Source organism: Salvia splendens, chromosome 1, assembly GCF_004379255.2.
Source record: "Salvia splendens isolate huo1 chromosome 1, SspV2, whole genome shotgun sequence".
Classification (NCBI taxonomy): domain Eukaryota; kingdom Viridiplantae; phylum Streptophyta; class Magnoliopsida; order Lamiales; family Lamiaceae; genus Salvia; species Salvia splendens.
In genome coordinates, this window is record NC_056032.1 from 31,201,533 (window position 1) to 31,273,621 (window position 72,089).

At 37.5% G+C, this 72,089-nt stretch overlaps 3 protein-coding genes and 2 long non-coding RNA genes across 5 annotated transcripts; 1 reads left to right on the plus strand and 4 right to left on the minus strand.

Annotated features, from left to right (window-relative positions):
* Window positions 1–8,774: 8,774 nt before the first annotated feature.
* Window positions 8,775–10,569, plus strand: LOC121770248 (AAA-ATPase At3g28580-like). Its single transcript, XM_042167031.1, has 2 exons — window positions 8,775–8,837; window positions 9,676–10,569. The coding sequence occupies exons 1-2, from the start codon at window positions 8,775–8,777 to the stop codon at window positions 10,567–10,569; spliced, it is 957 nt and encodes a 318-aa protein (XP_042022965.1).
* A 5,548-nt stretch (window positions 10,570–16,117) lies between these two features.
* LOC121746968 lies at window positions 16,118–44,728 on the minus strand. The gene is made up of 4 exons (XR_006039095.1): window positions 44,598–44,728; window positions 44,457–44,521; window positions 16,819–16,882; window positions 16,118–16,350 (listed from the first exon to the last, which is right to left on the minus strand). It is a non-coding gene; the product is annotated as an uncharacterized LOC121746968 (long non-coding RNA).
* Window positions 25,207–28,345, minus strand: LOC121746961 (PHD finger protein ALFIN-LIKE 1-like). The gene is made up of 5 exons (XM_042140933.1): window positions 28,129–28,345; window positions 27,988–28,020; window positions 27,068–27,290; window positions 25,985–26,105; window positions 25,207–25,890 (listed from the first exon to the last, which is right to left on the minus strand). Exons 1-5 carry the CDS (start codon window positions 28,220–28,222, stop codon window positions 25,642–25,644), a joined length of 720 nt encoding a protein of 239 aa, XP_041996867.1. The 5' UTR covers window positions 28,223–28,345; the 3' UTR covers window positions 25,207–25,641.
* A 4,591-nt stretch (window positions 44,729–49,319) lies between the features above and the next one.
* LOC121770315 lies at window positions 49,320–49,784 on the minus strand. The gene has a single exon (XM_042167081.1). The coding sequence runs from the start codon at window positions 49,782–49,784 to the stop codon at window positions 49,320–49,322; it is 465 nt and encodes a 154-aa protein (XP_042023015.1).
* A 2,556-nt stretch (window positions 49,785–52,340) lies between these two features.
* LOC121746976 lies at window positions 52,341–54,227 on the minus strand. Its single transcript, XR_006039096.1, has 4 exons — window positions 54,173–54,227; window positions 54,032–54,096; window positions 52,826–52,889; window positions 52,341–52,354 (listed from the first exon to the last, which is right to left on the minus strand). It is a non-coding gene; the product is annotated as an uncharacterized LOC121746976 (long non-coding RNA).
* Window positions 54,228–72,089: the final 17,862 nt, after the last annotated feature.

A 72,089-nucleotide genomic window follows, 5' to 3' on the forward strand; every position in this document is an offset into this window, starting at 1 on the left:
GGGTTTGGGTACCCGCGGATACCCATTTCGACACCCCTAAGAGTAAAGGCCAATTTTGGTCCTAAACATATGACCAAAAATGAAGTTGGTCCAAAACATTCAATTTTTGAAAAACAAGTCCATAATAAATGAAAATGTATACCCAAGTCGCGATCATGGGCGACATTTTCCTCTTTTATTGGTAATCGACAGAGAGAGATCAATTGATTATGTACGAGGTTTATTTATTTTCATATTTGAATTTCTTGCATCTATCTCATTAATGGTATGGCAGGTACTCGTTTAAATTTATCATCATAGATGTAATCTTATCAATAATTATTAGATCTATAGCATCTACTGTACGTATTAGGAGTATTATAACTTACTTATATATTTAAAATAATTATTAGATGTATAACATCTACGTAGGGGTGCGTTATATTGCTAACGTTTGAAGTTGCTAATTCTGCTAACTTATCAACGCAATGTATTAAAATGACAACACGGTGACATTAAAATATCAATATATAATATTGTCAACACAATATATTGAAATGTTAACAAAATTATGTGTTTACATATTAATGTCATCTTGTTGATATTTTTATACATTGCGTTGATGAGTTAGCAATTGATCACACCTCATCCACGTATTACTGTAACTTACTTATATTTTTAAAATAGATAGTAAATTGTTGTTTGAGAAAATTCATATACAAATGGGTTCTTATTACATTAAAATAAACAAAATTACCAGTATAATTTACATATTAAATTACTGAACTGTAATATTTCACAAAACATCCATAATTGGTTCTAATTTGTAGTGTACTTAATTTGATCCATTTAAGTTTGAAATATTGATTTGTTTCATATCCTATAAAAGTAGTTGAATTGACCTTTCATTGAAAGGCAAATTGACTTGTTTGTATTATGTCTCTTTTGTTATAACATGGTTTTTTACACGTTCTCAGCTGCAACTTATAAAAATTAGTATACTACACATTTTTCGACTAATTTAATTCACAAGAATCTTAGATCATATTAATAGAGATTACAAAATGAAGATGAGAAGAATAAAATCAAAATAGAATAAAATCAACGCATACAATACACACATATTACACATAATATAGGCAATTTTGTACGTGTATTAGGATGTCAGTTCAATTCAAATCTCATATATCAGCATGAGTAGCTAACCTGACAATTTGATAGAGATAGAAATAAAATTTATAGTCCAAGAAAAATGACTTAAGCAATGTAGATCGCAACCCGAATGGGTTGATCCAAAATTAACATAAACCCAATGGATTGGCCAATCAATTTTTATTACTTTTATCAAAATTTTAAAAAATTGTAAAATACTTTTTTCAAATGTACATGGAAATATATTCTTATTCGCTATTCAAAAGTCACACTCTTTGTTTTATTATTTTATTCTGCTTTTTCATGTGTCAGTGAATGGATGTAATTGACAAGAGTTTTGGGACTAAATAGTACTCCCTCCGTCCCGGACTACTCGCACATTTTCTTTTCGGCACGGAGATTAAGGAATGAGTGTATAGCAAAGTCAATAATTGTGGCTGTAGGTGTAATTTTTACTAAAAATGAAAAGAGTGCAAATAACTTGGGACGCCCAGAAAGGAAATAAGTGCAAGTAGTCCGGGACGGAGGGAGTAATAAGAAAAGTGGCAGATGAAACGGTTGGAGTAAAAGGGCTCAAGAAAGAACCGATGTCATTTTTTGAGCTGACATATACGTATTGAAGCCCGCATCAGCTGGAGTTAGTTAGTTCACTTTATACACCCACTTTCTTTGTGAGGTTCAATCTTCTTCTACAATTGAGGATTTACATTGTATTAGATAGAGAGTTTGAGTGTGAGTGAAATTGTAACCTTCTTCATCCTATCTTTTGAAGCAATAAAAGAGTGTGAATCTTGTTTCTCCGTGGACGTAGGCTACGGCCGAACCACTTAAGTTCGTGTGTCATCTTCTTTTGAGTTTTGCTCCAATTCAATCTGCGATCAATCGTCTTCATCATCTTCGTGCCTGAGATAACATCATCAAAAGTAAATATGTGAAATAAAAAATGTATAACTATTTAGGAAAAATATAGTATTTCGTTTCTTTATGAATAACATATTAGTTTGAGTTAAAATAACTCTCGGTTGTATAGGTATTCATTTATTATAGATATAAAATTATCAATAGAAATATATTATTCCCTTTGCCTCTCAAAATTATAAATTGTTTTCTTATTAGTCCGTCCCTGAAAAGTATGAACTTAAATATGGAATAATTAAACAACACATTACCGTTACACATCATTTTATATACAACTTATACCATTACACTACACTGCTAATGATGTGGAATCCACCCTCCATTAACACTACTTACACCACTCGTTATCTCTCACTCTCTTACTTTACCAATTATACATTAAAACCCGGGCCAAATCAAATTTTCATACTTTTCGGGGATGAGAGAGTAGTTAATAAAGAATAAAAAAATCCGAGGTCGATTGGCACAGTGAGTTAATCTAAAACCCATAAGTTTAGGAGTTGACGATTTATAACTCAAACAAATTCTAACTCGATTGTCCGTAATCGAATAGTCGGATAACTCGATAGAGTTGACTCAAACACGAGCGGGTTAACCAGATTGGCATTCCTATGTATATGTATATAGTGAGTGATGTATATGTATTGTGTGTGCAGTGTATGTAGTCATTGTTGGACCTACATTGGGGCATGGGGGTCCCATGAACCCCCCAACATTCCGAACTGTTACTATATAGTACTCCCTCCGTCCCGCACTACTCGCACTTATTTCCTTTTTGAGCGTCCCAAGTTACTTGCACTCTTTCCATTTTTAGTAAAAATTCTCACCTACAGCCGTCATTTTTTACTTTCCTATACACTCATTCCTTAATCTCCGTGCCGAAAAGGAAAGGGGCGAGTAGCCTGGGACGGAGGGAGTATAAATTAGTTTCACAATGTGAATAAATTCAAATATCAGCGCAAGCGGCTGAAGCTCCGGACTCCCTACGTTGAGATCCGTGTTCGCTCCTGCTTAAGTACAAATTCATGCACAGTTTACGCTTCATCCACTAGTTTAATACTCCATTTTCCATTTTTTTCAAATACACAAGCTTTTAATATTAACTTACACACACTTCATTTATTTGTTTTACTCATACTTTACAATTAAAAAAGAGTCTCCTTATTTATTACTTCCCATTAAAATGAAAACACCATTATCTCTATATTTTTCTTTCTCTTACTTTATTATTTCTTTACTTAACTTATAAAATAACACTAAATAAAAATCTTGTATCAAAAAACAAATGCTTTAGCCTTATTTACTACTCCCCATTAAAATGGAAACAATATCATTTCTCTATTTTTCTTTTTCTTACTTTATAATTCTTTACTTAACTTAAAAATAACACCAAATAAAACCTACCGAAAAACAAACGATTTACATTTAGTGGGACACCATCCCTTTATTATTCAATACTCATTAGTCATCTATATATCTTGTAACTTACTAAACCAATGCCATGGAGTAGCAAATATCGAAAAATATTCTACAATTGTTAATAGTAAATTGGACCCCCCAAAGTTAAAATCTTGGGTCCGCCATTGTATGTAGTATGTGTGTAGCGTGTGCAGTGTGTGTATTATGTATGTGTTGTATTGTGTGTATGAAGTGTGTGTACAGTTTATCTGAATATGTCCAATTTTATTGTTCGGAATTTAAAATTTTTTAGTTAAGAAATTCAAATTCTAGAATCTATTATATAATCAAATGTAGTAGTACAATTTAATGTAATATAACAAACATAACATGTTTCTATTAGAAAATGAAGCCTTGTCGTTTAAAATAACTATTGTGTTTAAACATATCCTCACGTTTATGCATTAATTTTCAAAAGTTCGCATATCGTAACATTCTTTGAGATGTGTTTTCTTTGAGGTTTCTTCAACCATATCGTGTAGTGAAAATTTGAATTATTTTTTTCGTTGTGCAAAGCAAATTTATGTGGTCTGTTTTTTTTACCATTCCAGTTGTTTTTTACAATCAAATATTATTTGGTTTGGTTATCCCACTTTCCTGTTGCGAACCAATAAATGTGAAAGTTAGTTAGATGCATGCTAGTTCGACAGGCTGAGATTTAGGGTTTTGAAGGTGTCCAACCGTGTCCAACCGTGTGCCCTTCCATGTCCTAAATTGTCATTATGTAACCCCCAATTTCTGCTCTAAACTCTAAAATTAAATTTGATAATATGTCTCCTTAAGAGTATTTATCGTATCTATATGTGTCCTAAACTTTCGCGCATCATAATATTCACTCTTCAGACCACTGGTGGGCCCATGGTCCCCAATAATTTTAATAATTTCTATATATTATACCCCTCCCCTCCGTCCCCTGAAAATAGAAATTCTTTCTTGTTTAGTCCGTCTTCTAAAAATAAAAACTTTCATTTTTAGGAAATTTTTGTCTCTAATGAATTGGGACTCATTTTCTACTAATACACTTTTTTTTCAATCTCTCTTTTACTTTACCAATTTTACATTAAAACACATACCGTTTCAAAGGTTTCTATTTTTAGGCGATGGAGGGAGTATATTCTTCAGTTAATAAATATCAAAAAGTAGTAGATTAGATGGCTCCTTCGAGTGCCTTTGAGCATTGACATCTAGGTTCGAATCGCACTGCACCACTTCACGTTGTTGTTTTGCATTTAATGTATATGCATATTTGTTAATTGATTGTCCTCTAATTATTGATTATTCTCTAATTATTTATCTCTCATTATTGGTATCTCTCGCATATATTGCAGTTGTATTCATATCTCTTGCTACCTCCTTACTTATGTCGCAATTGTTTATGGCGATAACGATATCATTTTGATGTGTTTCTCTTGAGGTTTATTCAAGAGAAACATATATCTCGCTTAACTTTCTTGCTTATGTCGCAAACTACTAGAAAATTCACATATTATGACACGTATAAATGCAACTAGAAAACTATTATCTTGACACTTTATGTGTAATGGCACTTATTGCAAGTGTGAGGAAAAAAAGTGTGATAACAAGCAAAGTGTGAAGATAAATCCTTCTTTAATACACTCAAAAAGTGTCAAGAAAAAACTCTTGTCATCACAATGCATAGTGTCACAAACTACTCTTTTAAACTACACTATATAAATGCACGATAATTTACAAATAAACCCCACAAATATATACTATTACAACTTCTCACCTATATTTATTTGATTTATACTTTTGACCTACAAATTGCTATAATTTGTATTTTCATCCTATAAATTATATTTAGTCCTTCAAATTTTTATATTTACATCTTTATTAAATATATAATTACATTTCCACTTTCAATCTAAAAAAATCATATTAAATTGCTATTAACCATCCAACAAAATTTCATAAACGACTAATAAATTTGAATAACAAAAATTCAATGTCTAATCTTACATAAAAATCCTCCGTGCATAAAATAGTAGTACTAAAAGTTGAGATTCAAATATTTCTAAAAGTAACACATTTAAAACATAATACTTCAACTTGAATTGTCTCAATGAAAAAACTAATTTGATTACATAAAAACATCCAAACTACAACTCTTCTCAACAAAGAGATGAAAGATTAGATTTACATGAAAGCCACACTTCCACTGTTCCACACGGATATATACAACCAAAACACATACAGCTTGTAGAAACTACAGAGTTTTAACAAGACGAGGGCCAATACCACAGATACAACAAGCGGAAAAATAGACTTATTAGACGCCGAGGATATCTGCCAACTTGCAAATCTGCAATACAGAAGAGAAGCAGCAACATCAAATAACAGAAATGGTGAAAAATCAACTACTCGTCATCTTTACTATGTGTGGCCATCAACTCTCTCTCTCCATATTCTTTGCAGAGAAATTAATGGCAATGACAAACTTTGGAGTAAGAAAACAAATCTGAACAAAAAAGAAAATAAATTTTACAGTAAATTATTGAATATGCCAAAATAAAAATTCTATAACTTTGAATGAAAAGTCATTTTCGTACCTCATTAAAATAGACATAAGTGGATCAAAAATAATTAGTAGCTACAGTAAATGCACAAAGTATAAATCACATTTTTGTTTTTTAATTAAGAACAAAGAAAATTATAGTAATAGTAGATAAAGATCCATCATGTGAATAACATAAGTAGAACATGGGAAAAGAGTAGAGCTCAAAAATCAATCCATAATACAAGTAATATAATAAAAATTACTATTACTAGAAATTAACATTACACATACCTCTTCAATTGTTAGACCAAAATTACTTTATGCACTCACTGAAACATAAGGCAAATAATCAGGATCATCAAAATTTATAGCAATTAACATTACACACAGAAAAAAAAAACATTACCAATGTGTCTTTAACTTGCACAAATAACGTCTGTCATGTTCTTTGATTCATTAACTTCTTTGATCGAGCTTTTTGGTTTCTCATACTTATATTCTAATAGCAAGTCAAAAATTAAAATGATAAAGTAGATTCATAGCTTGAATGAAATATCATTACATAGAGAAAAACTAGAATAAACCTTTGCATCTTCCCTTCTCCAGTAAGCAAGACATTTGATCCATTGATCTTCCAAAACTCTATCATCCTTGTCATGTGTTAAGTGCTCGATAGGTACATCAGCCCAATAACTTGTTTTTTCAAATAATGCTTCCAACTTCTCCATTTAACTTCGATGTAGGCCAAAACCCATTTTTCGGCAATGATAGGGATAGTGAATCGTAACTACATTAGACAAAGACATACATTGTTAAACTAAATAGAACTTAAATAACTATTGAGAATAATATAATGTGATAATTCAGAGTGTTATGAACTGATGTTCAAAAAAGTATTCTTAACAAAACTACATCAAATGATTTAAACTACATGCAAGAACTCATACATGTGCAAGCTTCATAGCAAGAATTCAGCTAGTATTGAGTACGAAATACATGTGATAATAAAATTCATATGAAAAGTGAGCATTAAAAAGTCAGATCAATGCATGTCAAAAGATAAGCCACATGTTAAATAACATTTAACAAATGTAGTAAATGAGAAAGCTAACTTAGTCCAAAAGCGTAGAAGGATAAAAGAGCATGATGAATTAAATAATCTACACTCTTTTGAAATGTTATTACCTTAACGACTTCTAGCATCTCAACTTTTTCCCTCTCGGCATGGCATGCCAATTATTAACATCTAATGGACAATATTTACCATTTCTTGCAATTGAAACTAAGAAATGACAAAGCTTGCTCTTTTTCACCACCTATAGGCTGACCAAACTCATTATACTCGACAGAAATGAGTGGTAGGTTTGGAGGGCGGCCCCAAATATCTGTCATATAGGTATGGCCTCTGCTTTCCTTTCCAATAGATTTAGGTCCAGATGAACTACCTTTAAGCACAAAAAAAATGATTAATCTATTATCTAAAATATTAAGGAGCTTATTAGAGTGTGATTTCCCATTACCTTCCTCCTCTTCTTCAATGTCAACACTTATATCCTCATTCGAATATGGAAACATGTTCAAAGCTTCTTTATTGTTGTCAAAATAAATCCGGCAGATTCGATTTAGTTTCACTATTTAATCGAAACATAACACGATTTTCTTTTCCTACTATCACATAGAAACCAAGCATTTTTTTTTACCTTCACTAGTTGTAAACCTTTCTGCTAACATATTCTGTTCCTCATGCAAACGGACACTTTTTTTTAATCCGTGTCCCTCCTTTAGAAGCTACATGTAACTTCATACGTTGGAGTGAAAATAAGTAAAGACAATATCCGGTAAAAAATGATATAGTGAAACTTGAGATCATTTCATCAAACACTTGGGGGATAAAACAAAAATTACTTTAAAATTGATCACATTGCATAATAAAATTCAATTGAAACCTACAATATGTGATTAAAACATAAAAGCTATGTTAGCAACAGTAGATTATCATTCCAGTTAATATATTACATTGTTCATTATCAGAATAATTTCACTGAAAAACTCACCTTGCAAGAATCAAAGGTAGGTCTCACTTTGTTCTCTTTGCTATACTATCTGAGATAACTGTGAGTTCATGAATTTGCTTGGAGTTGGGGGGGGGAGTGGACGGTTGTGAGATTCATGTTTTGACGCTTAATGTATCGCCCGCTGAATCCCTAATTTATTCTCCCTAATTTATGATAGTGTCGAATGGTGCTTTTTGAAGCGAGAAATTTCGGAAAAAGGGTTTAAATTCGCTGACCTTTCAAAATTTGGGATTCAATTCGTTGACCTTTCGAAATATGAGATCGGGGGCATGCGAATTTTTCGCAAGGAGGGATTTTTGCATTTTCTATTTATTCACTAATTCTTTCTTATTGTTTTGGTCACAATATTTATCAACTGACCAAAATACCCACCTCAAAAAAAATTGGATGTGATTAAACTTCTGCCTCCTCCACCCTCCTCCTCGGTCCTCCCCTTCACCGCATCTCTCCCCCTTACTCAATTCCCAGTTGTTCTGTTTTAATATCAAAAAGTTTGAGTCTTGCAAAATGGATTTGACAATTCACAATTGGAGAAAGCAAAACTTCTTGGGTTCAAGAACTATGTTGAGGTACTGATGTAGCTACAACACTTGCTTGAGCAATTTTTTGCGTTAATTTCTCATGAAAGACATACTCCATTAGAATTCAAATATTACGTGAATTTAGAGATGAAAATGGCCACTATTGATAAAGCAAAGGATCTTATGTACAAGCTTCATAAGGCTTCTTGGGATTCTGTTATACAGAGAAAAATATAGCAAAAACCTACACAAATTTGGTGTAATACTTGTGTGTGGATTGAAGAGGAGTGTACATTTCGTATAGTAGATTAGAGGATTGATGTAGGAGATGTTTATTCAAAAATACGGAGGAGGGTGGAGGCGGAAAAGCCGCGAATGAAAAGGGGAGGAGAAATTTAAACCCTTCCTTACAAATTATCACACGATTGTTTTTTCAAGATTGTGGATCAAATTAGAAGGGTGGTTTAGTCAATTAATAAGTACTGAGAGAAATAATAAGAAAAGATAGGTGAATATTGAGAAAAATGCAAGAATCCCTCATTCTGAAAAATTTGTATGCCCAAATCCCATATTTCGAAAGGTTGACGAATTGAATCCCAAATTTCGAAAGGTCAACGAATTTAAACCCCTTTTCCGAAATCTCTCTTTTGAAGCTATAGTTATAGAAAAAATGTGAAAGCCCATTATTCAATACGTGAAGCCCATTATTCAATATGTGAAAAAATGACTTGGGAGAAAAGTACTAAAGTGCAAATTGAGAATCATACAAAAAAGACTAAAGTCCCAAAATGGTCCTTAATATATTGCATTTTTTTTTATTTTGGTCCAAAACATTATCTTTTGAATTATTCGGTCCCTCACATTTGAAATCGGATTACATTTGGTCCATTTTGGACAGTTCCGTCAAATTTTTGACGATTTTAATTACCGGGTCACAAATCCGTCACTAATCCGTCACTAACTGGGAGAAACTGATCTGTCACAATTCCGTTACTAATCCGTCCCTAATCCATCACAAATGTGATCCGATTTCAAATGTGAGGGACTGAATAAGTGGGAGGTGGTGGAGGCCATCTTGGCGTTCAGCAAGGGGGAGGCTTTTTATAAAAAGATCGGGCGGGCGTGGAAGCGGGACTACCACCTCCACGGCCCGCCCGGGACGGGGAAGCCCACCATGATCGCTGCCATGGCGAACCTCCTGGGCTATTACGTCTACGACCTCGAGCTCACGGCGGTGAAGGACAACACGGAGCTAAAGAAGCTCCTGATCGTGACCTCCAGCAGGGCGGTGATCGTGATTGAGTACATCGACTGCTTTGTCGACCTCACGGGGCAGAGAGTGAAGAGGAGAGAAAAGGAGAAAGAGAATGAGAACAACCAGGTGCTGCATAGGATGGGAATGGAGGAGAATGAGACGAAGAGCAGCAAAATTACTCTTTCTGGGCTGCTGAATTTAATAGATGGGTTGTGGTCTGCTTGTGGAGGAGCGAGAATCATTGTTTTCACGACCAACAATGTGGAGAAGTTGGATCCGGCGTTGATAAGGAGAGGGAGGATGGATAAGCACATTGAGCTGTCGTATTGCAGCTTCGAAGGGTTTAAGGTTTTGGCGAAGAACTACGTTGGGGTGGAGTGGCATGAGCTTTTTCCGAGGATCGAGAGGTTGTTGGGGGAGGTGGAGATGACGCCGGCGGATGTGGCGGAGAATTTGATGCCGAGGAGCTTGGCCGGAGATGCAGAGGAGTGCTTGGAGAGTGTGGTGAGGGCGCTCGAGGCTGAGCAGAAGAAGTTGAACGCAACAATGATGAAAACACCTCTCCAGCGGAGAAGATTAACGGGATCCTCGTCTCCGGAGGAGAAGATAGATGGAATGCGATTTGAAACAGAGGATTCCTCGGTCGAACCTTTCATGAAACAGTCATTGGGGTCGAGGATATTATATATATGATACGGATTTGTGACGGGTTAGTGATGGATTAGTGACAGATTTGTGACGGATTAGTGACGGATCAGTTTCTCCCAGTTAGTGACGGATAAGTGACGGATTTGTGACTCGATAATTAAAACCGTCAAAAATTTGACGGAACCGTCCAAAATGGACCAAATGTGATCCGATTTCAAATGTGAGGGACCGAATAATTCAAAAGATAATGTTTTGGACCAAAATAAAAAAAAAAAACACAATATGTTAAGGACCATTTTGGGACTTTAGTCTAGGATCTTTGATGAAAGTTTTAAATTAGTAAAGTTGATATGAACACCGAAATACTTTATGCGATAATAACAGAAATTACAAATCAACTATTGACTAACAAACACAATATACTTATAATTAAAATAACAACCTTCTCTTTTTAGTTGAGGATACAAACAACATTTAAGCTGCTTAGAGAATCGAATCTACTTAATAAAAGTTATTTAATTGAAATTTCTCGTACATTAAAAAAACAAAAAATTGTGGGGAAATACATAAAAATACTCCATCACTTTCTCACTTTAAAATATCTCTATATTTTGTTGGTGGAAAAAAATAAGCATATACTCCCTCCGGCATTACTTGCACTATATTCCTTTTTTGCGTCCCAAGATACTTGCACTCTTACTATTTTGGGTAAAAATTAGTGTACTCACTATTTTGGGTAAAAATTAGTGTTAGTTAAACATCTCCTTATTACACTTAAAATGCTAAATAACGGATATTAATTAATAACCCATCAACCCATCCACCGCTCATTTGGAAAAATATACGTCCCTCTCTCTCTTTAAACTCATTCTCTCTCTAACCAAAATTCTTCCGCCTCCAACCTCACTAGACTCTTCCGCCTCGCTCGCTAAAAACACTAACTTATCCACGCAGTGGTGGACGCAGGTGGAGAAGGTGAGGGGCTTAAGCCCCTCCCAACCCATTTTTTTAAATAAATTTCTATTGCAAATTTTTAAAAAAAATTTCAAACCTATAGTCAGCCCTCACCAAGTTAATAGCTTTGATGTCTAAATTATTAGAGGTTTAATGGAAAGGAGGGGCTGAAATTAAAAGTACACCTAAAAACTTCACAACAATGGAGCTGAGAAATGAGAAGAGGAAGACGATGAATAGTAAAACAATAAAAGCAGAAAAAGTACTGCATGTTCCCTATTTAAAGTACTGCACTATTAGACAATAAATAATAATAAAAAGTAATACACTAACTTACAAATAACTTAAATAAATAAAATAATAAAAGTTGAAAAAGTACTGCACTATTCCTATTTGACGGCAGGGGTTAGTTTCAGGGCAGGTATATTAATTAAGAATTAAAAAGGATTTGTCATCTAGCCCTACTTCTTTCATAGCAGTGGAGCAAAACACAAATGAAACTTCTCCCACAAATTCCAAAAGAGAATTACTTATCTTCTTCGCAACTTTAATTGGTAGAGTAAGGTCAGTTTTTCCTTTTCTTTTGTCATAGTTTACACAATCACAATGTGTTAGATACTTTAGATTCATAACTTTTATTTACATAGTATTTTGTGATTTATTGAACTAATTTGCTAAATTGCATAACGTGTCTTGATCCAAGAAATTCTTTCTCTGAATTCAATGAGCATCAAGTCATTCATATTGCTACTTTATGTCCCGAGGACTTCTCTGCGAGCGAATGTTTACATCTTCCACGGCAAGTTAGTAACTTTATTACTAATGTGCGGTGTGATCCTCAATTTGTTGCGCTTAGTGATTTGGGAAGTTTTGCTATGAAAATGGTCAAAACTAAGAAGCATTTAGTTTTTCCATTGGTCTATCGGATTATTGAGTTGGCCTTGGTTTTACCTGTTGCTACTGCTTCTGTTGAGAGAGCATTTTCTGCAATGAAGACTATCAAGACTGATTTACGAAATCGAATGGGAGACGAGTGGATGAATGACAGTCTAGTTGTGTACATTGAGAAGATATTTTTTCAATGATTGATAACGAGCCGATCCTGCAGCGTTTTCAATCGATGAAAACACGTAGAATTCAGTTGCCGCCGCTTTAGCAAACTGTATTATTCTTTTTGTCAAACCTGTTTTGGATTAATTTTATATATTAGATATTTATTTATTTTTAGAATTTTTATTGTTTTTTTATTATATATATATATATATATATATATATATATATATATATATATATATATATAGGGTTGTCTTATATACAAAACAATCTAAAGTGTATAACCTAGAACTACATTTCATCCATTGGATGAGCAAAAAGGATGGTCAAGATCAAATTTCATACATAATCACAATGCATCGGTTATAACCACCCAACTAACCACCCCACTAATCATGTTTTCAATCCAAATTTGGCCTTGGTTCTACATTTAAGATTGGTTCTACATTTAAGAATGGTTCTATCTTGATCACAACCATATATATATATATATATATATATATATATATATAGGGACGTATTCATTTCCTTTTCCTATATTTCCTCCTTTTTTCTTCTTAATATCAGCCATTAGATTAGAGAAATGGACGGTCAAGATCAACATTGGATAATTAATCTCGTGTTGCATTATTTGTCCTATTTTGTGCATTATGAGGGTACAATAGTAATCTAATAATGGCTGGAAACCGCTACGAATAATGCACCACATGGTCACGAGTAATGCATATAATTGACTATATAATGCACAATATGTGAACTGCAATGCATACGAATAAGATGTACCATGTTATGATGTTTGGACACAAGTTTCTTGTTTCCCCTAAGGGTTTAATAAGCTTAGGGGCTAGGGTATAGTACGTAGACACGTATGTAATCTTCACATGGTAACGAGTAATGGATATAATTGACTATATAATGCACAATTTGTGAACTGCAATGCATACGAACAAGATGTGCTGTGTTATGATGTTTGACGCACGTTTCTTGTTTCCCCTAAGGGTTTAATAAGCTTAGGGGCTAGGGTATAGTACGTACGCATTAATAACAAATTATAAAACGATACGAATAATTCACCAAATTGTCACGAGTAATGGATGTTATTAACTATATAATGCACAATATGTGAACTGCAATGCATACGAATAAGATGTACCATGTTATGATGTTTGACACACGTTTCTTGTTTCCCCTAAGGGTTTAATAAGCTTAGGGGCTAGGGTATAGTACGTAGACATTACTAAATGCACGTAAGTAATCTTCAATCCGTTGATTAACCCATATACACAATACCTCTAATAATGCATAATATACTGAGATAATGACAATTAACAACTACATAATGCACTACCTAAACCAAATAATGCACATACGTATATTCCAATAACAACAATTTGTTAGTAATGTCTACGTACTATACCCTAGCCCCTAAGCTTATTAAACCCTTAGGGGAAACAAGAAACGTGTGTCAAACATCATAACATGGTACATCTTGTTCGTATGCATTGCAGTTCACATATTGTGCATTATATAGTTAATAACATCCATTACTCGTGACAATTTGGTGAATTATTCGTATCGTTTTATAATTTGTTATTAATGCGTACGTACTATACCCTAGCCCCTAAGCTTATTAAACCCTTAGGGGAAACAAGAAACGTGTGTCAAACATCATAACACAACACATCTTGTTCGTATGCATTGCAGTTCACAAATTGTGCATTATATAGTCAATTATATCCATTACTCGTTACCATGTGAAGATTACATACGTGTCTACGTACTATACCCTAGCCCCTAAGCTTATTAAACCCTTAGGGGAAACAAGAAACTTGTGTCCAAACATCATAACATGGTACATCTTATTCGTATGCATTGCAGTTCACATATTGTGCATTATATAGTCAATTATATGCATTACTCGTGACCATGTGGTGCATTATTCGTAGATACCAAAATGTGGCAGTTACTTTTCCGTCAAATGTCAATAATAACCCTGTAATGCATACAACCACCTTCTATAATGCAACACGGAACCAGTTTTATAGAATCAATCTGATCCGTTGATGCCTTAGATCTAATGCGTAATATTAAAAAGGAAAAAGGATCTAAGATGTGAAAAGGAGAATAACGCTCCCCTATATATATATATATATATATAGGGTTGTGATCAATTGAGATTTTTTAGCCTAATTGAGAATTGAGATGCATTATTAGCCACTCATTTTTATTAAATGAGTGGTCCAGAATTTACCACATGGAAAATATTTTTACATTAATTAATTGTGAAAGGGCAGAATGGTAATTTCATCATACATTTTATTTAATAAATATTTTTTTATTTTTTAAAAAAAAATTAAATTTTTTTTCGATTTTTTATTTTTTTTATTTTTTTATTTTTTTGTCAACTACATATACAATTCATGTCAACTACACACATATAATGTCAACTACATATACAATTCATGTCAACTGCACATATATAATGTCAACTACATATACGATTCATATCACCTATACACATATAATGTCAACTATAACCTGTTGACATTTGATGTGCAGGCTATTGACATTTGATGTGCAGGGCTATTGACATTTGATGTGCAGGCTACACATCGTAGTTGACATCGCGTGAAAATTAAAAAAATTTAAAAAAATTTAAAAATTTTTTTAAAAAATTTTAAAAAAATAAAAAAAAATTTAAAAAAATAAAAAAAATAATTTTTTTTAGTTGTTGACATTTTAATACGAGTTGTTGACATTTGATATTCTGGCTATTGAAATGAAATGACGATAATACCCTTAGTTGATATAATCTACTTGTAGTTGACATTTCAAAATGAGTGGCTGAAAATGCATCTCAATTCTCAATTAAGCTAAAAAATCTCAACCTAACAAGACCCTATATATATATATATATATATATATATATATATATATATATATATATATATATATATATATATAATATAATATAATATGTGTGTCTACTGCCAAGATTTTTTAGTGAAGCCCCTGCCAAGATTTATTCCTGCGTCCGCCACTGTATCCCCGCGCTCCCAACCCCAACCTCTTTCCCGTCGGCGACAACCTGCAAAATGGTGGGTGGGTTAACCCACAATTTTAAATTTTTCATCTGTCGCCATTTAGATTTGTGGCCTGACTTTTGATTTAAATTTGAATATACATGGACTACTTTTACATTTTGTTGTTTACAATTCAAAGTATATACACGGAATTTTATTTATTTACTATTCAAATTTAATAACAATTTCAAATTTTGAATATATAAAAAATACAGATATAAAAAATTGGATTAAAAAAATGAAATTAATGATATAACTAAAACATCTAATCACTTTACCTACTTTATTACTCATTCTACTTAAAACACTAATCACTCATTCCTTAATTTCCGTGTCTAAAATGAAATATGCAACGCAACTAATGCGGGATGGAGGGAGTATATAATTGTAATTGTCACGACCGTCCTTTAGGGTTAATAAATACGGGCGATCGTGATTAAAAGAATTTAATAAACAGACGAAAAAAATTAGGGTTTCAACACAAGTTGGACCAACTATTAATATCCAATTAAATAACCAAGAGTTTAATATTATCCAACAAGAAATTCGGAATATCCATTATCCTAACAATTAAAGTTGTCGGCCCAAATAAAACATGAATAAACGAAAAGTCACAGCGGAAATGACCAAGAGAAAGAGTGACGTCATGTGTGAAGACACAACGTCACCCAAAAAAACAACCATAATATCTTAAATTCACTTGCTCAACACCACCACATCCTCGTCGCCGCTCAACCTGCACATAAGGAAAACACATGCAGGGCTGAGTATTATAAGAATACTCAGTGGCTCATGCCGAAAACATTTTCAATAAAGAGCAATTTATCATGCCATTCACAAGTAACCATCGGGGTTTAGCTTTAGAAATGCCCGAGGCACTCAAAATCATTTCCATTTCAAACATCGACTGATCAGTCATTTTCCCATAGATGTTTACCATATCTGCCAATACATGACTTGGAATATGGCCACAAACCAAGCCACTAGACCGGCCAGCCCGTACGCTAGCACACGATCTACCATAGGTGTACACTAGCCCAAGTAGGGTTTGCGGCCCTACAAGGACCCGAATTCGATTCATATAATAATGGCATAAAGCCCAATCAGATAGGCACGTAAAAATCAAACCATAGCATGATAAATACAGTTTCATTTCCATCGATAAAATATTTAGGACGTTGTCCTTATTTAAAAGAAAGCCCACCTCAATTGCTTAATTCTCTACACTTCCTTCCCTTTGGAATCTCGATTCCCTTGCGAAGTCTCACCTTTAGGATTTAAATAATACATATATCAACCTACTTTCCAATTAGATAAAATAATAAAAAAAATGCATGCACCCTAGTTGAAGTCTTTTATCTTGTTTCTCTCGATTTTTCGCTTATTCGGCCGCTTACGCCAATAATTGCTCCGATGGCTTCTCGTAATTTCCTTCAAAATGTAGAAATTAACCCCAATATTTACTTAAGCTCGTAAATAAATCCCCGCAATTATTTCCCTTCGAATTAATTATTTCCGACATAAGATAAAGTTATTCGCTATTTGAATTATTGTGGAAATTAATTAAATATTCTTCACCATTAAAGTTATTCATTGGCCCAAGACAATTTAAATGGAGCCCACTATTAGTCTTCAATTTAATTTGTGAGCCCAACTTAAGTAAATCTTCCCTTTTAATTTAATGGGCCACTTTCTAAAACAAAGGGGAGGCCCAAACTTAAAGAAAACAAAAGAGGTCCAGCCCAACACTTCCACCATCTCCCCTTCTCTCTCGACACCATCTCCAAGTCTCTCTCTCTATTCTCTTTCTCTCTCCCGTCGACAAATTGGGTAAGTCCGTCGGCTTCTCCGACTCCTCAGCCACCGCTGCTCGCCGAGAGGGCTGCTTTGCAGTTCAACCTCCGCCGCGAGGGGTGCCGCCATTGGTCGGCCCCAGCGGCGATTCGCCCACCGTCGTCGCCGTCGGAGTGGAGGGACTCTGCCGCCACTGCCGTCGTCCAATTCATCCATCGTTCATCCCGAACCAACCCCGAACAACTCTGAACAGCCCCGAAACGACCCGAACAAATACCGCGTAGCCCCGACTAACTCCGAAAGGTAAGTTCTCATTCAAAGTATGTTTCTTTTCGTTCTTAGTTTGATTTTGATTCTCACAAAGGTTCGATTGTTTTGATTGTGCGATTTGATCGTTGATTGAATTATGTGGGGAGTGAGGTATAATGATGTGTATGGAGCAGAATGCAATACTTCACGTTTTAAAAATTTGGGTAGGAGATTACCTCTGTGAACGAGAAATCAAAACATCAAGGATTTGAAAAGAGTGGTTCTTGAAGCTGGAGGATTTTGGTTACTGCCACTAGCACAATTTGATGTTAGATTCTGAAGCAGGAGAAAGTTTAGATACAAATCGATAGGAATTAGTTTACCTTGAGTAGAAGTTGGAGGATGATTCTTGCTTCTTGTTTGCAGTGACGTTGGGTGAGGAAAAAAAGTAATGGTTGAAGACTTAATATAGAGGAAAGGGGGTTAAGGATATGGGAGAGATTTGTGGGATAGGTGGAAACGGTTTCAACGTGGGATTAGGGCCTAATTTTCGAATTCTTCCTCTCTTTTTTTTTGCTAAACGTGATTTAGTTAGAATTAGATTTATTTTTGGTATTTTATTTGCAGATTACGGAAGAGGAATATCTTTTCACGGAGGAGAAAAATCTGCGCAAAATCTTTAATTAAAATTTGAATCAAAGATATTTTATTTAGTTCAATTCATAGCCCATTGTATTTTATTTTAAATTGTGCAGTACACAGTTTATTTATCACTGACTGGGCTTTCATATTATTTATTTAATTTATCGGATCCAACACGGAATTGAGTCCAATAAATATTCCTCACGGAAAGGGAATTATTTAAATTCGTATTGTAATTTATTTCATAATTTCTAGCTCTCATAACAATTACTCAATTATCCAAAGACCTTTAATTTCACCCCACATTCAATTATTCAAGCAGCCTCGTCACATATTCATCCATGTTGACCCAGTCAAAATTCCAACTCAAAATTAGGTCACGAAAGGTATCAAAAGCATTAATTCACGGACCTCGCAAATATCTAAAGCATTAAATACATGTACTTTATGGTTCAAAAAAATTAGGGTTCTAAAAGTGGGGCGTTACAGTAATTGTTGTTGAATTGTGGTGCTTATTGGGCCCATGATTTGCCTGAAACGTCTATACTATTCCTATTGTAAATAGAGTATTTAAAAGTAAGAAAAAATATAATATCTATGAAAAACGTGCGCAAGTTACATTTAGATTGTATGATGGTCCAACAAAGAAAATAGTGCAAATGTTTCTCTATCGCTACGTGATGATTATTTATATTGATTTTGATATTTGAGGTCCAGAATTATTTGTGAAATTAATCCAAAAATATTCACCCATTCTACAAAATAATGTATGATCAGTTGCTTTAAGATTTGATTTAAGAAATCATCGTCACAGATTAAGAATTGACATCAAACATTTATGCAAAACTTCGACCACGAGCACACGCATGTATGCATTCTATACATGTGAAGAGTGGTAATATGTGTGTTATATTGTGCATTTTTAGTCCTTATTTTTAAAATTTTAATAAAATAATGACTTAATCCATATAAATTTGAAAATTAAACCTGAGAAGAATTATATAGTTTTGTGAATAAAAAATTGGACCTAATTCCTTTCTTTGGCGAATGTTGATTAATGACCCATAATAAGGAATAAAACGGGAGACGGCCTGTTTTTGTATCTCATGGGCCATTTATTCCCAATTTGATTGGCCGTAATGCAATTAGCCCAACTTACAGCCTTTACGAACTTTTAAACGGGCCTTTGTACATGAGTTTTGATGAGAATTGGGTGTAAATAAGAGAGAATGAGAAAAGGTGAATAAAGTATGAGAGAGAGAAAAAAAATTGGATTGAAAAGTGTTAATAATTTGAGAAAAATTTTCATTTTTAGACTAGGCTATTTTTTATGGATACTCTAAAATGGAAAGATGAGATTATTTTTTTCGTGCACGGAAGGAGTACTATTTATTCATACTAACTAATACTTCCTCCGTCTCAATGAAGATGACTCATTCCCTAAGTAGCATAGAGATAAATGTCTACTTTTAGTAACTGGTTATCTTGATTGGAAAAAATTAAAAAGGATTATGAACCATCTTCAAAGGGATGGAAGGAATGCTAGTTGAAACTTGAAAGCTTGAATTGGACAGGAATACACCTGAATAATATTCATGATCGTCGCTCTCAAATAATGCATGTTACTTCACTTGTTATTTATTTTATTTATATTGTTTAATTATATTTTAGTATATTAAAAAATTTATTAATATTTTTAACTTTGTATTTTTCATAACAATCAAAATTCAGTTTTTGTTATTTAATTCATTTGTTAAAGAATAGAGAAAATGAACAAATCAAGTTTTATTTTGTAATAAATTTGTAAATTAAAATATCAATAATATATTTTTATTTATTAAAACCAAACTTAATATATAAAAACAAATTTTGTTAAATGTGTATTAAAGGAAAGCGGCGCTCACAAATAACCATGACTGACAATTTTGGACACGACATAAAACCTAGCATCAACACGCACGAAATACTCCCTCCGTCCGCAAATAGGAGTCTCGTTTTTCCATTTTGGTTCGTCCGCGAATAGGAGTCCCGATTCATAATTGCTATAAATGGTAAAGATGTCCCACATTCCACTCACATATTATTTTAAACTAGTGTTAGCCCACGCGCTATGCACAACATAAAATACTTTTATTTTATTAATTAGACATTGTGAATAATTCAAATAATATCATTACATAAGATTACAAATAAAATGTAATACGTTATAGTCACTAATTATAAATATAAATTAAATAAGTTTTAAATTAAATCAACATAGAAATATTTGTTAATTACAGCACTTATATTGGTCTTTACAACAAATAAAATTACCATCCTTAACACATAGACACTTTAATATTAAAATACTATCAATATTTAATTGATATAAATATTTAATATACAACTTAAAAATATAATTAGGACAATGATATTGCCATAAAAAGTAAATAATGAACACCAAAACAAATAAAAAACACACATATATGAATATCAAAACAATAAAATAAAAGTTAGCAAGTCATGAAAAATAGAGAAGATATATAATAAAACACAAACTACATCTACCGTTGACTCTTCTTCAGCCTTATTTTTCTCCTTAATCTCTAAATTTGTGTGATTTATGTTGTATGCATATGCTCAAATACAAATGTGCTATTTTATGGTTTTTGTCATCTTTGCTTCCTTTCGTTATTTCGTTGACTTTAGGTGTTTTTCTTTGCATGAAAATTATGAAAGTGACGAAGTTGACGATGAATGTGTAACGCTCTAGGTTCAAAATATTATAGATGGTCAACAACTTAAGTGATTTCTTTATTTGTAAAAAACAAAATATTGTAGCCTAGACGGAAAAATAAAACAAATTAACATGAAGAAAATACTTAGATATGAACTAATATCACTAAAATTGAATGATCTTCAAAATAGGATTTAAAAGTGCTATTTGCCTTTTACCATCTTATGCACCACTCTCTCTCCACTACCTCCGACTCACATCTTCGGCTCTTCATCTTTCACTCTCTCACATGACATCTGCTCCGCCTCATTTACGGTCTCCACAATGATAGAACATGTATTTATAGACAAAGATCACCAACAATTTCTAAAACCTTTCAAATGCAACTATAGATCACAAAAATGAAAGAACATTTATCTAGCTAATAAATACTCCCTCCGTTCCATAGTAGTGATGTCATTTTACCATTTTTGTACGTTCCATAGTAGTCGAGTCATTTCCCTTTTTAGTAAAAGTCAACTCATTTCTTCTTACTTACTTTACTCTCTCGTACTTTATTCACTTTTCATCTCTCTACCTTTTTTCTTTTCTACTTTATTCTTCCTTTACGTAATTCACTTAACACAATTTTTCTTAATCTCTGTGCCGAAAAGAAATGTCTCCATTACTATCGAACGGAGGGAGTAGTAATTAAAACAAATATTTATTTATGATATAAATAAAAAAAAATGTTTAAAATCATTGGTATAATTATATTCAATTCATACTATTAATTGGTTATTAATAGCTTAATTTGGCAGTTTAAAAAACGTCCAAGATATGGACTATAGTATAGAGCCATTCACTAAATTGTGAGTAAATAATTGAAATTATTTTTGACTATGTATTTGAAAATGATGCATAATTTAATTATTAGATGCAAAATTAAGGTAATTGAATGTCACATTCTAATAGGCGGTTACATCATTTGGTCCAATTCCAAAAGAATATTGTTTTACTACCAAATGAAATGAATTAAAAGTAATCAATGGGAATAATCATTGTAACTGCTACATTAAAATTTCCACAACTAAATTTATTTAATCAAAATTTATTCTTAATTATTGCATTTACATCCCTTGCACAAAATAGTTATTCAAAGCCTCCCAAAACTCGTCTTTTATATATGTATAGATATATATTAATATATACAAGTGGGGCCTATATTCCACTCGCTTTCTTCCACTCACTTTTCTTAACATTTATTAAAACTCGTGCCGGAATGAAATGAGACTCCTATTCGCGGACAGAGGGGGTAATGGGTTTGGGTCAAGCTTATTGGGTTTGTGTCCTTATTGGGTCAACCCGTTAGAAATTCGATAGCTTGGGTTGTGTTCGGTTGACCCGTTCAAAAATAATACTATAACTTTAATTAATCATATATTTTTTAAATATACTACTCTCACCATCCACGAAAAATAGGTTCTTTGTTGAATGACGCGAGTTTTAAGGAGAAATTAGTAAAGTAAGAGAGATAATGAGAAACAGTGAGTCAAGTAGAGAGAGAAAAAGAGTAAATGGGTAAAGTATGATAGAAAGTTTCTAGTTCTGAAATAGGACTATTTTTCGTAGACACTTCAAAATGGCAAAATTGAACTTTTTTTCGTGGAGAGATGGAGTATATATTTTAGGTTCATGTAACTTAGATTTGTATCATGTAAATCATATTTAAAAAAATAAGTTTAATCATGTAATATCCGATTTTAATAATTTAATACTGCTTCGATGTTATCGTGTGTCAACCTATGTTATATTGTGTCCTTAACGCTTCACATCATTTACTGATCGAATAAAGGTTTAAAGGTAATATGTACGTTTTTGTTTGGATTGGGAGCTTCCTTAACTAGTCATATTCGAGTTAGTGAGTTGGATCATTATCAAGTCGTCCCGACAACAACCCAATCCATGTGAATTATCACCGCTACAAATAATGTCCGCATAAAGCGAGAAACACATTATTTTCCTCATGTGTGTTTGTGTGTGGTGCAACTCATAAAATTTGTGAAAGATAAAATGAACTTTACAGTTTACATGCATAAATAATTCTTATATTCACCGCCTCCTCTGCAAAATTAACCATTTTTACCATCAAGAAATACTATAGTATACTCCATTTAATATTTATTTTCCAAAAACAATAAAGATTTAAAAATGTATGATTACATTCTCATTATTAAAAAAAAGTAAGTTTAAAATATCAGAATAGTATATTTTCAAATTAGAGCATCCACAACCGTGCTCTTGCCAGCGGCACGGTTGTGGGCCCGGGCGGTACTATTCATGCCTGCTCTCTGGCAAGAGCACAACACCCACAACTGTGCTCTTCCGCAAGGACGAGCACAATTAATATAAAATTCAATTACACAAAAACATTTTCATAATACTAAAATTCATTAAAAAAACCACAATAAAAATAACAAATTACAAATAAAATAAAAAGACATAATTAAAATCCTAAAAATTAAAAATTACATAATTAAAATACTAAAAATTAAAAATTACATAATTAAACTCCTAAAAATTAAAAATTACATAATTATTGGCTAATATAACCCGAGGAAGACTACGCATCCGGCGGCACCAACCCCAATTGTTTTTGGAGACCCAATATCATGGACTCGTGCGTTTGAAGTTGCGTGGGGGTCATAGTTGACCTATCGGCCAAATTGAGTTGGGCCAAAAGGGCCCACAACGAGTTGTTCGGGGGTGGAGGTGGAACATAGGGTGCGGGTTCGGGAGCAGGGGCAGATGGAGTCGCTGCGCGACGTCGTTCGGCCGCCGCCTTCTTCCTACCTTGCGGTCGGCGTCGGGAACCGCTTGGTTGGGCATCGGGGCTACCCAAGTTAGCTTCGGCGAGTTGGCTAGCCACTTCTTCGCCGGCGTCGGATAGGGATGCCGACCGTGAGCGTTTGGAGGAGCCGCTAGAGGAGGATGTTATGCCTCCCTTATACTTCGGGTGCGTCCGCGTCTCCTGCCAAACGTTAAGATATTTGAACGACTTACCGTTCATGGATTGGTAGGTGCTCAGCGAGGCGGTGATGATGTCGACCTCGCTTCGGCCGCTCCCGGCATTCCGGGACTCCTGGATGAAATAGCCGTTGAACTTGCCAATTTCTTCGTTGGCTCGGCCGATGCAGTTGCGCACCATACTCTCGTTGCGCTCGATCGTTCCCGGCGGCCGGTGTGCATTGTACCGGCTAGAGACGCGCCACCAAAAGTGATCGCCGGATTGGTTCGTTCCAACCACCGCATCTTCGGAGATTTCCAAGTACGCCTTGAACAATCTTTCCATCTCCGCCGGTAAGTACGGTGTGCGGACACCGGCGCGAGATGGAGGATTCGGCATTTGGGAAGGGGCGCGAGGCCTAGGCTCCGGTGTCCACCCGTAGCGCCCATCAGAGGCACCTTGATCGTCGATTGGGTATGGCCGGTAGCCACTCGGAACGCCCGAATCTTGGGTGAGAGGAGGGGCCGAATATTCCGTTTCCGGACTATGAAACGGTTGCGAACCGAACCATTCGGGGTTCCAACCGTGAGAGCCGCTTGGGTTGTCGTCGTTACCGGACATAGTGGTGTTGTAGGGTGTGAGAGGAAGATGAAAATGGATATGAGAGATTGATGATGAGAATTGTGTAGTGAAAGTGTGAATTTTTTGGAGTGAAATTGGGGGTATTTATAGATGAAAGTGTGTATTTTTGGGGTAAAAAAAATAAAAAAAAAATTAAAAAGTGGGGAAAAATGGTTATAAACGGATATAATTTTTTGGGGAAGTGAATTTTTTTTTTTTTTTTTTTATCGATTTTTTTAATAAAAATCCGATTTTTTTTAAAAAAAAAATAAAAAAATGTTTGAAACCAACGGCTATGCCGTTGGCGAATGGGAGACCGCCACGTGTGCGTCCGCTGGCACGGACGTGCTCGATACATCGAGCAGCGCCGTGCCAGCGGCGCGGTTGCAGCGGTGGCGGTCCTTCGCCTTGCCGCTGGCACGGACGGCGGTGGCGCCAACCGCCACCGCTGCGGATGCTCTTATACGTGAACAAACGAACCCAGCATTATAAAACTTGAATTTGGTACATTTATATTCTTGGAAAATATAAATGTACTACGGGTTACGGAATAACAGTCTCATTAACCACGGGATAATGAAATCTGAGAAAAAATATAAAATCCACTACTTAGTTCAAATGAACTACTGCATTAAAGTAACTAGTACATTAAAATCAAAGCACCTAAATCAGAGGAAGAAGAAAGCAAGCCTTCTTCATAGTGTATACTCCCTCCGTCCCATCTAAGTTGAGTCAAAACTTTTGGGCACGAATATTAAGAAATTATGTTGAAAAGTGGGAGAGAGGAATAAAGTAGGAAGGATAAAGACAGAGTAAAGTAGGTGATAAAATAAAGTAAGAGTGATCAGATATTTTGTTTTTTTGTCAAAAAAAAAAGGAAAATACCTCTACTTAGTTGGGACGGAGAGAGTGACAGTTACGGTCTACAAACAGTCAAATGCGACATTACTAATATACCTTGTTAGTCACCAGGATGAACAGAGTGGGTCTCTCTTGAGTTGAAGTGGCGACGACGACGACTACTGCCTGCCTCGTTTCATGCACGAAGGGCATTTGTATTGCTTGATGCTCTCAGCTTTGGCAGGGGTTATCTTCACGCATTTCCCGTGGTACCAGCGCTCACATATGTCACACCCGATCCAGAACTCATCCGCGTTGTAGTTTCCACCACAGGTTCCGCAGAGTGTCTCACTGTGTTCGTCTTCATCCTCTTCAAAACTCTCATCTGCAAGCCGTGGGTTGCTTTTAGCCTGGCCGTCGCTAGATCTCTGCAAACAACAAGGATCAAGTGGTTGATATGTTTGCCACTTCGATAGAATAGAAAAACAAAGAGAGAGATTTTGAAGAAGGGTTGAAGCCTACCTTTGTGCTACCACGAGGTTTGCTACCACTGTCAGCATTAGGCTTGTCTTTGACGGGCTTCCTTTCAGTCACCACTTCAAAGACAGTTGGCAGCTCGTTGATCATGCTGAAGAGTCGCTTCCTGCATGTAACGTGATTGTATTATTTAAGACTGGAAATGCTTAATCTCATACAATCAGAGGATCGATACAGCAGAAGGAATTTGACATCCCCCTTTAAAGACGAAATTTTAACAGGTTAATAATAAAAATTAAAAACCAGAAAATATAATAAACAATTATTCGCAGTTCCGGAAACTCAACTTCTTTAAATGCTAGGTACTTAAGTTTTAGTGTTTAATTAGGATTGGAGCAGTGCAGCTATGAGAAAACTAGATGATGCTAATTGCTAAATATCTAGAGAAAAAATAGGAGGTTGGAGGAAAATGAATCCTATATTTTGTTGGAACTATAAAACTCTTTGAGCATATATTCAAAACCCGGGACTTGATTACAGTCATGATGTGTGCAGAAGAAGCTGAACAAACAAAGTTTAAACATATCAAAGGGTGATTGAACAAATAAACAAAAAATAGTACTAGATCAAACTGTAACAAAACCATAGGCCGCCCAAAAGGCTGGCTCAAGAAACATTGTGACTTTCGAAGAATGTTAGTATGAAGCAAGAAAAATAATAGGTTGAATTTAATGTTTCACATAATAACAAAGCCAACAACAGATGGTTGGAACAGAAAAAGCCTTGCAGAAGTCTTCAGAGGAAATGATGAAATTAAAATCTTTAGTGAGAAATCAACAGCAATAATAAACACTAGCATATTTTGTTTTTACTTTGTCTGCTAAGATTATCAAATACAAGTACACAACTATAACTTCATCAGATTCCAAAGTGTCAGAAACTTATCAATTCAGAGTATCACAAATGCTTGTTCCGGAACTTTTATATGCAGCATACAACTTGTTTCCTTGAAAAATGTTGTGTGATATGAGCCTAAAAGATACTTTAGCTCCAAAAAAATCAAAGAGCTACCAAGCAGAACTAAACCATTGTTATGTGGTTTCAAATAACTTAAAATATGGCATTCACCTTTCATTGCGGTTCAGCCTGGCCCCAAGGTAGAAAGCCACAGATAGCAACCAACAATCGCTATGCACAGCAATTAGAGAAAGCCAATCTCTTCGATTCATTCCATCCCTAGCAAAGTTGATCCCAAGCGCTGGCTCTGGAAGTTCCGGTGGAACTTCCTCAGCTGGAAGATTTACTTCCCAAGTTTCATTTGTGTGCCCATATAGGCATAAGTTTTCTTTCTCTATAGATAGCAAATTGATAAGTTAACAATGCAAGACCAAACTCAAAGCTGTCCAAGCAAGCATACAAATGAACAATGAATGACATGCCTAAAATCTTCCATGACTACAGAAAATGCATGTCCTGCAAGATAGGCTATTCATATGAAACTAATCAACTGACGCACTTTGACATTACCCTTTTTCAACTGCCAATAAACTAATGAACAAAGATATGTAGTTAAACGCAACTGAAACGAGAGACAGAAAACATACTCCCACACTAATGCAAAATGCTCTTATTACAGGAAACACACCATGAATCTATTTATAAATTGAAACGGCGCCTTCAATCAGCATGTCACATTACTAAAGCTGAAAACAGCTCATTTTCATACAATTCCTTTTTAGGGGAATTAAACAAACAGTTCCTCACGGTAACACCCAAAATTAACTGGAATTGTATTCTTTTTTTAGGGGAATCAAAGTTACCAACTTTGCGTTCAAATTAATTTCAAATTACTCAAAACCATAGCTAATTAACATATCAAACCTAGGGATGAAAGGGGGAAAATGAAGAAAAAAACCAAGGTTGCTAGAAAACAACATCAAAATTGAACTAAAGTGAAAATTGACAAAACTCACATGCACATAAAGATATGAACACGAATCCAGAGTTGCAAGTAAAACTGAAGTGAGTCTCAACTAAAAACCAATTACCTGGATCGCAAAGGCCATAGAATTCATCCACATCTGCAAACGAAAACGAGAATTATCTACATTAACAATATTAATTTAGGGGGAAAAGCCCTGCATCGGACTCTTGTTTGGAAAAACCACAAATTGTTGGAAAAAAAGTACCATAAGTTAAAGCACGGATGATTCCAGCACGGCGAGAGCTGTAATCTTTGAAGATCTCCTCTACAGTTCGAGGACCGGAAGAAACCGAAGCCATTGCTGATTGTGAATTGCGAGATCTAAAGCAACAAAATATACGTTTAGGAATTCAAAGAATTGGAGCTGCTGGAGAAAATTAAGATAAATGAAAAAAAAGAAGAATTTAGTTTTAATGAAACAAAAAACAACAGATGCCGGAAACACAAGGGAACCAGTGAAACGGCGTCGTTGTTCCTGCGTTTTGCTACCACCACTCCCTTAATAATATTTCTACTCTATGAGTTTTAATCACTAAAAAAAAGTATTCAAGTTTATAGTTTTCACATAAGTAATTTTTATGATATTGCAATTATAAAGTCAATTTATGTTTTTATTTTTCAAATACAATAGCTCTTACTTATCTTTAGCAGAATTCATTCATTGTGTACCTTAAATATTTTTAAAATCATAGACTAATAGTTTACAAATTAAAATGAATATAATCGAGAGAAATATTAATGGCCACTTTTTAACGCAGTCACTTTCTAAGGTGAAAACTATAAAATTGATGAAAATATTACTTATATGCATAAAAAGATAAGTAAGATTAAGCAATCGTTTCGATGCGATTTTTTGTCAAAATTAAATCAAATCGGAAATTGGATATTTAAAAAAATTGAAAACCGAACCAAATTGAAAAAAAAATCAACCTAAAATCTGAAAAAAAAATCTAACTAAACGAAAAAACTTAGTAAATTGTAACATTATCCAAAAAAATTGTAAATCTAAAAATTCAAAAATCCAATATTAGTACTCCGTAGGTGTTAGTAATACTCCGTCCCTTTGTAGCCGAGTCGTATTCCTTTTCGGGTTGTTCCATTGTAGTTGAGTCATATCTTTTTTAGCAAAAAGTACTTTACTCCCCTTTATTTTACTATCTCTTCATCTCTCTACTTTGTTCCTTTCCACTTTATTCCCTTTTACTTTACCTGAAGGGGATCACCTACAACAAACCCTAAAACAAATCCTAAAATACACTCATAATAAAATAAAATAATCTTATAAACATGAGCAATTTTAATAAATGATGGTATGGTCCATTTTATTTTGTTGTGAGTGTGTTTTAGGATTTGTTTTAGGGTTTGTTGTAGGTGATCCCTTCCGTTACTCAACTCATTTAAAACAATTTTTCTTAAATCTCGTGCCGAAAAGAAATGTCTCTACTACGTACAGAGGGACGGAGAGAGTATATTTTAAAGGTAAAAGATAACACAGTTAAATTGTTTCAAAAATACAATATTATTTGTTAAATTTGACTTTTAGTTTGTAGGTATATATTAATTAAGTGCACATAAATTATATATGTATTTACATAACCATATACTATTAGTTTTGTATTGATCATTTTCCTACTATTAAGTATATTAAAAATAACTTTGATTTTTGGTTTATTTCTATATCCGAACCGAAAAAATTGAAATGTTCAACAAAATAAAATCAAACTGAACCTAAATCTGAAAAAAAAATGAACTAAATTTTGAAAAATTCAGATTGATTTCATTTGGAAATTCGATTTTTGGCTTTTTGTTCAGCCCTCCTTCCCCTACGTCCCTCAAAGTTCGTCGCATTTTTAGCCGACATGAGTTTTATGAAATACGGAGTACATTGTTAGTGAAATGCGAATCACATTTTTATATTTAATTTTATACTTAATAAATGTGAGTGGAATGTGATGTTCATTACTAAAAATAGCAAAACTAAAATAGAACAAAATTTATGGATACCCAAAAATGAAAAAATTGATCAAATTTTGAGGGACGGGGATATGTGCAAGATGTTTTTTAGACGGTTCAATATTATTCTTGTGAACACGGTTGAAATAGGTAGTACTCTTATTGTTATAGTGTATGCTATAAAAGCATGTGTTTTAGCTGTTTATATACTTTTTTTTTCATTTCTCAATTGATGAGAAGAAATTTATTTATCACATGGTTTGTCAATTATTATTTTTTGTTGGTTCAATTCATGTACATAATGGATAAAGAACCAAACATTCATTCTTTTATAATCACTCGTTCATGAAAAATAGATCAAGTTTGAAAAAGGATCTCACATTTGCTACCTAACACAATTAAACACTGCTAATAATATGGACCCCACATTTCTCTAACACTACTGCTTTCTTACTTTTTTCCCTTCTCTCTTACTTTACCAATTTCTCATTAAAACTCGTGTCATTCACAATATGGTTTATTTTTCATGGACGGAGGGGTATTATAGACTGATCAGTATACTCATGGTTGCAAAAAGATCTTTCAATTAGTATCATGTGAGAGTAAGTAATTAATATTCTCAACCTCAGATATACACGGACAATCTATCATGAATGGTTGTTGGTGCCGATCTGAAGTGATATCCTATTCTAGGGATTGATGACATCGGAGTGTGGTATAGCACTAAATGGATTACGTTGAAATAAATACTTCTTGCTTGATTAATTAATTAATATTCTCAACCTCAGATATACACGGACAATCTATCATGAATGGTTGTTGGTGCCGATCTGAAGTGATATCCTATTCTAGGGATTGATGACATCGGAGTGTGGTATAGCACTAAATGGATTACGTTGAAATAAATACTTCTTGCTTGATTAATCCAAGTACAAGATCTCAGTGATTATTTATTTCTAATCTATGTATGTAACATTGAGTCTACGGTGTTGTTCATACACTACTTTGACTTATCCATATGTGTGAGTTTTTCGTCCCCCAATACCATGACTTTTTCGGTGGTGGTGATCAACATATGAGTCTACAATATAGTTTATTTTGTTAATCTATTACTACTTGAAAACGATGAGATTTCTCCTCAGGGTGTTTAGGTGTCGTTCAAGCAAGGATATATCCTACTGGTCAGGATAGAGATCCTAACTAAGCCTAGACCCTGGTTTCAAAAATTCCTCAACCCACTTCTACTGATCAGTATAATGGTGGTAAGGGTCGAATCCCACAGAGATGGTGCGTTAAAACTATTGTGGTGATATTCTGGATGGTTTGGTTAGCTACCACGTTCGGGTTGAGTCTTTACCTAGGCAAGAACTTAAAGGTAATTTCCTACTGACTAGAATGGGGAAAGGAGTGTAGGGGTGCAGCTGTGTACGTGGAAATGGGGAGACATTTTTGTACAGAAAATATTTGGAAAGTACGGGATTCTATTTTGGGCTAGACAGAATATTCAGAGGGTAGTGGTAGTCATGGTGACTAGGCTGACAGATCTGCAGGTTATAACTAAAAAGTAAAGGACAAAAAGCAAAAAGCATCTAAAAAGCAAAGTGGTCCCCAACATTAGACTTGGACATCATCTTCTTCAACAACACAAACCAAAATCAGAAAATAATTCCAGATTCAACACGGAAACACAGTTTATCAAATCGCGAACACAGATCCACAAATAAGAACACCAAATCTGAAATCAAAACACTTAAAATGCAACTCCGCGTACTGATCAGCAGGAAAACGAAAACGAACTCAAACAAGACTTCACATGCAGCGATTCACTCACGATCAACAGTTCCACACTTAACTAAAGGAATTTTGATGGAAACAAAGAAAGGAAAGTTTCAGCACTTAAAACACCAAGGAACCTTAGATCTAAGCTAACTAGGCGAAATAGTAAGGAAAATAAATCAACACAATAACCGAAACGGAAATCAACTTCATAGCATAAACACGTTCAGATCTTCAACAAGTACTTCAAAAGCAGAAAATATCCAAAAGCAACAAAGATCCAACGTAAAGAAAGCAAGTAAATTAAACTACGAAAGCGAATAAAAGTGTTTCGCCACTCCGGGCGATGAAATCTCTAAGCTACGGTCTTGCTGGCTGGAACGAACGATCTGGAATTCTGGGAACATCTAAATCTTCAAGTGACCATGGCAGTGGCGAGAAAATGAGATTCTGGACTGGGCTGAAGGACTGAACTCCGAGAGAATTCTACCTAAGAGTGATGATGATGATTCCGATCCTTTCTTCTCTCTCCAAGTGGCTTCCTTTTATAGGGAGGCTTACCCTTGATTTTTAGGGTAAGACCTTGCGGTGAGATGACTTCTTTGCCCTTAATTGTGATTGAGCAGTCCCAGCTATCCTCCTTCTCCATCTCGAGCCATATTTGCATGTATACTGGTCAGTACGTAATCGTCCTGACGCCCTTTTCACTTGAAGTGTCTGAAACTCTGCCTACTGGCTAGAATGCTTGCCCTGCACGCTTAAGCAACTAGTTTTTGCAGATATAATCCAATTACGCACATCATACTGACCAGTAACCTAGGCCTAGAATACGACTTATCACTACTTCCGTCCCTCTCTTTCTATTTTAGTCCATCCCACAAGAGTATGCACTTTCCAATTTTGGAAACTCCTTTCTCTGTAATGAGGCGAGACTCATTTTCCACTTACAATACTTTAATCACTTTTTCTTTGTATCTCTCTTTTATTTTACCAATTGTGCATTAAAACTTGTGTTTAACCAAAAATGCATACTTTGTAGGACGAAGTACATGTTTAAATAGTACTCCACCGTCCCCAAAGAATATGTCCTTTGGGTTCGGCACGTGTTTTAATGTCAAATTAGTAAAGTAAGAGAGAGGTAGATAGAAAAAAATAATTAAAGTATTGTTAGTGGAGAATGGGTCCAACCTCATTAGAGAGAAAAGACTTTCCAAAATTAGAAAGTGCATATTCTTGTGGGACGAACTAAAAAGGAAAGAGTGCATATTCTTGTGGGACGGAGGGAGTATAGAGATTAACAAAATAAACTACTCCATCCGCCCCCTAAAATTGGAACTTTTGAAATGGGACAAGTTTTAATGCAAAATTTGTAAAGTAAGAGAGAGAGAAAAAGAAAAGCGTGTTAGTGAAAAATGAGTGTCCACCTCATTAGAAAGGAAGAAATTTTCTTAATTAGAAAGTTTCTATTTTTAGGAGATGGACCAAAAGGAAAGAGTTTCTATTTTTAGGGGACAAACGAAGTATTAAATATATTATCAAATATAACAATTAGTTAAACATTAATTAATAAATAATAGATTTATAAAGTTATACTATTATTTAATGGAGTGAACTACAAATTTAGCCCCTACGTATGGCTGATCGAACGCTGGAGGTACCTATATTTCAAAAAATGCACTAGACACCTCTATGTATGGGTGTAATATCATTTGGAGTCCTTTTTAACTTTTTATGGTCTTTCATGCCCTTCTCACCCTTCTTTTTCTTCTAAAATGCCACTCAAGGGCATTTCAGTCGTTCCAATAAATGATAACATAATTCTTTCCTATCATTGTTATTAGAAAAAAATCAAATATATAAATAACTCTAACATTTCGTAGATTTTCAATATATCACTATTTTTATCATAGTATGATAATTCACTACAAGCCTCTCTTTTTTCGATTTCTTAATTGGAATATCAATTTTCTTCTATGGCCATTTTGGGGCGTTACAGTAGCATTACCATGTCAATATCGGCGAAAAAGTCCATGATGTCAGCTTCTCCCAATGACTCATCATCTAGAGGTGTCTTGCCTCTATCTCTTCTAACTGCTGCTGCATTTGGCATTTCATCCGGAATTGGGATGTCATCCAAATTAGGAATTTCATCCACAATTGGGATTTCAAATCCAAACTAACAATATAAAGGATACACATGTTAGAAGAATTAATATCATTATACATACACGAGTATGATTTAATTCAATCAACATACCCACATTTATTACCTCTTCCAACACCACAGGTTGGCCCATTACAAATGTATGCACAGACTCATCTGCATGCCAACATCTTCAGCTTGAACAGAACACTCCATCGCAACACCACCACCCTCCGTAGCATCCAATGCCTCCATAATGTCCTCCCCATCCCATGATCTGAAACACCAGCAACCTCATTACACCTCCCTATCAAATTTTCACTCAACAACCCATCATGTTCTAGACTCCTCCTCAGCCTCTTGACTTCCTCGAGGTTGTTTCGGAGGTACTCTTCGAACTCAGGATCGGGTTCGTACCAGCACAACATCAAGGGCTCGCCCTTATGCTTCGGTAGTCATTTGGGGTTTAGTTTGGGTTTAGGGGTTTCCTCTATCTCTTCAATAACTACTCCACTGTTGGTCAGCCGTTCAAATTTCTCCAAAATTGTAAATTCATCTGCCTTCAGCTTCACCACCGCCTCCACATGGTTGATCTCCACGCTATAAACGTGAATCTCATTCCACTTACCCCCTAACAACGAAGGGAAACGATCCATATACTTTTCATCATACAGTGGGTGTTTAGGCTCACCGTGTTTTAGGCCGACTACCTCATGATTTTTTTCAAGGGTCACAATAGTACCACTCGCAAATGTAATTCCGCTAGTAACCCACCGCGACAATGATCGATGATAGATCAAAAAGGTTGAACCTCGTAGTGTCGCATTCGTCAATATAATTCAATCTCCCACTAACGTACATCCCAATGTGGAATACACCACCGTGATGCATATTGATGGTAAAAAGAGCATCACTTCCGGTAAAAAAATAATTTTAAAACAAACACCCTTCAAATTCACGATTTCCTACTTTAAAATTGATACAAACCATAAACTTTCACGATTTCCTAAAATGATGCAATACGAAAAATGAACATGTAAGGGTCGAGAATCATACAGTAATCTTCGTAAGGATTGAAGGTGGTTAGCTTTGCTGGACGGAGAACCCAAACTTCATCCTCTAGGATAATCGTCTCCGGAAGCCTTGACGAAGAAGCCTCTCCTCCTCGGCCATCGCCGCCACCGCCGTCGTAGGTCGCTAAATAAACCTCTTTGCACAATTGAGAACTGTTGGAAGGAAGATTCTCCGAAATCAAAGACTTGATCTTTGGCAATCAAGAATTGGTTGTGATTAGTAATAGAATGATTTTTTCCTTGTATAGGATATTAGGGTTGCTTGATTAAAGCTTACCATATGTATTGTGTACTCCCTTAGCTTATAAAGTGGTGTGTAAATCCTTCTTCATAATCAAGAAATACAGTGAATACAATTCCAGAAACTATACCATTGTTTTTATCATGGCTTTAGAGCAGGTTAAAATATAGGCTCAGATATCATATCATCGTCACCATACCAATCCCGACCAAAGAAAACCAAAACCAAGTGAGAAAACCAAATCCAAAATGACAGAGGAGAAACCAATCATAGAATCATCATACCACAAAATATGAACGAGTAAGAATGTAACAATTGCATTCAAACTTAACGGGAGTAATTACTCGTTATGGTCACGACTGATGAAAGTCACGATCGGGAGTATGGGAGGCTACTCCCACATCACAGGAAAGTCGAAGCCACCACTGCCAGGGAGCAAGGAGTACCAAGAGTGGGAGGAGACAGATCTGATTGTCTTCTCCTGGATGGTAGACAACATTGAAACTGATATCATTGCCGACTTTGCACATCACCATACATCGAAGGCTATCTGGGATAATCTTGCTATCACTTATGAAAGTGATGCAGATCTCTACCTCCTATATGAATTGGAGGAGAAAGCAAGAGCAATCAAACAGGGGAATTTAGACTTGGAGACCTACTATCGACGAATCCACAGACTGTGGATTAGTGTCGATCGATGTAAAAAACAACCGATAGACTGCAGTGATAAAGGCCAATATCGGGTCCACTCCAACACCAAGAGGCTGCTAAAGTTCCTGTCAGGACTAAATGAGGAGTATGAAAGCATCAAACACGACATCCTCAAGGAAGTTTTAATTCCCTCAGTAGAGACCGCCTACGGTATGGTGAAGAAGGAGACAGCTAGAAGGAAAATCATGCCACCGACATCCTCAAACCTTACCGTCGACAGCCACGGCAGCGCCGACTCGTCATCGAGAGGAATTGGGCACGGACTTGCAGCACAGGGACAACGACAACCCTAGAGAAGCGGAGCACCATAATCGATCAAAGTTGTGGTGTTCCCACTTTGGAATGCAAAAACACACACGTGAGACGTGTTTCCAGCTTCAATGGTACCTATATTGGTAGGAGGAATGACAAACAACAAGGGCTAAGATGGAAATTAGGGTCTCCACCGGGAATGAGGCAGCAAACAATCGACCAACCGGAGCAGGAAACCGGGATATGGCGACTGGACGGGGAAGGCAGGGAGATGCGACGCCAGAAGTTTCCGGCGGAGGCGGGAGTGGCGGCGTGGTCAGAGCTGGACATTTCGACTAGAGGACGATGGCAGCTGATAAGGCTCGTTTCATGCATCTATTTTACGTATGAATTCTTTAATTTCTAAGGTGCTAACATGCATTTATAAGTCCAGGTGCGTGAAAAATCTGCCAAACCCTGGAATGAAAGACGATTACTAGGGCAGAGAGAATAGATAAGAAAAGTGAAGAAAATGAGCGAATTCTGCGAGGGTACAATCGTCAAATCAAGATGACTGTTGCCCTAGGGATTGGAGCCACGCCTATAAATACCAGGAAGCTTACGAGGACACGGAGGACACGAAGTTAGAGAATTTTCCTTAGTAATTTTGGGCTCACTCTTCACACACTCACTCGCGCACTTGGTTCCATGGAGATTTGGGGTAGTTAGTGGTGGTTTGTTTTTGTTCAGCTGAAGGTGTAACACCACTCCGAGAAGGAGTGAAGAAATAATTTACTTTCTGCACGTACTCTTTCCTCACCGATTTCCTTGCCGAAAATTCGACGATTGCTTTGTGACTCATTTCAGTTTATGTTTAATCTAGTTTAAATTCCTGTTTTCGTTTGATTCTGTCGTTTACTGCTCTGATTTTTGCTTTGGGTGCTTTTCACAATTATTTTATTGATCGGAGCTGAGATTGGTGTTGATCGGAGTTGGATTTCTGAATTGAGGTTGAATCGGAGTTGGGATGATGTTGAGAATGGTAGATCTAATTTGTTTGGTGTTGATTCTAGTAGATCTAGCTTAGATTTCTGTTAATCGTTCGGATCTGGGATACGTGTGTTCGGATCTGCATGGAAAATTCTGTTACCACTTGTTTACTTAGTCCAGTAGTTTAGATCTGATAGCTTTCAGTTTAATTGAAGTGTTCGGCATTTGATTTGAGGTATGCTCTGTTTTTCATGTCTGCTCTGTTCATTCCGTGTTCGTTTGTTGGAAAGGATGAAGTCGATCGGTAGTTGTAGTCGTACTGCTTTAGTTTGTTAGTTGCAGCTTTTGTCAGTAGCTAATTAGAGTTATCTGTTTTCCTGTTTACTTTTGCTTGCCTTGTGTTTGGTTAATTTAGGAAACTCTTTTACTTGACCCAGGAATTTTGCGAATACTCTCAAATTACTGTTTGATACAAATCATGCATGCATTTACGTTTTACGTACTTTCAATTTTCCAGATCTGGTAGTTAGCATAGACTAGATTTTATTTCCCAGGCCTAGTAGTTTAAAACTCGAGCCTCATGTTGCGTGGCAGCAGCCAAACCCCTCCAAAAGTTCTCTCTATGCATTCCAACCCTTCCGTTCTCATGGATTCGATCCCGACTTCCCTATACCAACCAATAGTGTAGAGGGTTGAGGTTTTGAGGCAAGGTTGTTACAACAACGACTGTATTCTGAGGTTCACGATCTCCTAGACCCTGTGCTCTAGTGAATCCTCTGGACCTAAGAATTAGGCACACACACAGCGTAATGACAAACCGTGCGGCTTCAAATGGCGCCGTTGCCGGGGATGGATGGCGTTATTTATGTTTGCATCTAGAAATTTTTGGCGTATATAGTTTTTTTTATTCGTTGTTTTTCGTTTTGATTACAGTTCATGCGCAGAGGCTCAGAGTCAGGATACTGGAGCAACTCATTTGGTTGGAGGGACGCTCAAGCTAGTTGGCAGATCAAGAGAACGATCTCCCCTGTTACTACCCGATCTGGGTTGACAACACGAGATCCAGTCCAGCTGAGTTCGGAAAGTGAAGACGACTTAGTCCCACCCATCAAGGAGGAAGTTGAGTCAGCTACAGACTCAGAAGAAGGAACCGTCAGAATGGCGGCTGAACCAGACAATGATCCACAGATCGGCTCGCTCAATGCTCATTTGAACGGCGAGCCGACACAAGCAATAGTAATCACCTAAGCTCAGAGATTGATAGACATCAAGACCAATGTACTGGCTGTCATGCCACACTTCTATGGCCGCAAGATAGAATGTCCCTACGAGTTTCTACATGAGTTTTGCAAGCTCTGCAGCATTCAGAAGAGGCCACCTAACTCAACTGAGGAAGATTATAGGCTACGAGCTCTACCTTTCGCACTAAAGGGAGAGGCGAATACCTGGTTACTAAGGTTGCCGGCAAATTCTATAAGCTCGTGGGCAGATTTCAGGTTACTGTTCTTAGATTACTTCTTTACATCGAACAAGACAAATGCAATCAAGAAGGAGATTCTGGCATGCCGACAAGATTATGATGAGGCGTTGAGTAAGTATTGGTCGCGATTCAATGGTTTACTCGATTCATGCCCTAATAACTAAATGGGCGAAGCAGAGGTCTACAATATCTTTTATGAAGGGGCAAATCCGGAGTCCAATAATTTATTAAACTCCTCAAGTGGGGGAAATTTTACCAAGAAACGAGTAAGTGAGGCCCGAGAGATTTTGGGCAGGCTGATGATGCTAAGAAGGCGTACGACTCTCCTCGCACCATCCTTAAGAGGGGGAGTGTGGAAGCAGTGAACGTGCAGAGTGAAGACCGGATAGATCAAAAGATAGATAAGCTGGAGAAGGCAATCCTAATTGCCTTAGGAAAGAGCAATTCACCAGACCCAGGAGAGAAGACCAAATAATTGCCTGGTCCAGAGGAAGTGTATCAATGCTATAGTCAGCAGAACGAAGGAGATTGCCAACCTCAAGCAAATGCAATGGGAAGCTTGAATCCAAACGGAAGTTGGAACCCAGGCAGACAAATGGATGCTCCCTGGAGGGATCACCCAAATTTCAGATGGTCTGACAATGATCCGAATTTGCCGCCACCACAACAAGAAAACCACTATGCAAACCCTCAGGAGCGACAACCAAATTGGATTAACAGAAATTAGGAGGGGAACAATTGGGGCAATCGACAACAGAATGACCAACCCAACTGGGCAAACAGGAATCAAAACAATCCAGCCAGTTCTTATGTGCCACAACACCAGAGGAATTATCAAGGCAACAATCAGAACTCTAGCCCAACCATCAAAATCAACAAGGGCAGAATCTGCAGTATCACAACACAGGAGGTCCGGGTAATTTCTGGCCGAATAAGGGACATGGTCCAAACCATCCAAGCCTCCTAGCTCAATTGGTTGAGAAGGGAGGCAAGGATACCGCGTCATCCTAGAGGTCGCGTGTTTGACCTCTGGGAGGCGCATCTTGGGGATAAATTTCCCTAGGGCCTAGTGGATTCACTGGCCTGACTCTAGAGCTTCGGGAGGTGATTAAGCCTGTACCCGTGCCTGGACCCAGGAGCTGGGGGAGGTGAAAAATCCTGGACCCATTCCTTCGAGGCTGGTGGACCCATTGGGTCCCACCTTGACAACGAAGCGCAGCTTGGTAAGATGCTTCACCTCCGACCGTTAGGCCAGGGGTTCGAGTCACTTCGGGGGGTGATCTGGTGAACTCGCAACAGCACATTGATGAATAAATGAATAAAAAAAGGGACATGGTCCAAACCACCTTCAAGGCCCGAACACCAGACAACCGAAGAACATTGATGAATTGGTGAGTGATCTGGTGAACTCGCAATAGCACATTCAGAACAACATGCAGTCCAACAATGACATGGTGCATAAGCTTCAAGATGCGCAGAATGAGCAGAAGGCGGCCATGGACATGTTAGTGAAATAGCTCTCTCAGATCGCGACTTCTTTGAACGAGATGCGAGGAAACGAAGGAAGAATTCCTGCCTCAGTTAAACCACCAGATAGGGCAAATATCAGCCAGATAACCCTGAGATCGGGGTGAGGATATGATGGGCCAAGTGTGAAGAAAGATGAAGAGTCCATTCTCACTCCATTGGAAAAGGAAATCGGAACATGGGAAGCTAAAACAGGGGAGGTTAGAACAGGGAATGCCAACCAAAGTACAAACAGTGAGAAAGCAATACCCCAGACAGCTGACCAACATTTCCCAGGTCCAGAAGTTGAGGTGGAGACAGATGAAATCAGTTGAGAAACTGGAGAAACTTCCAAGGGAAACGTTAGCAACAGTGAGAGGCAAGTGAAACCCTTCCCCCACAGAGGTGAACCTAGGAAGAAGAAGGAAGATCCAGCGGACTTCATGGAAATTTTTGGGAAGCTGGAAATTAACCTACTGTTTCTTCAGGCTCTTAAGCTGCCCGTCTTTAGTAAGTTTATCAAGGAATTCATCGATGGGAAGACCAAACGCAGCAGGAAGATTGTGATTGGAGAAACTGTGTCAGCCGTGATCCAGAAGAGAAGAATGCCTTCCAAGCGTACTTACCCAGGCAGTGGCGTATCCAGGATTTTCGATATGGGAGTGCAAAAAAATACGACATAAAATTTCACAATGTGACTAATCAATTTTGTTCTCTTTGTTATGTTTTCTTAATTGTTCTAATATTTAAAATGAAATATGTCTTTATTTTTTACCAAAAAACTTCATTTTAAATAAATAAAAAATTATTTTATAGTGTCACGTAGAGAGTCATTATGCATATGAAATACAAGTATCCATGTTTTGTTACTTAGCAATATTAATTATATTAATATATATAATATACTGAGGAGGTTAATTTTATAAATATTACTTTATGATACTTATTTCAAATTAGTAATTAAACCTGAGTTGTTTGTAAAATATTTTACTCTATATTAGTCATATAAGTATTTATTAAAAATAATTAATGAAAATTAAATATGAAAGAATATAAAATTAAATTAAAAGGAATAAGTTAGTGGTTAAACTAATAAATGTTTGTTAAAAACGAAACAAATAATGAAACTTAAACATGAATTGTGAAGGAGATATGGATTAAAAACAAAATTAAATTGATAAAAAAGGTCATATGGATTAAAACAAAGTTAATGAATTGTGAAGGAGATATGGATTAAAAACAAAATTAAATTGATAAAAAGGTCATATGGATTAAAACAAAGTTAATTTTGAGAGGATGAAACAAAAGCAACAGGGAATGCTGTTGAGAAGGGTTGATCTCGGATCTCCAATATGGAAGACGAGCGCATTTTTCACTGGGACAGAAATCGATTTTGTTAAAGTAGTACTCCCTCCGTCCCATGCTACTCGCACTTTTCATTTTAGGCCGTAAATTTGGGATTGATTTTTTTTGTGTAATTAAAAAAGAATTTTAGGTGTAATGAGACATCACTTAATAAAAGAGCTCTTAACTTAAACTAACATATTAATTAAATGCATTAATTCTAACTTAAATTATAAATAGTGTAAGGACTTTGTGACGAGCCGAAAAGCAAACGTGCGAGTAGCACGGGACGGAGGGAGTACTACATATAGTATTAAAGCACAAAGTTTTGGGGGTACAATTGTACCCCCTTGTTCCCATGTGCATACGCCACTGGACCCAGGTTTGTTCACTCTCCCTATCTCAATTGGGAACATTAATGTTGAGCATGCCATGTGTGACTTAGGTTCTTTGATAAATGTTTTACCGTTTTCGCCTTATAAGAAATCGGAGGGAGTAAGGATGGTGGAAACAAAGGTGGTAATTCAGTTAGCTGATAGGTCATGCATCAGTCCTGAGGGTGTTTTAGAAAATGTAATCGTTAAAGTGCATGATTTTCTGTATCCTGCTGATTTCCATGTAATTAAGAAGAGTGAGTACCAGTCTGTTGAGTCTAGCGGAGTGCTTTTAGGAAGACCGTTTTTACGCACCGCTAAGACAATCATTGATGTGTTTGATGGAACCATTTGTCTAGATTATCATGGAGAGAAGTTTACTTTTAACATTGATGAGGCTATGAAAAAGCCATTGGATATAGATAATATGCATGATGTGGATGTAATTAACCCCCTGGTCCAAGAATTTCTTGAGACAGAGTTGATGCAGGAACAGGTGGAAAATTCAGAGTTGAGTCACTCCATCGGCAAGGAGGTAGCCAGTTGGTGTGAGGTAGTCAACACACTGGGAATGACTGATGATGAATTAGCAGAAGCAATTCTGGAGTTTTGTGAAAGTCCAGATTTTGCCAGATCTAAGGAATTAGCTTGTGTCGCTAGTGGGGAACATTTACCAGCACCTGAAGGATTAATAACCTGTCACGACCGCCCTTTAGGGTTAATAAATATGGGCGATCGTGATTAAGAGAATTTAATAAAAAGACGAAAAGGACTAGGGTTTTAATAACGAGCTTGACCAACAATTAATATTCAAATAAAACGACCAACAATTTGACATAAATTAGTAAAATCCCAAATATTCAATATCCAAATAATTAAGGTTGCAAGCCCAATAAATGATAAGTGAAAGAAATGTCACAGAGGAAATGATCAAGAGTAAGAGTGACGTCATGTGTGAAGACACAACGACACCCATAATTCAAAAACAACAGTTCATTTACCAATTTACTTGCTCAACACCACCGTACTCTCGTCGCCGCTCAACCTGCACATAAGGAAAACACATGCAGGGCTGAGTACTATAAAAATACTCAATGGGCTCATGCCGAAAATATTTTCAATAAAGAGTAATTTATCATGCCATTCACAAGTAACCATCGGGGTTTAGCTTTAGAAATGCCCGAGGCACTCAAAATCATTTTCATTTCAAACATCGACTAATCAGTCATTTTCCCATAGACGTTCGCCGTATCTGCCAATACATGACTTGGAATGTGGCCACAAACCAAGCCACTAGACCGGCCAGCCCGTACGCTAGCACACCATCTACCATAGGTGTACACTAGCCCAAGTAGGGTTTGCGGCCATACAAGGACCCGAATTCGATTTATATAATAATGGCATAAAGCCACATCAGATAGGCACGTAAAAAAATCACATCATAGCATGATAAATACAGTTTCATTTCCATCGACAAAATATTTAGGACGTTGTCCTTATTTAAAAGAAAGCCCACCTCAATTGATTAATTCTCTACACTTCCTTCCCTTTGGTATCTCGATTCTCTTGCGAAGTCTCACCTTTAGAATTTAAATAATACATATATCAACATACCTTCCATTTAAATAAATAAAATGCATGCATCCTAAGCGAAGTTATTTATCTCGGTTTTCGGTTATTCGGCGGCCGCTTACACCCTTAATTCCTCCGTTAGCTCCTCGTATTTTTCTCCACGATATCGAAATAAAATTCCCAAAATCAATAAAAAGTAATTAAATTATCGCAAGCATTTTCCCCTCGAGCTATATTTATTTCGGACTTAGGATATAATTATTCGTTCGTTGATACAATTAATTATCGGCCCAAAGATTTATTTAAAAGCCCCAAAACTTAATTATTTCCCCCACTTTATGTCTCCAATTAAATTAGGAAGCCCCAACAAATTAAATTGGAGCCCAACTAACCAAATCCTACCATTTAAATAAAAAGGCCCAAAGCTAATTCTTATTTTTCCTCAATCAATTAACAAGGCCCAAATAAAAAAAAACAAAAGGCCCATACCATTTATTTCTAATTAATGAGGCCCAAAATCAAAATGTACTCCCCCCCTCACATTCACATCTCGGTTCTCTCTCTTCTCTCTCCCTCTTCTTCTTTCTCTCTTCTTCTTTCTCTCTTCTTCTTTCTCGCCCAAATCGGGAGTTCTCACCGTCGCCTTCCACCGTCGCCGGCCGCTTCTCACCGGAATCGCGTCGCTGCTGCTTGTCAGTCAGCCTTCGCCAGCCGCTGCTGTCCGTCAGACGCCTCCTCCGTCCGCTGCCTTCGTCGCTGAGAGGTGCTGCCGCTGCCGGGAGGCGCTGCTGTGCTCCCCGCCGGAAGCCGTCGTCGCACGGTCAGGCCGCAGCAGGAGGCGCAGCGCCGTTCGCCCGTGCCGCAAACCACCGTCGCCGTCATTCAATCGGGGCAATCCCTACTTACCCCGAACGGATACCGCGCAACCCCGAACAACTCCGAACAGCCCCGAATCGACCCGAATTAATACCGCGCAGCCCCGATTTCCTCCCCGAAGGTAAGTTCTTTATTAAAATTTGTTTCTTTAGATTATTTTGCTTCGATTCAAGGTATATTGCAGATTGTGGTAATTGTAGGGTGTAATGTGTATGGATACAATAGAATGAAATTGAAATTTGGATGGGGGAGGTGTTTACCTTCAATTGCAGACGGATGTTGAGGAAGAAAAAAAATGGTTCTTGAAGCTGGAGGATTTTGGTTACTGCCAATAGCACAATTTGATGTTAGATTTTGAAGCAGGAGAAAGTTTAGATACAAATCGATAGGATTTAGTTTACCTTGAGTAGAAGTTGAAGGATGATTCTTGCTTGCAGAGACGATAGGTGAGGAAAAAGTAATGGTTGAAGATTTAATATAGGGGAAAGGAGGTTGAGATACGGGAGAGATTTGTGGGAGAGATGGAGGGACGGTTTTTAGTAGTGGGAAAGGAGAGAAATTTCGAAATCCTCTTTTTTTCTTATTTGAATTTATTTGGTATTTTATTTGCAGATTACGGAGGAGAAATATCTACTCACGGAGGAGGAAAATCTGCGTAGAATATTTAATTAAAGATTAGAATTAAAGATATCTTATTTTAATTAGTTTAGCTTAATTCACAGCCCATTGTATTTTATTTTAAATTGTGCAGTCTCTAATTTATTTATCACGGACTGAACCTTTATATTATTTGTCCAATTATTCGATCCAGTACGAAAATTGAGTTCAATAAATATTCCTCACGGAAAGGAAATTATTTAGATTCGCGATGTAATTTATTTCACAAATCTCAGTCCAACACCCATTAATTCACCAATTAATTTACCGACAATTAATTCACGGACTTCGCAAAATTAATAGCATTAAAACCAATACTTTAGGGTTTACAAATTAGGGTTCAAAAAGTGGGGCGTTACATCCTACCACCCTTAACAGAAATTTCGTCCCGAAATTTGCTACCCTCAAGTAAAGAGTTCTGGGTACAATTCCACCATTTTATCCTCATTCTCCCACGTGGCTTCTTCATAGCACTTTCACACAAGCAACAGGTTTATTCCTCACATTCTGGATCTTTCGGTCTAAAATGGATTGGGGTCTCTCCTCATAGCTCAAGTCTGGATTCAACACGACTTCCTCAAAAAGGATCACATGTTTCGGGTCAAACACGTATTTTCGTAACTGTGACACATGAAAAACGTTGTGCACGTTTCCCAGGTTTGGTGGTAGCGCCAATCGATATGCAACGGGGCCCACTCCTTCGAGAATTTCGTAAGGTCCGATAAATCGCGACTTCAATTTACCCTTGATGCCAAATCGTGTTATCCCTTTTGACGGAGATACCTTCACGAAAACTTTATCGCCAGCTTGAAATTGCAAGTCGGTTCGTCGGACATCCGCGTATGATTTCTGTCTGTCTTGAGCTTCTTTTATCCTCTCACGAATTTGTCGAACGATTCCCACCATCTCTTCAACTACATCAGGTCCGAGTATTCTTCTCTCGCCAACTTCATCCCAGTAGAGCGGCGATCTACACTTTCTTCCATACAATGCCTCGTACGGTGCCATGTTTATCGTTGCCTGAAAACTGTTGTTGTAGGCGAACTCGATCAGTGGTAGTGCTTCCTCCCAACTTCCTCCTCGGTCGAGTACCACGGCTCTCAACATATCCTCGAGAGTTTGGATCGTTCTTTCGGATTGTCCATCGGTTTACGGGTGAAAAGCTGTACTGAAATTCAATTTGGTTCTAAGCTCTTTCTGTAGACTCATCCAAAATCTTGAGGTAAATTTTGGGTCACGGTCGGACGTGATAGTCACTGGGACTCCATGCAATCGAACTACCTCCCTTATGTAGATTTGAGCCAGTTTTTTGGACCCATAACTTATGAGAATCGGTATAAAATGCGCACTCTTGGTAAGTCGATCTATAATTACCCAAATGGCGGTGTTCCCTCTCAGAGTCCTTGGCAAACCTGTCACGAAATCCATGGCGATGTGCTCCCATTTCCACTCAGGAATCTGTAGTGGTTGCAACTTCCCATACGGTCATTGATGAGAATCTTCACTTGCTGGCAGACTAGGAATCTTTCGACAAATGATGCTATGTCCCTCTTCATACCATTCCACCAAAAGGATTTCTTCAAATCTTGATACATTTTCGTACTTCCTGGGTGGGCAGTGTAAGGAGTTTCGTGCGCTTCACTCATAACCTCATTTTTGAGCTCTTCGCTATCTGGCACGCATAATCTTCCTTCAAAAGTAAGGGCATTGTCGCCTTCTTCACTAAAATTCCCAGATTCACCGGTTCGAACCTCTACACGAATCTCCTCCAACTTTGCATCCATTCGTTGTGCTGCAATAATTCTCGACCTCAGATCCGGTTCAACGGCTAAAGTGGCGATTCGTGCTTCCACTGTTTCAGGTACTCTTACCACTTCCAAACACATCTTGCTGAACTCGCGAATCAGGCTTTCTTCCTTGGTGATAAAAATAGCCAGCTGGGAATGATCTTTCCGGCTCAAAGCATCCGCCACTACATTTGCTTTGCCGGGGTGATAATTGATGCCACAATCGTAGTCTTTCACCAACTCGAGCCATCTTCTTTGCCGCATATTCAAATATTTCTGCTCGAAGAAATACTTCAGGCTTTTGTGGTCTGTAAAGTTCTCACATCGAACTCCGTAGAGATGATGTCTCCAAATCTTTAAGGCGTGAACTACCGCTGCTAACTCCAAGTCGTGGGTTGGATAGTTCAACTCGTGTGGCTTCAATTGTCGGGATGCATAAGCAATCACCTTATTGTTTTGCATCAATACACATCCGAGTCCCACCTTTGAAGCATCCGTGTACACTACGTAGTTCACTCCAGGCTCTGGCACAACTAGAATCGGTGCACTAGTTAGCTTTTCCTTCAATAGTTGAAAACTTGCCTCACACTCGGGGGTCCAATTGAATTTCACCCCCTTCTTGAGTTGTTGAGTCATAGGTCTCGCTATCTTGGAGAACCCTTCAATAAACCTTCGGTAGTATCCTGCCAAGCCTAGGAAACTCCGAATCTCATTGGGTGTTGTAGGTGCTTTCCACCGTTGTACCACCTCAACCTTAGCAGGATCCACTCGAATTCCTTCTGCCGTCACGATATGACCAAGGAAATTTACTTCATTAAGCCAAAATTCACACTTGCTGAATTTAGCATACAATTTCTCACTTCTCAACGTCTCCAAGGTAATTCGCAGGTGCTCTTCGTGTTCCTTCTCATTCCTCGAGTAAACGAGTACATCATCTATGAATACCACAACGAATTTATCCAAGTATGGGTGGAATACTCGGTTCATCAAATCCATGAATACGGCAGGTGCATTCGTCAGTCCAAATGGCATTACCACGAACTCATAGTGACCATATCTTGTGCGAAAAGCAGTCTTCGGTATGTCCTCTCTTCGGACCCTCAATTGATGGTATCCGGACCTCAAGTCCATCTTTGAGAACACACCGGCTCCCCGAAGTTGATCGAATAATTCATCTATTCTCGGCAGTGGATATTTGTTCTTGAGAGTCATCTTGTTCAATTCTCCATAATCGATGCACATTCTCATCGGTCCATCTTTCTTCTTCACAAAAAGCACAGGCGCGCCCCACGGTGAAACACTGAGTATAATAAAACCCAAGTCCATGAGCTCTTGTAGTTGTATCTTGAGTTCTTCCAACTCCTTTGGCGCCATTCGATATGGGGCCTTGGATACTGGTGCCGACCCTGGCTCTAGGTCGATCGTGAACTCCAATTGTCGATCTGGCGGTGGACCAGGCAAAGCTTCAGGAAAGACGTCTGGAAATTCTCGTACCACCGCGACATCCTCCACTTTCCTTTCCTCCTTCTCATCTCCTTGTAGATAGACCAGATAGGCAGAACGCCCTTTTCTCAACATCTTTGTGGCTTGAAGTGCGGAGATGATAGATGTGCTTCTGTTCATCGTGATCCCATGGTACACGATTGGTTCCTTTCTAGTGGCTTGTAATGTTATTTGTCTCTCTTTACATCGGATGGTAGCAAAATTCGCAGCCACCCAATCCATTCCTAAGATTACATTGATATCCTTCATGGCCATAACATGTAAGTTGTGCGCGACTAGCCTAAGTTCTCCCATGGAAATTTCTATGTTCGAGCATGTTCGAGAAATCTCTATTACCCCTCCCACTGGTGAGGTCACCATCATCTTATGTTCAGATTTAGCAACTGGCAAACTTAATGTGTCCACACATAGTTCTGATATGAAAGAATGCGATGCACCCGTATCAAACAACACAACAATAGGTGTATCGAGGAGTTCGCCCATACCTGCCAAATTTCCACTCTCGTGATTCCCTTGTTCAGTCTTGGGTTGTCTATAACTCAGCGCATATGCTCTAGCCTGGGAGGGTAGTCTCGGACGGTGAGGTTGTTGTTGTCGCGGAGGTTGATCACGATTCATCCTTGGTCCCGCCGGTGGTGCCCTCGTTTGCGGACGAAATCCTTGGTTGTTCGGCCTTGAACCCGTCCCCACGTTCTTGCTCGGGCACTCTCTAGAGAAGTGACCATTTCCACCACAGTTGAAGCACTTGGTGGTGTTCTGCATCCTACACTCTCTGAAATGGTACTTGGAGCACACATTGCATTGGGGTGGTCTGGGTCGGAAGTCACCCCTTTGGCTAGCAAAATTCTGTCTGCCTCCATACTGTGGTCGGCTTTGAGTAGGTTGGTACCTCTTGTTGTCATAGTGGGTCCTGTTCCCATCCCACTTCCTCTTCTCCCGGGAATGATGTGATGGAGTTAGAGCCAGTGTAGTGTTCTCCGTCACCCTCTCCTTAGGCACAGCTGCCTCAACATCTAGCGCGAGGGCCAACGCCTCCGCATATGTAAGTCTTCCACGACTAGCCAAAGCCATCTTTATCTCATGCCTTAAGCCCTCACGGAATTTTTCTGTCAGTTTCTCATCCGTGTCAACTTGTTCGGGTGCATACTGGGTCATATCACAGAGTGCGCGATCATATTAAGTCACTGACATGCGCCCTTGAGTTAAGTTGTAAAACTCAGCCGCCTTCGCCTTTCGATAGCTCTTTGGCACGTACTTGTTATATATCGCCTCCTTGAAATTCTCCCAGGTCATTCCATTCACTTGATCTCGTGGCGTGGTCTTCATCTTGGTATCCCACCAGAAGTCAGCTAACCCAGTCAACTGATAGGTCACACAAGCCATTCGCTCGGCATCGTTGCACATCAGAATTGTAAAAATGAGCTCCAATGCGCGTATCCAACTCTCAGCCTTTTCCGGCTCTCCCATTCCATCGAAGACAGGCGGTTTCTGTTTCAAAAACAACTTCACAATTTCTCGGTCCACTTGAGGTGGAGGTGGTGGTGGTGGAGGTTGTGGGGTTGGTTGTGCCACACTCTCGACTTCCGTCGCCTGAGGTGTAGGCGCCCTGTTCGCATTCCTTACATTGCGTCTTGGCGGCATTCTGATTCATTACCAAACAAACGGGTTATTATCACACTTACTCAAATCTATCAATAGTCATGTTGTATAGTTGGGAAGATCATGTAATATTTCGAAAGTAGGGATCAAGGGACAATTGTACCACAAGACAAAAGATAGTTGTGTCATGGATAGAATAGGACCATTGGATCATGACGTGGCAAGATATTCGCACAACAGGATAGCAAAAGACATTTGCACAATGGAATAACGAGAAACAATTTGCATCATGGCTAGCAAAGATGTTCGCACAACAGGATTGCGAAAGACATTTGTGCTATAGATTAAGGAGAAACAATTGCATCATGACTTAGCAAAAGATATTCGCACAATGGGATAATAAAAGACGTTTGCACGATAGAAATAAGAGGAACAATTGTATCTTGGATTAGCAAATGATGTTCCCTGCACGAGATAACAAAAGGTGTTTGCACAACAGAATAACAAGGACGATTACGCAATAAGATATCAAGAACATTTGCACAACAGAATATCAAATGATCATGGCCAAACAAGATAGCAAGGTAAAAGTTTGCATAATAAAATGTTGCCTCCAGGAGGTCTTAGTATCGATCATAACCAAAGAATGAAGAGCCAAAACGTGGAAATAAAATGAATAATAGTCTAGCAAAACAATATGATATCAAAACAGGAGAGAAACGAAACAATCTATCACATGACTATTGTTCCTAAATCTCTCCCTCCTTCTTCTCCTCTTCAGTCTCTCTACTAATCTCCATATCCGGGTTCTCTTCTTCCTCGAGGCGTTTCTCCTCTTCCTCCTCGTTCTCTTCTTCAACGCGTACTGGTGAAGGGATTGTCGCGATTATCTTCTCGACCTCCCTTTCTATTCCTTAAGGGGCCGAGGTGCACATCCCGAGCCTCATCCTTTTGGGAACGCGCGAGACATGCGGCTCACTATCAGATCGAAACTTCCTTGCGTGTGCTTGCTCCGGCGAATAAATATGTGGTGGTGGAGAACGTGGTGGTCCGTCAGCTGCCCTTATTAAGGCCGGAAACAGTATTTCCAGAAGACCAGGCAAGTCCCCACGCGGTGCGTATTCGGGCAGGCTATACCACATAAACGATTCTGCCGCCTGAGCGACCCACTGGCTCCAAGATGGCGGTAGGGTATGAATAAGCTTTGTAATTCCAGCATGGTGGGTGGCTCCCCCGAACGCATAGGCGCCCATCCATAAATCCCAAAATTCAGCGACGTAACCCATGAGATCGCTCTTTCCATCCCATTCATGTTCTCGGTACCTCTCAACGGGAAGGTTCCTATTTCTGGCATAACGATTTCGTATTTGGGCAAAGTACGATCCGGCCATCTACATAGAAGGAAACCTCAACATCAAGCCAAAGATAGGAAAGAATATGGAAGATATATGGCTCAAAATGATGCTTAGAGTAATAAGGAGATGCATATGGATGTGTATACGAGATAGGGGTATGATGGTTGTATCACTCTAAGAATAAACTTTTGCTCTCAAGGTAAAAGGTTCGCTCATTTTGTTTGATTTTGTATATCTTCATATCACAGTACATCGACTTCTGTTTCCCATAGGCTACTTGCCTCGTATTTCGTACTTCTACGTTTATTTTCATCACGGAGTTATCTATTACGTATTCTATAGGTACATATGGTTACACGCAAGTAATTCATCGTCATAGGCATTGTATCTCATATTCTATATCTTTGTGCCAATCAAAATCAACATGTATCATACCCGACGTTTCACAGCTCCCAAGACCATGTGAATCCCACCATATATTGATAAAATAATAATTGCCCAAACAATCATAAAAGTTCAACAACCTTCGCATACTTTCTTCATCACAACGATACAATTTCTCATGCTTGACAATATTCATCATGTTATGCTTCACAATCAAATAAGAGCAATCTTATATCTCATTCCACATTTTTTTTAATTTTTTTTTAAAAAAAAGTAAAATTTTCAAAACCATCGTATTGACTTCAATCTCTAAAATCATTTTCTTTTTACAACTTTCAACATTCAATAGTCCAATCCCATAGTCACCAAAATACTTTTACCTCTCTCTTCGCGGTTGGGCGTGACGAGTCGTGTGGTGTTGAGCCTTTGATGTTTATCCCTTAGATAATTAATACAAGTATAGATTTTGACTCAAAAGGACTCTTGGGTCCAGAGCGGAAAGAAACTGAGGCTCTGATACCAAACTGTCACGACCGCTCTTTAGGGTTAATAAATATGGGCGATCGTGATTAAGAGAATTTAATAAAAAGACGAAAAGGACTAGGGTTTTAATAACGAGCTTGACCAATAATTAATATTCAAATAAAACGACCAAGAATTTGACATAAATTAGTAAAATCCCAAATATTCAATATCCAAATAATTTAGGTTGCAAGCCCAATAAACGATAAGTGAAAGAAATGTCACAGCGGAAACGATCAAGAGTAAGAGTGACGCCATGTGTGAAGACACAACGATACCCATAATTCAAAAACAACAGTTCATTTACCAATTTACTTGCTCAACACCACCGTACTCTCGTCGCCGCTCAACCTGCACATAAGGAAAACACATGCAGGGCTGAGTACTATAAAAATACTCAATGGGCTCATGCTGAAAACATTTTCAATAAAGAGTAATTTATCATGCCATTCACAAGTAACCATCGGGGTTTAGCTTTAGAAATGCCCGAGGCACTCAAAATCATTTCCATTTCAAACATCGACTGATCAGTCATTTTCCCATAGACGTTCGCCGTATCTGCCAATACATGACTTGGAATGTGGCCACAAACCAAGCCACTAGACCGGCCAGCCCGTACGCTAGCACACGATCTACCATAGGTGTACACTAGCCCAAGTAGGGTTTGCGGCCCTACAAGGACCCGAATTCGATTTATATAATAATGGCATAAAGCCACATCAGATAGGCACGTAAAAAAATCACATCATAGCATGATAAATACTGTTTCATTTCCATCGACAAAATATTTAGGACGTTGTCCTTATTTAAAAGAAAGCCCACCTCAATTGATTAATTCTCTACACTTCCTTCCCTTTGGTATCTCGATTCCCTTGCGAAGTCTCACCTTTATAATTTAAATAATACATATATCAACATACCTTCCATTTAAATAAATAAAATACATGCATCCTAAGCGAAGTTATTTATCTCGGTTTTCGGTTATTCGGCGGTCGCTTACACCCTTAATTCCTCCGTTAGCTCCTCGTATTTTTCTCCACGATATCGAAATAAAATTCCCAAAATCAATAAAAAGTAATTAAATTATCACAAGCATTTTCCCCTCCAGCTATATTTATTTCGGACTTAGGATATAATTATTCGTTCGTTGATATATTCGGAAATTAATTAGATAATTCGACACAATTAATTATCGGCCCAAAGATTTATTTAAAAGCCCCAAAACTTAATTATTTCCCCCACTTTATGTCTCCAATTAAATTAGGAAGCCCTAACAAATTAAATTGGAGCCCAACTAACCAAATCCTACCATTTAAATAAAAATGCCCAAAGCTAATTCTTATTTTTCCTCAATCAATTAACAAGGCCCAAATAAAAAAAAAAACAAAAGGCCCATACCATTTATTTCTAATTAATGAGGCCCAAAATCAAAATGTACTCCCCCCTCACATTCACATCTCGGTTCTCTCTCTTCTCTCTCCCTCTTCTTCTTTCTCTCTTCTTCTTTCTCTCTTCTTCTTTCTCGCCCAAATCGGGAGTTCTCACCGTCGCCTTCCACCGTCGCCGGCCGCTGCTCACCGGAATCGCGTCGCTGCTGCTCGTCAGTCAGCCTCCTCCGTCTGCTGCCTTCGTCGCCGGGAGGTGCTGCCGCTGCCGTCGCTGCCGGGAGGCGCTGCTGTGCTCCCCGCCGGAAGCCGCCGTCGCACGGTCAGGCCGCAGCAAGAGGCGCAGTGCCGTTCGCCCGTGCCGCAAACCACCTTCGCCGTCATTCAATCGGGGCAGTCCCTACTTACCCCGAACGGATACCGCGCAACCCCGAACAACTCCGAACAGCCCCGAATCGACCCGAATTAATACCGCGCAGCCCCGATTTCCTCCCCGAAGGTAAGTTCTTTATTTGATTAAAATTTGTTTCTTTAGATTATTTTGCTTCGATTCAAGGTATATTGCAGATTGTGGTAATTGTAGGGTGTAATGTGTATGGATGCAATAGAATGAAATTGAAATTTGGATGGGGGAGGTGTTTACCTTCAATTGCAGACGGATGTTGAGGAAGAAAAAAAATGGTTCTTGAAGCTGGAGGATTTTGGTTACTGCCAATAACACAATTTGATGTTAGATTTTGAAGCAGGAGAAAGTTTAGATACAAATCGATAGGATTTAGTTTACCTTGAGTAGAAGTTGAAGGATGATTCTTGCTTGCAGAGACGATAGGTGAGGAAAATGTAATGGTTGAAGATTTAATATAGGGGAAAGGAGGTTGGGATACGGGAGAGATTTGTGGGAGAGATGGAGGGACGGTTTTTAGTAGTGGGAAAGGAGAGAAATTTCGAAATCCTCTTTTTTTCTTATTTGAATTTATTTGGTATTTTATTTTCAGATTACGGAGGAGAAATATCTATTCACGGAGGAGGAAAATCTGCGTAGAATATTTAATTAAAGATTAGAATTAAAGATATCTTATTTTAATTAGTTTAGCTTAATTCACAGCCCATTGTATTTTATTTTAAATTGTGCAGTCCCTAATTTATTTATCACGGACTGAACCTTTATATTATTTGTCCAATTATTCGATCCAGTACGCAAATTGAGTTCAATAAATATTCCTCACGGAAAGGAAATTATTTAGATTCGCGATGTAATTTATTTCACAAATCTCAGTCCAACACCCATTAATTCACCAATTATTTACCGACAATTAATTCACGGACTTCGCAAAATTAATAGCATTAAAACCATTACTTTAGGGTTTACAAATTAGGGTTCAAAAAGTGGGGCGTTACATAACCAGAGAGCAAAATAAGAATCCATTACCCCAGGAGACAAGTGCAACAAAGAAGGAACTGAAGACATTACCCCCATGCCTCAGATATGCCTATTTGGAAGAGAACGAGATGTTCCCAGTGATTGCCAACAGTAACCTGACCAGAGAACAGGAAGAAGAATAAGACTGCTATAGGATGGATTCTATCAGACCTGGTGGGGATTAGTCCTGGTCTCTGCATGCACCATATCCGCCTGGAGGATGGAGCCAAACCTCACAGAGACCCACAGAGGAAGCTGAATCTGAATATGAGAGAAGAGGTTCTTAAAGAAGTACTCAAGCTGCTATCGCTGGGTATCATATATTCTATTCCAGATAGCAAGTGGGTATGCCCGGTCTATATGGTACCTAAGAAGTCAAGCATCCAAGTGGTTACAAATGAGATGAATGAGTTGGTGCCCACAAGATTAGTAACCGGGTGGCGGATGTGTATAGATTACCGGAAATTGAATGAGGCTACGCGAAAGGACCATTTTTCGTTACCATTCATAGATCAGATGCTGGAAAGATTGGAAGGCAAGAAGTTTTCCTGTTTTCTGGACGGATACAGTGGATACTTCCAAATTTACGTTGATCCGGAAGATCAGGAGAAAACAACCTTCACATGCCCGTTTGGGACGTACACATATAGGAGGATGCCCTTTGGATTGTGCAATGCGCCAGACACTTTTCAGAGGTGCATGATGAGTATTTTCTCAGACCAGTTGGAGGAGTGTATCAAGATTTTTATGGATGACTTCATGGTCTATGGGAATTCTTTCGAAGCTTGCCTAGCCAATTTGAATCGAGTGTTACAGAGGTGGAGAGAGAAGAGTCTGGTACTAAATTTTGAAAAGTGCCACTTCATGGTACAAGAGGGAATTGTTCTGGGGCACGTGGTCTCAGAAAAAGGTATTCAGGTGGATAAGACGAAGGTAGACGTGATCTCAAGGCTTCCATATCCTACGAATCAGAAAGAGATAAGGGAGATACTGAAGAGGCTATACCAGACGCATCCCGGAGGAGCATCGAGAAACCTCAAGCCTCATTTGTTGGGATAAGGTAATGGCTGCGACTGGAGCTGGAGTTTCTGACAAAGGGAAGTACCCGCTGAATATGGAACCATGGTTCGCTGACCTAGCAAACTACTTAGTCACAGGGGAACTACCCAGCACTCCAGAAGTTTCCCAGGCCCAGAGGATGAAAATCAGAAGTGAGCCCATCGTCCCATCAGCTAAGAAACAGAAAGAAAGAGAGGAAGCCATCACCACCGCCACTACTTTTGCAAGTAAGGAGATCCCGAGGCCACCCCAGCCCAAGGTCAGGAATGATACTACACCACCACCACCAAGAGGAGCACCCGAGAAACCTGGTCCCCACAGGGGCCAGGGACAGAATTAGTCAAACACCCCTCAGAGTAACCAAGTAATTTTTAGTTTTGTTTTCAGTTCTTTTTTGTTTTTTCAGCTTTAGTTTTTTTAGTAAGCATACTAGGTTGTTGTTTATGTGCCTTCTCCCAGTTAGGTCATGGCTTTGCCTAAGTGTGAGAAGTTTGTATGCCTAGTATGTTGTGTTTCTTGTGTTTTTCTTGCGTAGCTTCTTACACTTAGCCTATTGCTTGGCCTAAGTGTAAGAAGATTGCTTTGTTTTTGTTCGGTGTGTTTTTGCCTTCTTACACTTAGCCCAAAGGAAAAAAGAAAAAAAAAAGAAAAATGGGCAGGAACAGTTTTACCTGACCCAAGAAAAGGAAAAAGAAAAAAAGAAAAGAAAAAACGGGCAAGAAAAATTTTGTGGCCCAGATATGTAGGGAAAATAAGTCTAATTAGCCAGGGGAACATCTCCAATATGCTGGGAAAGATAAAATCATACATGGGAGTTGTTAATAAGCTTTGCCCCTAAGTTCACGTGTCCGTGTCATGTTTCACCTGTACTGTTGAACTTAGATCCTTATCCTCACTGTTAAACACTGTGACCCCTTAGCCCCATTACAACCCAGTGAAAGACCTTAAGGAACTATTCTATGGCATCAATCTTAAGGCATCAATGGTATGGCAGAATGAAGAGCGAATGATCATTACGTCCCTGGTGAGGAATGAATGATCGTGTGAACCTAACAGAGGCAAAATTTTAGGCTATCGTGACGAACTGACAGCTTGACTAAGATAGAAAAAGGGAGGGGGAAGAATCTGAGGCTGTAAAAACTTGGATCGACCTTAATCTGGTGGGGATGGCTGCTAGAAAAAATACCAGTTTATGCGCTTCTGTGTTTTTCTTTTCTTTGTCTTGTTTTTTCTGTGTGTTCCTTTTTTCTGTGTCTAGGTCTAGGAGTTTGGTCGGTTAACAAGAGAGGATGCATTGAAACTTGCCTTATTTCTTTTTCTTGTCTTTCATACTTGAGGACAACTATGTTTTAAGTGTGAGCAGTTTGATAAGGCTCGTTTCATGCATCTATTTTACGCATGAATTCTGTGATTTCTAAGGAGCTAACATGCATTTATAAGTCCAGGTGCGTGAAAAATCTGCCAAACCCAGGAATGAAAGACGATTACCAGGGCAGAGAGAATAAAGAAGAAAAGTGAAGAAAATGAGTGAATTCCGCGAGGGTACAATCATCAAATCAAGATGACCGTTTCCCTAGGGATTGGAGCCATGCCTATAAATACCAGGAAGCTTACGAGGACACGGAGGACACGAAGTTAGAGAATTTTCCTTAGTAATTTTGGGCTCACTCTTCACACACTCACTCGCGCACTTGGTTCCATGGAGATTTGGGGTAGTTAGTGGTGGTTTGTTTTTGTTCAGCTGAAGGTGTAACACCACTCCGAGAAGGAGTGAAGAAATAATTTACTTTCTGCACGTACTGTTTCCTCACCGATTTCCTTGCCGGAAATTCGGCGATTGCTTTGTGACTCATTTTAGTTTATGTTTAATCTAGTTTAAATTCATGTTTTCGTTTGATTCTGTCGTTTACTGCTCTAATTTCTGCTTTGGGTGCTTTTCGCAATTGTTTTGTTGATCGGAGCTGAGATTGGTGTTGATCGGAGTTAGATTTCTGAATTGAGGTTGAATCGGAGTTGGGATGATGTTGAGAATGGTGGATCTAATTTGTTTGGTGTTGATTCTGGTAGATCTAGCTTAGATTTATGTTAATCATTCGAATCTGGAATACGTGTGTTCGGATCTGCATGGAAAACTCTGTTACCGCTTGTTTACTTAGTCCAGTAGTTTAGATCTGATAACTGCGAGTTTAATTTGAAGTGTTCGGCGTTCGATCTGAAGTATGCTCTGTTTTTCATGTCTGCTATGTTCATTCCGTGTTCGTTTGTTGGAAAGGATGAAGTCGATCGGTAGTTGTAGTCGTACTGCTGTAGTTTGTTAGTTGCAGCTTTTGTCAGTAGTTAATTAGAGTAATATATTTTTCCGTTTACTTTTGCTTACCTTGTGTTTGGTTTATTTGGGAATACCCTCAAATTACTTTTTGATACAAATCATGCATGCATTTACGTTTTACGTACTTTCAATTCTCCAGATCTGGTAGTTAGCATAGACTAGATTTTATTTCCCAGGCCAAGTAGTTTAAAACTCGACCCTCATGTTGCGTGGCAGCAGCCAAACCCCTCCAAAAGTTCTCTATATGCATTCCAACCCTTCCGTCCTCGTGGATTCGATCCCGACTTCCCTATACTAACCAATAGTGTAGAGGGTTGAGGTTTTGAGGCAAGGTTGTTACAACAACGACTGTATTCTGAAGGTTCACGATCTCCTAGACCCTGTGCCCTAGTGAATCCTCTGGACCTAAGAATTAGGCACACACAAAGCGCAACGAAAAACCGTGCGGCTTTAGCGACGCAGAGAGAAATTGGGGGAGGCGGCGGATTGAATGGAGGTAAAGGGTTGGGGGCTGACAACCCTAACCCTAACAACTTTGCATATTCACAATTTACTCTTCCCGAATTGCCTTTATTATACACTGTACCCCATCCTCTAGTTAAAAGGCCCCAGAGTTATAGTAATTTGCATAGAACACCCCATCTAATTGATTACTGTGCGAAACCCCCTGATATTTCGAAAATTGTGGGAATTGAACCCCTACCCCTTTCAAATCGTTTTGATATTTTAAGAGATGTTTCCGCTACTTATACTGTAAAAAGGGGGCACAAAAATAACATAAAGGGATGGATTTTTTTATTGTGGAGCTACAGACACTATGACACCAAATAATGATGATTTTGTTAGTTTTAGTGATATTACTAAAACTTACATTCAGACTGCTAGTGGGGAACTTATTATTGTGGCAGGGACTGGTACCATTGAAATATCTCCAACATTGAGATTGACAAATTGTCTTTATATTCCTACTTTGTCGCAAAGTTTGATGTCTATAACTCATGTGACTAAAGGGCTGAATTGTATCTTGCTGATGCATCCCGACTTCTGTATTTTGCAGGATACACGGATGAGGAGGATATTCAGACGATGAGGATACTTGGGCGTGGCACTGAGAGCCAAGGACTCTACTATGTGGACGAGATAGCACAACAAGTCAATGTGATGCTAGCTCATGGATCCACGAAAAGGAAAATTTGGCTCTGACACCAACGATTAGGACACCCCTCCCTTGGTTATTTAAGTTTATTATTTCCTAAACTTTCTATTCCAAATAACTTTGCTTGTGAGACTTGTGTTTTGGCCAAATGCCACAGACAATCGTTTAAACCTACAAATACTCGTACGAATTCTATTTTTTCCCTTATTCATGCTGATGTGTGGGGTGGGGTCCTGCACCCGCTGTGGGTGAGAATTGGTTTAGATATTTTGTGGTATTTGTAGACGATTGCTCTAGGATGACATTGATATATTTTTTGAAACAGAAGTCTAAGGTAGTGGACAAATTTATCCTATTCTTCACCCTTGTTCAAACCTAATTTCAAACCATTATAAAAACCTTGCGTTCTGATAATGGGAGAGAATATGTGAATCAAAAAATGACCGACTTCTTTACAGAAAAAGGCCTCCTTCATCAAACCACTTGCCCATATACACCTGAGCAAAACGGAGTAGCCGAAAGAAAAAATAGGACCATCCTTGAAATGACTCGAGCCCTGATCATCGAATCCAAAGTTCCCAAATCCTTCTGGCCAGAAGCTGTTGCCACCTCCATATACCTTATAAACAGTCTCCCTACAAAAATCCTCAACAAACAAACACCTCTCGATACCCTGTCCAAACACACAAAAATTCCTAACCGTCTCAACCATCAACCCAAAGTTTTTGGATGTACAGTGTATGTCCATATCCCAAAACATGAACAAACTAAACTCTCTCCTTGTGCTACCAAATCTGTCTTTGTGGGGTACAAGCTGAATCAAAAAGGGTATAGATGCTATGACTCACTCACCAGAAAAGTAACCACCACAATGAACTGCAACTTATTGGAAACCGAATTTTACTACCACACCCACCTTAGTAATCAAGGGGAAAGTGACTCGAATCAAACTGAGGACTATCTAAGTTGGTTTGTGTCTCGACCAAACTTCCCCTACGCAGACTCAGCCGAACCAGCTAGCACTACCACCGATCATGTCCCGTCCACATTGGAGTCGTCTCAACAGCCCCCAAGTACTCCAACTCAACCGATATCCGAGGCAATTTTTGAATCCCCTGCAGAGATTCCCATTACTACTGATCCTGTTAATACAGAAAATACCACAGAGACGACTACTATAGATGGGAGTACAGGCCGATATATCCACCCTCCAGGAAGTACTCAAAGGATTCCTCCAAAAAGGTTTTCCCCCGAAAAGATAGGAAGGAAAAGTCAGTATGCAGTAGCCAACTTTGTGAAGGGAAATTTAACCAAGATGGCAAAGGCTTTTGAAACTGCCCTCTATGAAAAAGAGGAAATCCCCTACACTGCTGAAGAAGCATGAAATGTCTAGCACTGGAGGGATGCAATGTCAGCAAACTACCCAAAGTTGCCACCCTAGTGGGGTGTCGTTGGGTATTCACAATCAAAAGGAGACCTGATGAAACGATTGATCGATATAAAGCCAGGTTAGTATCAAAAGGCTACACCCAGACATACGGTGTTGACTATGCTGAAACCTTTTCACCAGTCGCCAAAATCAACACAGTAAGGGTACTATTCTCCATCGCTGCCAACAGGGACTGGCCACTACATCAATTTGATGTGACAAATGTTTTTCTTCACAGAGAGCTGACTAAACCCGTATATATGGAGCCCCCACCGAGTTTCACTGAAGAATTTCAGAATGGAGATGTGTGCAAACTCAAGAAGACCTTATACGGCCTGAAACAATCTCCCAGAGCATGGTTCGGGAGATTTACTGAAGTGATGAAAAAGTATGAGTACCGACAGAGCAACTCTGATCACACCCTCTTCCTCAAGAAAAGAAATGGTAAGATAACATGTCTTATTATTTATGTAGATGATATGATCATTACTGGGGACGACGAAGAGGAGATCAGCTAACTGAAAAAGAATTTGTTCAAGGAATTTGGAATGAAAGATCTAGGATCACTGAAGTAATTTTTTGGCATAGTGGTGTTGAGATCCAAAGAAGGTATTTTCATTAATCAGAGGAAGTACACACTCGATATACTTGCAGAGACTGGAATGATAGATTGCAAACCGGCAGATACTCCAATGGTTCAAAATCACGGACTACAAATCCGAGAAGGTGCTAAACTCGCTAATCGAAGGAAGTACCAACGATTGATGGGAAAATTCATCTATTTATCTCATACTAGGCCGGATCTAGCTTATGTCGTGAGAGTTGTAAGTCAGTTCATGCATGCACCCAAGAAGATCACTAGGAAGCAGTTCTGAGAATAGTACGGTATTTGAAGGGGACAGTAGGACATGGAGTCTTGTTCAAAAAGCATGGGCACTTGGAGATACATGGATACATGATGCAGACCGGGCAGGAAACCCAAATGACCGAAAGTCCAATGCAGGATAATTCACCTTTGTAGGGGGCAATCTTGTTACCTGGAGAAGCAAGAAAAAGAGAGTGGTAGCACTGTCAAGTGCAGAAGCCGAATTTCGGGGGATAAAGAGTGGAATAACCGAAGTGTTGAGGCTTAAGAAGCTTATGACATAATTAGATCTCAAGTCAGCTCAACCATGTCGACTCCTCTGTGATAATAAAGCTGCTATCAACATTTATAAAAATCCAGTTCAACATGATCGGATCAAACATGTGGATGTGGACAGACATTTCATAAAAAACATGATTGAGGCAAAAATTGTGGAGTTACCCTGTGTCAAATCTGAAGATCAATTGGCGGATATCTTGACAAAGGCTGTAAACTCCAAATCTTTTCAAGGAGTATTGGACAAGTTAAGCATCGGCAATCCCGTTACTTAACTTGAGGGGGAGTGTTGGAAGGAAGATTCTCCGAAATCAAAGACTTGATCTCCCGCAATCAAGAATTGGTTGTAATTAGTAATAGAATGATATTTTCCTTGTATAGGATATTAGGGTTGCTTGATTAAAGCTTACCATAAGTATTGTGTACTCCCTTAACCTTTAAAGAGGTGTGTAAATCCTTCTTCGTAATCAAGCAATACAGTGAATACAATTCCAGAAACTATACCATTCTTTTTATCAAGAACTTTTTAAATTCCACCCCAAAACATAATACTCCCTCTGTCCACCATTAGGAGTCCCGATCACTTTTACGACTCGTTTTGTAAAAAATGATAATAAATAGTTAAAGCGAAGAAATGGTAAAGTAAGAGGGAGAATAATGTTGAGACTTCTCAACATTATTCAATCTTACTTTACCATTTCTCCACTTTAACTATTTATTACTCCCTCCGTCTATGAAATATTGTCCAAGTTTGACCCGACGGGATTTAAGAAATTTGAAGAAAAGTGAGTTGAAAAAGTTAGTGGAACGAGAGTCCTAGTTTATATATTCGTTTTAGAATAGAATGTGAGTGTAAAAAATTAGTGGAAAGTGAGATCCATTTACTAAAAATAGAAAGAAAGAAAAAACAAAGTAGACAACTTTTTACGGACGGACTAAAATGGCAAAACTGAACAACATTTCACGGACGGAGGGAGTATCATTTTTACAAAACGAGTGCGCGAAAGTGATTGGGACTCCTAATGGCGGACGGAGGGAGTATCAAATTATCCCCCCGGACACACTACCCAATGACGGACCCAGGATATGAATTTCGTGGGGTCGAATATAATGATGAATGAAAAATAAATATAATATTAAAATAATTACTATTAAATGATTTCTATGAGGATTCATATCTAAAAACTTCGTTGATCTAAGACTTTTCACATCTAAAAAATTTTCAAGTAAAATCATATGCTCGAATAATCTAAATATTTATTTTTAGAAGTCGTAGTATTTAAATATTAATAAAACAATAATTTCTTGGTTATTATCAATAATTTTTAAAACATATCACGTAATAAATAGAAATAGAATGGAATCGCCGATAATAAAAAGAAAATTATGAATATAAATATCTTGAATTATTCTATAACAATCCAATTATTCAAATATTTATTACTCCTTTATTATTATTCCTTATCAGGTAGGCAAGCCCAATTAATTATAGTAACAAAACAGGCCTAACTAAATAAATCGACACAAACAAAAAAAAAAACGGTTGTCTTCCTCGTCCAGATCTGGACTTTCTGCCACTTTTGCCCCCGGACTTCCTCCATATTTTTCCTATATTCTTCACAATGATTCTTCTTAAATTTTCTTATTTTCCTACAAAGGAGGATTGGGTGGGGGTGGACCTGCTGTGGGGTCGGAAGCAGAGTTGCACCGGGTTATAAGTCGACAATTCAAGTTTTTCGGCAACGCTCGCTGGCTGACGGTGGGGTCGGTCGATCCCATTCGACCCCACCTGGGTCCGTCGTTGACACTACCCAAAAGCCTGCCATGTAATCAATATCCCAATTAATGCGACATGAAAAGTAATGATGAAATATTGGAAAGATTGAAATGCCTTTAGTGGTATTTTAGAAAAGAGTGAACTATATAAATGGTACATGATCTTACTTTATTTTACCCATAATAAAAATAAACATAGGTACCAAACATATGATTTTTTGTTTATGGAGGATATTTTTGAAAATTTCAATTGAATAGTACCAAACATGTGATTTTTTTCTTCCTTTCTTATTGATGCACTTTTAATTTGCACTATAAATACCTGCAAGTATACAGAGTGAGAATAGTATAGCTAAAGGTTAGTACCGGATATCTAAAAGTCACACCCCAACTCCTCAGACATATATACTAATTACAAATTAAAGTAAAAAAAATCAAATATTAATTACATCACCATCCAACTACTATAATTACAAAAATCCATCATTTATTAGGCTTATTTACAAATATTCTAAATCAATACGTATAACCATAAACAATTTCGTATCCATATGCATATCCTCTATGTTCAATTTATTATTCTGTGACTAATCAAGTCTCGTATCTGCCCGAGATTCCTCTATGACCCGAAGGTCCCTCTGTAATTGGACACATAGGTCCCTTTATATTTGACCCGAAAGTCCCTCTGTAATTGGACTCATAGGTCCCTCTATAATTTCAGATCCAAAGCAATACCGTCACAGATCCTCTTTAATCACATGATTCATGTACTTTCAATGCCATATGCAAAATTTATTAATTCTATCAACTGTGTATCCATATTATATTCTATTAAATAATTCCAATACAATATATATACATATCTATTACACGAATCATATATTCATATCATATTCAACTATGTAAACAAAATATTCACTGTAATTTAACACATAACAATTAACCACGTACCATTTATAAAAAGTCTGATTTATACACATCTACTCCTACCAAAGATTCCAAGTTTTGCTTTACAGCTCTCGAACATCATGAGCCAAAAGATCACCATTTTTTTTTCTTATTTCCTTCTCCCTCCTAACTCTCTGTATTTTTTCTATTTTTTCTCTTATGTTCTCCTCCCCTTTTTATTATTCTCCCTCTCAATATAAAAAGATTCATCTTCACCTTACTACACACGTCAAATGTATGAGACGTTAAGGCCAACTCTTCCTCTTTCCTTTCTTACACATGTCCCTATGGGTAATCAAATATATACTTTATCAAAGAAATCAAGCTACATGTATAAATACTTTAAAATATTGGACAACATTTCTTATACAAACACATGCACATATATATAGTTTTGCTACTTTCATTAGTTAAACCTTTAAATTGGTATATACATTTATAATACACATACTTAGTTTAATTATACTGAACTATATAAATTTAATATAATACCATATTGCTTATAAATATCATATCCATATTATTATTTACAAAATAATTTACATAAAATATAAAATAATAACTACTTTGATCAAGGATGTTACATTATCTCTCACTCTCAAAGTGTATAAGGATAAAGTGTATTAGCACTTAAATCATGCATCATGCAAAGTTTACCATAGGCTTGCTCAAAGTCTAATCCCTCCTCTACTAGATGTGATTAAGCATCAAAAGTCCGAAAGGTTTTTATTTTTGGTTATAATGTAGGTTCTTTGGTAGGTGAAGAATATTTGGCTAAAAAGTGACTCAAAATAAAAATATCTCAAGTAGAGTTAAAATGACTCCACTTTTCTAAAAACCAAAGACACTTCTAACACATTTTTCTCATTCAACTCACTTTCCAATCCTTAAATTTTTCTTTTCTTTTCACAACATTTCTTTCTTTTTCTTTTTCTTTTTTTTCATAAGCATCCTTTCTAAGATCAAGCACATATTTTGAATTTTTCTATTTCACAACTTGCACTTTTTCTACATTTAAGCACACTACTTTTATAATTTCCTCCTTATCTCTCTCATTCATTTACAAAAGATAATAAAACTATACTAACCCAAGGAATTGTCCCCATTTATTTTGGCTTCCAAAGAATAGGCTAAAAGGCTCAAAATTGTCTCCAAATGGAAAAATTTGAGATGATCGAAAATTTGGGAATAAAAGTAGCTAAGAAAAGATGGCCTACCATCCTCTTTCATCAACTTAAACACTATGTAAACTTAGGCAGACTAGGAGCTAGTTCTAGAAAAATATACATGCATGTAGATAAATCACACAAGAAAGAATTTAGGCTCAAGTCTCACAAGGTATAAGCATGATTCAAGGCGAACAAGTAATTCACTAATTATGCACCTTTTCACCAAACCATCATATCAAAACGTCAAGCCATATTTAATCAAAGATTAAAATAACTTCATATCATTGGCAACTCGGTCTAATGTGTCCCTAAGCATGCGTGTTTCTAAGTTCTTTATGCTATGTTCATGACATGGATTCACCTTTGGGATTTTTAAAACAAAAACTTAAACTAAAACCCTAAAAACAAAAACCCTAAACTCACGGTCCACCACTTCATCCTCCTAAACTTATTTACAACAAAGTGTAAAATAAGTTTATAGAGTCGGTAGGGACCTGAGTAAACTACTAAAAAGAAAACATACCTTCAAAATTTTCGGGTAGAGGCTGGATGGGGTAAAAAATCGAAAAAATTACGTTGGAAACTGCAATTGGGCGGCGGTCGCTGTCGCGAGTCAGAATGTTTCCAGAAGCTGGCCAGCGGGCCGCTGCGGACTCCGCAACGGTCGCTGGCGAATGTCCAGAACCTGCGAAAATTTTTCAAAAATATGAAGACTAAATTAAACTAAAAAACTTAACCAAAAAATGAAATAAATGGTTGGGTTGCCTCCCAACAAGCGCTCTTTTATAGTCATTAGCTTGACTTTACCCTTTTTACTCCTTGGGTGGTTCTTCTAGTGTCACTTCCTCTTCCATCACCTTGTCCGAGCTATAGTATTTCTTCACACGTTGGCATTGGCTTGGAACAACGTCCCATCCGGAGCTAGCAACTCAATCGTCCCACTATCATATATCTTCTTGATCATGTAAGGACCGGTCCATTTGGACTTCAACTTTCCGGGAAACAGAGAGAGTCTTGAATTGTGCAACAATACTACATCCCCTAAGGTGAGCTCTCGTTGACTAATCATCTTATCATGGTAGGCCTTCATCCTTTCTTTGTAAGTAGATGAGCTATTGTAAGCTTCCATTCGAACTTCGTCCATCTCTTTGAGAAAAAGGCGCCTTTCTTCACCGGCCTTTTAGAAATCTTGTTTCAACTTCTTTACCGCCCAAAAGGACCTATACTCCAACTCAAAAGGCAAATGACATGATTTCCCAAAAACTAATTGATAAGGAGACATACCTATAGGAGATTTGTATGCGGTACGATATGCCCACAACGCATCATCCAAACGCAGTGCCCAATCCTTTCTATTAGTGCTAACTGATTTCTGTAGAACGGACTTGATCTCCCTATTTGCAAGCTCGCTCTTCCCATTGGCTTGGGGGTGATAAGGCGAGGTGACTCTATGCTTGACTCCATACTTGTCCAATACGTTGTCTGGCCACCTATTGTTGAAGTGAGATCCTCCATCGTTTATGAGAGCGCGGGGTGTACCAAACCTACTAAAAATGTTTTTCCTCACAAATGCAGTTACAACTTTAGAATCATTAGTTTTTGTAGCAATTGCTTCCACCCATCTAGACACATATTCAACTGCAAACAAAATATATTGGTACTCCCCTGATTTTGGGAACGGTCCCATAAAATCTATCCCTCATACATCAAATAATTCTACCTCAATGATGGTGTTCATAGGCATCTCCTTCTTCTTGGATATTCCCTCCGTGCGCTGGCATTCATTTCATTGGAGCACAAAACTGGCGGAATCACGGTAAAAGGTTGGCCAATAAAACCCACTTTGTAGGATTTTGATGGCGGTCCTTTGCAAGTGTCCTCCAGTTGGCGACGAGTGGCATCTTTCCGCTATGGCTGGCCAATCTTCTTGCGGTACACACCTCCTAAGTATAGTATTTGCACATCTCTTGAACAAGTAGGGCTCATCCCAAAAATAAGATCTAACATCTCTATAAAATTTTTTCCTTTGATAAAGAGTAAGATCGGGAGGGTGTGCTGGGGTTTGGAGCCCCTTGCACAGCGGAAGTCATGCATTCACAAATAAATCAGATCTACGGATCTATTTGACCGATTATGGGATTAATTAACCACATGTTAAACACAGAATTGCATCCAACAACGCACATAATTCATGTAAAAGGAATAACAACCTAAAACATGAATTCCTACGGTTTAGAATTACCGATCTGATTCTCCAAAGAATCGACGATTGCTTGCGCCTTCTCCACGTGATGTTCTTCGTACTCAACCACAAATCTTCTAATTTGTATCCCGAACTCAGATAATGACATTTGGGTGGGCAAAGCTTGTCAGAATCGAAAAGGGCTTGATTAGAAAGAAGACAGAATATCAGTTTTTTCAAAAACCGATTTTTCGTCCACTCCCACAGGGGAGCACGAAAATTAATGATTAATTATAATTAAATCTCCTTTCTAATCTCCTTTATATAGAGTTATGATGGGCCAGATTAGGGATCCATGGAGGTTGAACTTGGGCCAAACCTGGTGGACTTTTACTAATTAAATTGTGCCCCAATTTAATACAAATCCAATAGAATATTATTATCATCCACTATAGTATAATAATATTGACTGCCCGTCCAATCCCAAATTACGAGTAATTCGGGCATTACCTCTTTAATTTATTATTTCCCGTGTTTAAGATATAAATATCCATTAATTAATTTAAGTCTGCTATTTGACTTTAATTAATTAATATCTTTTTGCAAGAGTTGTCTAGTTCAAAATCTTTATTTATTATTCTGGAATAAATTCCAACCGGCCGGGTTTCTGAATAATAAAACCTTTTTCGAACACCTCTTGAGGATATTATCAAACTGGACTTACCCAGCACACGATTCATTGCAATAACAATACTAGCACCTCTAGACATTAATCACCACTACCCAAGATATCAGGATTCTTGGATTGCGAAAAATCCGCACCATTTGACAAATCAAAGTAGTGCATAATCAATATCGTATGCTCAATGTTATGTCAACAATGATTAAGAAATAACAATCACCGAGACCTCGTCTTTCAGTAAATAGCAAGAAAGACTTATCTCAACTGTTAGATCCTTCAGTGCTATACCACACCAGTGTCATTTATTTCCTAAGGTAAGGAAACATGCGGACTGACACTGCAACCTTTCACGATAGGTAGCCAAAGCCTATCTGGGTTGTGAAATTCTATTTCTCTTCTACAAAGGACCGACTGCGTCACCTTCTGTGAATGTCGTTCACGACCAGTCTACTATGCAGAAGAATTAGACTTATTTGCTTCTTATACATTTAAATGTTTGAGAAACATCTTATAAATGCATAAGCAAACACCAATGCGATAAAATTAATTCTTCTTGCCTTAGGTTAAAAGTGGATTGTAGAGTTTATTGTATACAAGCAATTCTATCCGTGCAACATGCTCGAAATATGCTTTTCAGTATACCAATCCTAACAATCTCCCACTTATACTCAAAATCATGCTTTCGAGTATACCCACTGCCAAAACTCTCCCACTTATACTCTAAGCAGGTCTCGGGCCATGATACATCGAACTACCATACTTTTCACCTCATGTGTAAAACATGTTGCCATATAGGCATTTTGTGAAAAATTCTGCTAGGTTGTTCTCTGATGATATCTTGGAAACCATAACGTCTTGCTGCGCACTTAATCCTTAATTAATTTCATACTTCATCTCTATGTGATTGCTTAGCTTTATCAGATCGTGTTTCCCTCGAGTTAGACACCTGGCTAGAGTAATCATAACAAAATATAATACTGATAGGCATACTCGGATTCACGGTCAAAGCTATCAGGAAATTACTGAGATGAACAACTACCTTAGCAGTTTCCTAAGAAACTACACTTGTAATTTTCATGATAGAGTCTGTGATGTAATCACACTCCTTCATGACTCAGTTTTCAACTCCTAACGCTAACACATAGTCAGAGGATAACTCGATCATCAATCAATTATAAAATCGAATCGATGTAACTTAAAGGACATAACATGGATGTCTGGTAAACTAGAGCATACCGTTTAGTCTTTTTCAAGCACTATAGTATATTCTTTACCAATCCTACGTCCTTGGCCATGGTTAATATGATATCAAGCTTCTATGCCAAAAGCAAAGCTAATATCTAACTTAATACACATCATAGCATATATGAGACTTCCAATTATGGAACTTGTCTCATTCTTCTTGATCTCATTCAATGTCGAAAAACACTTGACTAGAGACAAAATAATTCCGTCTAGAAAAAGAAAAACTTTTTCTTGGAATTTTTAATGCTAAAGTGTCTAAGTATTGTGTAGATGTAGGATTCTTTAAGAAAACATACATTCTTTTTATAGCAATCTAATGACACAGATGCTTAGAATGTAACTAGATTATCTTAAATCCATCATCCTTAAACTGGGTAGACGACCAGTTTCCTACGCTAGATAACCCTCTTAGTTGTTTATCAACTTTTATAGATGTCATCATCGTAGAGTACCAAGAATACCAAATATAGTGCACTTTCAACTTTCTTGCCCTGTATTACATAACCATTAAGATGTTCCATGCAGATGATCTCCTCAAGACTTCTACTTAAAGAAAATTGTCTTGACAATCATAGTACATACATCTTAATTTATGTAGGCTACAATAGACAATATACAGATCGACTTAGGCAAAAATGGCAGGCGAGAATATAATTCTCTCTGGGTATAACCCTTTGCCATTATTCTAGCCTTTTGAGATCCATGCTTACACTTGTAGGTCGACTAGCTCCCACTGACTGAAATAGTCTATGGGTAGTATCGCAAGTCTTGCAAACATTCTTGTCTATTTAAGATTGTTATTCAGAATCTATCATCTTATCAAGAATGATTATCTGAATAAGTCATTGCGTCCTTGTAGTTACAGGGATTATGTTCAAGTTGATCTAAGACTGAGTCTTAAGACTCTTTTAGACCCATGAACTTATTATGTTCGCAAAGAACGCTCCCACTACGACACGACTCTTACAACCTTAGGTACAAACGTTGATTTTCTTAGTGTATAAGTTTCTAATGGTATGACTTCTTGGTTAAGATGGAAAATAGATATTCTCATTATCTTGAGAATTATAATGTTAGTTAGGCTTGTAGTTCTCCTCATAATCTTCATCAAGGAATCTAGTATTCGTGTAAACAAACGCATATCTTGCCGTGAAGATTATAGAACTTATACCTTTTCTATCATTTGGGACAACCTTAAAACATACCTCAGTACACAACTCCAATTACTTGGATACCTTTTCCAAAACATGTGTTGGAATAACGCCACACCTTGAGATGTGCTGGACTAAACTTGCTTCTAGTCCACAACTCGTGTGTTGTAGAAGGTACTGATGTTATGATATTTTCTTTAAGGTATAACTCGTTGATTCCAACGTATATCCCATCAATGATAAGGTGTTATTGAGTAAAACTGTTCACTTATCGAACTTGTCTTCGAGAGACTTCGATATCTTCTTATATGACTATCACATTTTTTAGAAGAATGCTTGGAGTAGTCAACTAGGGTTTAACTCCCACTACTGATCTTAACTCATTTGCTCGTCTCTCATGGTGTAAACCATTGAGACTTACTAGTCTTTCTATGTTGCATCTCTATAAGTATTCTGAATCCCTTGAACCACCAAAAGATTCTAACTTATTGTGCATCAACCAGACTTACCTGAGTTTCAAGCTATTTAACAAGTAAGCTGTTAAAATCTCGATAGTCACTTGAGTTAAACAAAATCAGTTTGAACAATTACTAAGTACTTTCTTGGCATTATGATTAAGTACCATAAATACTTTATCATTCATTGTTTAAGAAGTTGAACTGTGGTGTTATACTCAATCTTTTGCAATTATATTGTTTAGATACTATGATGTATAATTTATTTTTCTATGGTACTATTCGATCCACATTTCTCAATAATGCAAGCATTATAAAATGAAATTGAACATCGTAGAATCATAAATGAGTTTAGAAACTGAATATAAATTCATTCTAAACAAGACTGTACCAATAAAACAAAATCTCTAACATCAAAACAAAACAATAAAGTGAGCATAAAAAATAGCTCCCACTGCAACAACTGCCCAACTGGATGTAGATCTCTCATTTAGAAGTTGCATTGTTATCTAAGCCATTGTCCTTCTATATAAGAGGTCAATCCGACTTACAATGCATC

Bases quoted from the DNA above. Each gene is read 5' to 3' on its own strand.
- LOC121770248 (XM_042167031.1), top strand. From the start codon at position 8,775: ATGGCCACTATTGATAAAGCAAAGGATCTTATGTACAAGCTTCATAAG. The intron at 8,838-9,675 runs GTTATACAGAGA...GGACTGAATAAG, and splicing joins ATAAGGCTTCTTGGGATTCT to TGGGAGGTGGTGGAGGCCAT.
- LOC121746961 (XM_042140933.1), bottom strand. From the start codon at position 28,222: ATGGCTTCGGTTTCTTCCGGTCCTCGAACTGTAGAGGAGATCTTCAAA. The intron at 28,021-28,128 runs GTACTTTTTTTC...TTTCGTTTGCAG, and splicing joins CATCCGTGCTTTAACTTATG to ATGTGGATGAATTCTATGGC. The intron at 27,291-27,987 runs GTAATTGGTTTT...TGCTATCTATAG, and splicing joins CTATGGCCTTTGCGATCCAG to AGAAAGAAAACTTATGCCTA.
- LOC121770315 (XM_042167081.1), bottom strand. From the start codon at position 49,784: ATGCCGCCAAGACGCAATGTAAGGAATGCGAACAGGGCGCCTACACCT.